Source organism: Sorex araneus, chromosome 8 (genome assembly GCF_027595985.1).
Source record: "Sorex araneus isolate mSorAra2 chromosome 8, mSorAra2.pri, whole genome shotgun sequence".
NCBI lineage: Eukaryota > Metazoa > Chordata > Mammalia > Eulipotyphla > Soricidae > Sorex > Sorex araneus.
In genome coordinates this window covers 24,951,312-25,022,744 of record NC_073309.1, presented here as the reverse complement: position 1 = coordinate 25,022,744, position 71,433 = coordinate 24,951,312, and the positions used below count along the sequence as shown (strand labels likewise).

The 71,433-nt window shown below is 47.2% G+C and overlaps 1 protein-coding gene and 1 long non-coding RNA gene across 4 annotated transcripts; one reads left to right on the top strand and one right to left on the bottom strand.

The window, feature by feature from the left end:
• Positions 1-14,438: 14,438 nt before the first annotated feature.
• LOC129406827 (uncharacterized) lies at positions 14,439-25,062 on the bottom strand. Of its 2 annotated transcripts, XR_008631284.1 has the most exons (7): positions 24,560-25,062; positions 21,539-21,622; positions 20,692-20,812; positions 19,773-19,896; positions 19,255-19,320; positions 18,035-18,085; positions 14,439-14,714 (listed from the first exon to the last, which is right to left on the bottom strand). It is a non-coding gene; the product is annotated as an uncharacterized LOC129406827 (long non-coding RNA). The 2 variants fall into 2 exon arrangements; XR_008631285.1 differs by lacking the exon at positions 21,539-21,622 and having other exon boundaries at positions 24,560-25,061.
• Positions 25,063-26,925: 1,863 nt separating this feature from the next.
• On the top strand, positions 26,926-47,951 carry IRX5 (iroquois homeobox 5). Of its 2 annotated transcripts, XM_055145836.1 has the most exons (4): positions 26,926-27,422; positions 28,578-28,983; positions 29,188-29,967; positions 47,832-47,951. In XM_055145836.1, the coding sequence occupies exons 1-4, from the start codon at positions 27,174-27,176 to the stop codon at positions 47,894-47,896; spliced, it is 1,500 nt and encodes a 499-aa protein (XP_055001811.1). In that variant the 5' UTR covers positions 26,926-27,173; the 3' UTR covers positions 47,897-47,951. The 2 variants fall into 2 exon arrangements, with proteins under 2 accessions (XP_055001811.1, XP_055001812.1); XM_055145837.1 differs by lacking the exon at positions 47,832-47,951 and having other exon boundaries at positions 29,188-30,564.
• The last annotated feature ends 23,482 nt before the right edge of the window (positions 47,952-71,433 follow it).

Genomic DNA, 71,433 nt, shown 5'->3' with positions numbered 1-71,433 from the left:
TAAACATATAAGAATAATCAAAGTACACCAAAGTCACTGTCACTGTCATGCCGTTGCTCATCAATTTGCTCGAGCGGGTACCAGTAACATCTCCATTGTGATACTTGTTTCTGTTTTTGGTATATCGAATACACCACGGGTAGCTTGCCAGGCTCTGCTGTGACAGCGAGATACTCTCGGTAGCTTGCCATACTCTCTGAGAGGGATGGAGGAATCGAACCCAGGCCAGCCATGTGAAAGGCAAATGCCCTACCACTATGCTATCACTCCAGCCCACACCAAAGTACATCATATAATAATTAAATGGTAGAAAATCAAAGCTACAGGAAAAATCCTGAAAGAAGTTATGATAGTATAGTGGGTTGAGCACTGTATTGTGGCAGACCCTATTTTGATAAAGCTACCCCATATGATTCCCTGAGAATTACCAGGAAAAATTCATGAGCACAGAGTCAGTCAGAAGCCCTAGGCACCACCAGGTGTGGCCCCAACCAAAATAATAATAATAACGCCTTCAGCCCAGATAAGATCCGGAGCTGCCGAATGCGAAAGGGACCGTCTGCTCCTAAAGACTATGATCCCAGAGGTCTTCTCATTTTGGCACCCAGAGCAGCTTCTTACAGAAATGCATCTAGACTTTGAACTGAGCTAAAATATCAGAAATCCAAAACCGTGTGGCTACGATAGTGGCCGCACGAGTTCATAGAGTCTTCATTCTCAGCAATGAAAAGAAATTATTAAATGATGCCTTTTCAGCAGGCCTGATTGTTGGGGGAAAATTCCAAACAATAATAGTGAGTTCTCTATTGAAATACTGAATGTATTCAAAGTATAGAGTGAGTAAAGTGAAGATCATTAAAAAATAATAATAACAACAACAATTAATATCAATGGCACAGCGGGTAGGGTGTTTGCCTTGCACACAGCCAACCCAGGTTCGATTCCTCTTGGAGAGCCCGGCAAGCTACTGAGAGTATCCCACCGGTACGGCAGAGCCTGGCAAGCTACCCGTGGCGTATTCGATATGCCAAAAACAGCAACAACAATGGAGACGTTACTGGTGCCTGCTCGAACAAAGTTGATAAACAACGGGACAACAGTGCTACAAGTGCTATTATTATCCTTCAAAAACAATATACCTTAAAAAGTTTTAGGCAAAAATTGATGTGATTTGTGTCACTGAGCCTACTTTGCAAAAATCTTAAAAGCTCTTTAGTGAAAGGAAATGATATACACCAAAAGTTTATATCTATATAAAGAAACAAAATGCACTGGTAAAGAATTAATTGAGAGGGGCTGGAGCAATAGTACAAAAAGGGTGTTTGCCTTGCACGCGGCCAACCCGGGTTCGATTCCCAGCATCCCAGATGGTCCTCTGAGCACCTCCAGGGAGGGGTGATTCCTGAATGCAGAGCCAGGAGTAACCCCTGTGCATTGCCAGGTGTGACCCATAAACCAAAAAAAAAAAAGAATTAAGTGAGAGTTAGTGAGAGGGGCAGAATGACAGTACAGTGGGTTGGGTGCTTGCCTTGTTGTGGCTGACCTAGGCTTATCCCCAGCATCCCATATGGTCCTCCGAGCACTGCCAAGAGTAATTCCTGAGTGTAGAACCAAGAGTAAGCCCTGAATAGCACTGGGTGTGGCATACACACACACACACACACACACACACACACGAAGTGAAAGTAAGATCTTTTTAAACTTTTAATTTTTTAAAATTAAGCGTCATATTTTATGGTCAGGGATCTCAAGGACACTCCCAGAGATGCTTGGCTCTACAGAGCTTGGGCCTGGCAGTGCTCAGATGTCACCAGAATGACACCTTGGGAGTTACCCGGGTCCCACTTAGTGTTGCTTAAAGGGCCAAGAGGTGCCAGGGACTGAACTCAGTATCTTGCACAAGGTAGGTGAGTGCTCTACTACTTAAACTATATTCATGATCCCTATTTTTCTCTTCTTATTTGATGTAACAAGATTTCTGATGATAATTTGTTCAAGGTAATAATAGGAATGATTAATTCGATTATTTTTATGTTACTGCACACATATATATGTATATATATATCTAGATATGTGTGTGTAATTTTAAAATGAATAAAACCAGTGATACTAGGAATGGACAGGAGGGGTTACAGTTATTTAGTAATTGCAAGGTACTTGCATTACCTGTGAGTCAGTCTAGTGTTTTTTGAAAGAGAGTGTGGATTAGTGTACATGTATATTGCAAACCCTAGAACCATTACTTAAAAAAAAAATCACTAAAGAATTCCTAAAATAGGAGCTAGAGCAATGGCACAACGGGTAGGACATTTGCCTTGCATGCGGCCAACCTGGGTTCGATTCTCAGCATCCCATGTGGTCTCCCCAGCACCACCAGGAATAATTCTTGAGTGCATGAGCCAGGAGTAACCCCTGTGTATTGCCGGGTGTGACCCAAAAAGCAACAACAACAACAAAAATCCTAAAATAAAAATATACTGTTATGTTATGAAAGGATAAAATAAAACTATACAAAATGGTTAAAACTACAAAAGGCAAAAAAGAGTGAAGATAAAAATTAAAAAAGAACAAGAGTAATATATATGAAAATAGTGATAAATGTGACAGCATAGCAATCTGGATTATGTCAATAATCACTCTGAATATTAATGGACTAAATCACTGTATCACTGTCATCCCGTCGTTCATCGATTTACTCGAGCGGGCACAGTAATGTCTCTATTACACTCAGCCCTGAGATTTTTTGCAGCCTCTCCTTACTCAGCTTTCCCAATGACTGGAGCCTCTTTCAGGGTCAGGAAAATGAGACCTATTGTTACTGTTTTTGGCATACTGAATACGTCACAGGTAGTTTGCCAGGCTCTGCCGTGTGGGTGGGATACTCCCGGTAGTCTGCCAGGTTCTCCAAGAGGTATGTATATAACTGTTACCGTATCTGGGATATGAATATGCCACGGGGAGCTTCCAGGCTCTCCTGAGCGGGTAATAGACTCTCCATAGTTTGTCAGGTTCTCCAAAAGGGAGAACTAGGCTATTAGATGTCGCTCGGCCTAGCTACTGGAAATGGGGGATCTGGATGGAAGAGGCCCAGTCCCGATCTGAGCAGCCTTGGAGATCTCGGCCCCGGGTCCCACACACCTGGGTTTCTCTGCCGGTTTTTCATGTGTGAGCTCGTCCAAGCATGTGGAGAGTGGCCTTGAGCATGGCTGTGGCTGGGTTCCAGAGGTCTTCAACTGTCGAGACTCTGCTTGGGCAGGGACGGAAACGCAACCTGTCCCCTCCAAGGGGCCATGGTGAGGACAGCCAGGCGCGGGGGCAAGGGACTGTGTCGCTCGCTTCCGGGAGCTTGGTTTTAGAGTCTCTGGATGTTGGCCGTTGGTGGGATAACAAATGGATTAAATATACCAATTAAAACAAATTATCAAAGTGGGTTGAAAAAAGTACAATAAGAAACACATATTACATGTTAAGATATATACATAAATATATATAAATTAAAAGCAAGTGGATAAGGATGTACCAGATGAATGCTGATCAAAACAAAGTAAAAATATCTTTCCCACAAAAAAGTCAAAGAAATCCTTGGGGAAAAGAAAATGAGTGGCCTCACTCTCCCAACTTCAAACTGCACTACAAAGCAATAATAATTAAAACAGCATGGGTACTAGAATAAATACAGACCCTCAGATCAATGGAACAGAATTGAAAATTCTCTTTTTTCAATCGGACTTTTTCAAAAAGTCAGATCCTCAGGTATATAGTCAGTTAATATTGGATAAAGGAGCAAAAAAAAAAAAATGAAGTGGAGCAAGGAAAGACTCTTAAACAAATGGTCCTGGGGAAACTGGTCAGCAACATGCAAAAGATAATGAAGTCAGGCCTCTTTCTAACACCTTACACAACAGTCAAATTAAAATAGATTAAGGACCTTGGTATCAGACCTGCATCTATTAGGTACATAGAGGAAAATATAGGAAGAACTCACAATTACAATGAAGCCAGAGGCATCTTTAAGTATGAAACGCCACTGACCAAGTGGAAACAAAGATAAACAAATGTAACTGCATTAAATTAAGAAGTTGTTGCACCTCAAAGGAAATGAGGATCAGAATATAAAGACAGCCAATTATCACTTCACCATTCATCCAATAAAGTAATAATATCCAAGATATATAAAGCACTGATAATACTTAATGAGAAAAAAAAGACATCAAAAAATGGGAAGAAGAAAAGAACAGAAATTTGCTCAAAGAAGTAGTACAAATGGCCAAAATGCATATGAAAAAAATTCTATATCACTACTCATCAGGGAAATGCAAATAAAAGCAAAAATGAGATATCACCTCACACCTAAGTGACTGGCACTCATCACAAAGAGTCACTACCAATGGCTGAATAAATAGCAGAACTCCTATATTAAAAAAAATTAAAAAAAGAATCTCCACCATCAACAATGTTAGCATGGATGGCAGGGGGACCCTAATTTATTGCTTGTGGTATTGTCAACTGCTCCAGTCTTTTTGGAAGACAATATGGACATTCCTTAAAACACTATCAATTGAACTTCAATGATTCCACTTCAGGGAATAAATCCCAAGTGCCCCAAAACACAACACAGAAAAGACTCTGCACTCCTATGTTCGTTGCACTAGTCACAATATTCAAACTCTGGAAATAGCCCATGTGCCCAAGAACAGATGACTGGATAAAGCAGCTTTGGTACATATACACAATGGGATACTACTTGGCCATAAGTAAAGATTAAAATCACGCAATTTGCTGCTACATGGATGGATCTGGGGAGTACCACACCAAGTAAAATGAAATCAGAGGGAGAGGGACGGACACAGAATCATTCCAGGCATATGCAGGATATACAGAAAACGTAGTAGGGGAAAACCAAATGCTGAAAGACAAGAGAAACGAAGACCAGGATAACCGGTTCTTAGTAGAAAGCTAAGGTGGGAGGGTGGGAGAACAGAGATACATCAGGGAATGGATCACTATGACAAGGATAGAGGGAAGCAGTCACTCTGGATGAGGACTAGGTGCTGAAAAAAGTCAAAGTGCTATATGCATGATACCCCATCAGCAACATTACTGTGAACCACAGTGCCAGAAAGAGGGGGTTGGAGGAAGAAGAAAAAGAGAAAGTGCCTGCTTTTAGAGGCAGGTTCAGGTGCTGGTAGGAAACTGGGGACACTGGCAGAGGGAAGTGAACACTGGTGATGGGATTGGTGCTGGAACACGGAACACCTGAAACTCAATCATGAATAGCAACTTTGTAACTCTGTGACTCATGGTGATTTGATTTTAAAAAAGCTTAAAAATAAAATAAAGCAGAAATAACTCTATCATTAATTAGATAGAACAGACTTGAATGCAAAAGCAAAGATAGTGATCACAGGAAAATGGGGCACTCATGAAACAGTGGGCTCAGTTCTCCAAGAAAATATAATCATCCCTACAATAAGAATCAGAAAGAAACCTACAAAAATATAGTTAACTAATCTTTGACAAGGGAGTAAAGACAATACAATGGAGCAGAGAGGATCTTTTCCAACAAATGGTGTGGGACAAGTAGATTTCCATGTGCAAAAAAAAAAAAAAGTCAAGACATAGACTTTATACCGTCAAGAAAAAAAAAAACAACTTGAAAATTGGTCAGAGACCTAAACGTAAAGCACACACCAAACAAACTCCTGGGAGATGAAAAGGAGATTTATCCAGAAAAAAAAAAAATTTAAACCCATGATTTAACCTTGACTTTTCACAAACCACCAAAGGTATAAAGTGCAAGAGAAAGAATAAAATGGATTTTGTTAAAATTTTAAATTTATGCTGTGTGAAAGACACTGTTAGAGAATAAAAATACAAGCCATAAATTATAATAAAAAACACCTAGAAAATGAGACATCTAATAAAGAACTTTTTTTTTTTTTGCTTTTTGGGTCACACCTGGCAATGCACAGTGGTTACTCCTGGCTCTGCACTCAGGAATTACCCCTGGCGGTGCTCAGGGGACCATATGGGATGCTGGGAATCGAACCCGGGTCGGTCTTGTGCAAGGCAAACGCCCTACCCGCTGTGCTATCGCTCCAGCCCCTAATAAAGAACTTTTAAGCAAAATATACACCAAAGTTCTCAACAGTAAGAAAGTAAGTAACTCAATTAAAAAAAATCAAACAAAGGGGCCAAGGAGATAATACAGTGGGTGGGGCATTTGCCTTCCTGATGATCAGGTGATCCCTGGTACTCCTGAGCCCAGAACCAGGAATAAGCCCTAACTACCACTGGGTGTGGCACAAAAACAGAAACAAAGAAAAAGATACTCCACACCATAAGATAATAATAATAAAAGAAAATGAAATGAAAGAACAATGAGATACTCCTACACATCTATCAGAATGGCGAAATTTTGGAACGCAGACATCACCAAATGCTGCCAAGAATATGGAGCAACATGAACACTCATCCCTGCTGGTGAGAGTGCTATTTGACAGTTGTTTTTAAAAAACAGTTTAGCAGAGTACCATCTTTTTAACAGCTTTTGTTTGTTTTTGTTTGTTTGTTTGTGGGTCACACCTGGAGATGCTCAGGAGTTACTCCTAATTCTGCACTCAGGAACTACCCCTACCTTAGTAGCTTTTTATAAAACAAAATACTTTTACTGTACATTATGGTAATTAATTCTACTCCTTATTTATACGAAGGAGCTGAAAATATATGTATCTATATGCACATAGATATCTAGAATAGCCTTATAACTGCCAGAACTTGGAAATAATCAGATGCCCTTTTTTGGTGAACAGATAAACAGCAATAATCCAGGTAATGGCATAACATCCCACACACAAGATAAAAAGATTATAAAAAACTGGGGCTGGAGTGATAGCACAGTGGGTAGGCGTTTGCCTTGCACGCGACCAACCCGGGTTCAAATCCCAGCATCCCATATGGTCCTCTGAGCACCGCCAGGGGTGATTCCTGAGTGCAGAGCCAGGAGTAACCCCTGTGCATCGCCGGGTGTGACCCAAAAAGCAAAAAAAAAAAAAAAAAAAAGATTAAAAAAAACTAACCCTAAAAAGAAATTATCAAGCCCTGATAAAATGTGGAAGAAACTTCTATGAATCTTACTAAGGTTAAAAAAAGATCTGAGAAGGCTTTGTACTGTGCAATTTCAATTATGTAACATTTGGGAAAGGAAAACCATAGAGACTATAACCCCAGAGTAAACTCTAATCTAAACCATTGACTTTGAGTGATAAAGCTCTGAAACTAAAGTGTGTGGTCGGCCATAGCTCATGGAATAGACTTTGAACTATACTCTGGACTGTGGCTTTTCTGTTTACAGAGACTGATTTCTCAGTCCTGTATTCCCAAGTATACAGGACAAGAGTGGAAACAAATGAAGGTGGGGAATCTGCTAAGTTGTAGAAGGTAAAAATTACCAGCCTGATAAGAAGCTGAAAGTAATAATGACTTGATTTGATAGCTGGAACATGAGTGAAACCATGAAGTAAAGACAGTATGCTCAGGATGGCAGAGGAAGCACTGAGCTCAAGGACAAAGAAGACAGAGGATCAGGAGGTCAGGATCAAGACAGTCATCAGGAGAGCGAGCTGAAACCCCGAGATCAGGGCTTGGGCAAGGAAGAACAAGTAAAGGAGATGTTTGACAATGGTATAATTATTACTTTAGCTTCTCGGTAGATGTCAAGGTTTTGAATGTCAAAATTTTAAGGAACTATTAGGTTCACTTTCAGCCTAAGTCTAAAAGTTTATCTTCCATCTCAATGTCTTTTTATTCTACCTCTCTCGAGCAGACTTATCCTTCCTTGCCCCAGCCCTGATCTCGAGATTTCAGCTCTCTCTCCTGATGACTGTCTTGATCCTGATCTCCTGATCCTCTCTCTTCTTTATCCTTGAGCTCAGTGCTCCCGCTGCCATCCCGAGCATACTGTCTTTAATTCAGAAAAGGCAGGAGCTACATCCAGAGAGGTTTCAGTTCTCTTCTTCGAGGAACAATTCCACCAGACCCACCTTATGGGGAAGAATGTCAAGGAGGCATTGAATCCTTTCGTTGTCTCCTGGGAATATGTCAGTAACTTCTGGGGGGCATAAGTGCTCGTGACTCTAAGATATCAGAGTCATATAAATTGTCCTTGTGATGTGTCAATGGCATTAAGCAGGAATATCATACAGCTTAGAATTTAGACACCTCCAGATAGACCAGAAACTCTGTGAGGGAAGGACCATACCCACGGTGGACCCCACTCTCTGTCCAACGCTGTCCAGTTACCCAAGCACTGAGTCAGTTCTTGTGGAATGTGCAGTAACAAGATCCAGATGACAGTGCACACTAATCACTGAAGCATATGGTGTGATTCAAACTCAAGTTTCTAAAAACAAGAATATTCTCAAGTGCTTTTTTTTTTTGCCTTGGGAACCTTTTGCTTCACTCTGCCTTTAAATGTCTACGAGTGATTGAAATGATTTGGTAACTTCATTGACAAGTCAAAGGGACAACAACGAAGGTCAGAGCATACTTTCTTTCCGGCCTTTATAGATTTCCAAATAATGTCTTTCTCAGAACAAACATTACCCAACTGTACTGAATCGTTCATCTCAGACTGGTTTTTTTCACAGCACTGTATTACAGCCATATCATACACATTAAAAAATTTTTCAGTAGTGGAAAAGAAACTTTCCTGGGAGAAATTTGACCTTGAAGAGAAAAAAGAAGGCACTCACATGAAAGAATAGCTTTCCTGCCTAGGACAGACCGAGTTCCAAGACCCTTGAAAAGACAACATGCACCTCAAAACCAATGACCTACCCTAAATACAAGCCTTTTCTCCTGACAGAACTGCTTCTCTGGGGTTCCCGAATTGGTGAGCCCTCTGGGGACCCTCGCTGGGAAGCTTTTCCCTGACCTGTGTAAACTGCTGCCACATGTTCCGGCTTCCAGTGTCTCACCCGTCAGTCCATAGCCAGCTTCCACCTTCCACGCAGCAATCTCAGAACTAGAGCCACTCCTCTTTCAACTGGACAAACACCAGCAAACATTATGAAACTAGTGCCTCGACACCCAGTCTGGCGGGGCTCCAGTGCTCTTCCCATCACCACCAAAAGTGCTCTCTCCAAAAGTGAAGTGACTGTGAAATGAAGTCCAAGCTTCCCTCTCTCTAAAAGAGTCCTTTTCCAGACTGGCCCCCGCTGACCCTGAGGTCTCGGCCCCACCTCCTGCTTCTCTCACATCAGGAACATGCTCACAGAATCCAAGTGCACCAAGCTCCCTCTTGTCTGGGGTCTCCCCCTGCCTGGAAATTGTTCCTCCCAGGAAGTCTTCTCTGCCCTCAGTGACTCCCCACCACTTCCCACCTCAAGCCCCCATCAGGTTTGGTTGGGCTGTGACCCCATACTCCTTACCATGTGTGCTGAGATGGTCTGTTGCTGCCTCCCTCACTTTAGAGACAAGTGATAAATGATGGTCACCATTGTTCTCTTCTGGCTTGACTCGAGTGTCCCCCACTTGAATGAATTCAGAAAGTAAAATATATGTACACTTGATCCCTAGGTTTATCACAATTCTTAAACACAGTAGGTCTACATAAACAGTAATGATAAAAAGCAGAACATTCCTTTGGTCAAAATCCAATGCATGCCACTTCCTCTACCTACTTTCAGCATGCAGTTCTTATCCAGACATGATAACTTCTCAGTATCTATACTGCAAACCATTAATTCCCAAAAGGGGAGAGAGAGAGAGAGAGAGAGAGAGAGAGAGAGAGAGAGAGAGAGAGAGAGAGGAAAGTTCCTGCCACAGAGACAGGCTGTGGCGGGGGAGTTAAGAGGGAAAAGGGGGAATATTGGTGATGGGAAATATACACTAGTGAAAGGATAGGTGTTGGAACATTGTATAACTGAAACCTGATCATGAACAGCCTTAGCCTTATAACTGTGTATCTCACAGTGAGTCAATGATTCAATTACAAAAAAAAAAAAAATCCAATGCTGGGATTCACACACTCGAACCTGCTACTTGTATCTTCATTTGGTTTCAAAGTGAATTGCAATATATTAAGATGATAAGCAGATATCTATTTCTGAGTTGCATAGAATTAGTAAGAAGTGGATTGTGGTACAGCATCAGGAAATGAAATTTCCAGAATTGGGGACAAGCATCTTTAAGCAGACAGCACTGGCTTTGGAGTCAAAAGGTTCTCATTATCCTTTTTACTAACAAGTCATTTCATCTTCCTGGGACTTGGTTTCTTCATTTGGAAAAGAAATCTTCTCCAACTTCAAAAGCCTACAAGTGGAAGTGGCTGTCTATTTTTATGCATTGAGTTTGAAAGGTATTTTAAAGAAGGCAGCTAGCTCCTGGGGGAAAAAAATCAAATGACCTACTAATGTATCTTGCAACTGATGATTCAATATATTCATACATGGAGTTTAAACATGGAAACTGGGTTAAGGTAATTTAGCAATAAGTTGTTTTAAAACATTTGCGGAAAAAATATATAAACAATTACAGACAAAATTATAAAGTGCCTGGTATTTAAAAATATATACAGAGAATACAGCAATCACAGTCGAGTCAGGAAGTCTAGTGGGTACAAACCTATGATTTGCTGTATTTGTTAAAAAAAAATCTTTTTTAACGGTCTAAAATTGCACTGTTTTATTTTTTTAACTGCTATATAAACAGTATTATGATTCCATAATGCTCAGTCATAATATATGGTAAGAACTCTTGAGTCACCAACCTAATATTATTCTTTCACAAAATACAATTAATTTTTGCCTCCTCATTGGCAATGCCATATAGTTTATACTGTTGAGGATATTGGAATCAATATTTACATACAAAATCCTGAGTATACTCATTTTAATGTCTTTTACAACCACTTTGATCATACATATGATTTATAAAAGTTCAAAGAAGCTCTAACAGACCCTTACATTTCATTTTTCCCAGTTGCTAATATGGATGCTGTAATATTAGAACTTCCTACGTTAGCCTCCTAAATTGGGTATAAATTTCTACAGATTTAGCTTTCTTACTACCTTGAATGTGACAAAAAGTAATGCACATACTTATTATTTTTAGGTTGATCAAAATGGTCTTGATCAACCTAAAAGTAAAGCAACCACGCTACATAAATCTTATAAATGTATTCTTTATGTAACTTCTTTTTTTCCTGCATGATACTGTAGTTTAATTTAAATTTTGGAACTCTTCCAAGATTTCAAGTCTTTTTGTTATTTCAAGCCTAAAATAGACAAAACTTTGAAAAGTTTATACCCTTATAGATTATGCATTTAAGACATCAGAAAAGTATACAGTATCTTATTCTTTCTCAAACACAAAAGGAGGAAAATATTTTGCTTTACTCTTCTCTATCTCCTTCTCTCTCCTTCTCTTATAGTTTGAGTCCTGGTTTTAGAAAAAACAGCAATGATTTATTTTTTCATTCAAATCCACTAATTTTATTCAAATATTCTTTTGAAAAAGCATGTGTTGTTTCTGTTGCGTTTTTGAAAATAGGAAACTGTTAAGTATATTTTTGAGCAGTGCCATGCCCCTTTGATGCACCAGGAAATTGTAGCCAGACCAGATTCCACCCCCACTTTCAACAAACCACACTCCAGCTCATTTCCCTCTTCCTATGTGACATCCTTCCCCCACCCTCCGTATCACCAGAATCTCCTTTTAAATCCAGCAGGCCTTTTTCGGTGAAGTCTGCAGAGCAGTTTTGACTCTCCTGAGTTATGAAGGTTCTAGATTTCTAGTAATGTATAATCATGTTGACCTCTGCCTCAGTTTCTATTTTCCCAAAGGATTTAAAAGGACCACATGCTAACAGAACTCAGGATTGTGCTATTCTGTTCCCAGAGCCTAGAATTCTAGATCTTTGGTGCTTCGATAGCTGTTAAGGGATGAATAACCCGGGAGTCTTTAACAATTCCATGTGAACATACTGTCATCTCGTTCAGGTTATGATTAAGAGCAAAACTATTTTATTATTTTAGATCATTTATATCACTGCTACCATGATCACATGGGCTAAAGAAGAAACTATATTTAAAAGTGCAGGGTCTCATAAGCCTAGTGTCCCACTCAAAAAGATTAAGAGATTTAATAATACTGACTTTTGTTTGGAGGCTCATTATAAATTCCTAAACATCCAATGTTTCCAAAAGAGAAATGGAGCTAAATCTTCAGGTTCTAAAATATAACAGCTCATGGCAGAAAATCAGAGTATATTAAAAATTATTCTTGAAAGTCAGTTGACTTGAAAGTAGAATACATTAAGTATGGTTATGGCACTATGTCTTCGTAAGTACAAAGCATCATTTACACTCAGGTTTGAAACAGAGCTATTTCTTCCACTAAGCAGCACCTTAACGGGTCACATTTTTTGAAGAGCTATGTACCTAGAAAAGATATTTTATCTTATAATTTCTGTCTTGTCCTGCTTTGTGTAGGGAGTTTAATTCAGTAAGCATTAAATGCAACACTACTGAAGACAAGTTGTACAGATGAATTGATTCTACAAATAAATACCTGCAGGCAGGATGATAGATAGTAACAAAAGCTAAATTCTGTCCATTCAGAAACTACCTTAGTACAGTCCTGAATGTAACTTGGAAACCGCCCCCCACCCCCATTTCTCAAGTAAATGCTCAGCTTTGCAGCATTTTTCTGTTGTACATATCTACCTCTCCTTTATATAAAAACTGTCTATCCCCAAAACATTTTTTCAATAATATATCCATAAAATTAATAAAACCTAGGTTATGAGAAAATATATTTGGGCATCTAGTTGCAAATTATTATTAGATTTTAATCTGTATGTTTTAAAATCACAAACATATCTATCTGAGGAAAAGAACATTATCACAAAAATGTGTTTTCGTCTCCTTGTCTCCTCTTCTACGCACAAAGAAAAATCGATTCTAGTCTTAGAAGAAATGCTGTAAATAATTACCATATGACCCTCAATTGTAGTCCTGGGTATTTATCCCAGAAACATGAAAACTTATGCTCACACAAAAACCTGAACATGAATGTTTACAGTATTTTTTTTTGTAATGAAACTCCAGAAACAAACCCAAATCCCAACTGGTAAGTTAAGGACAACCAGAGGGTGGAATACTAATGATTGGGGAATCAGAAAGAACGGATGCGTGAAACCTCCAATGTGAAGCATTGCACGTGAATTATACTATGTGTGAACAGTCAATTCCCAAAGGTTTCATGCTGCAAGATCCCAGCTAGATGCCATTCTCAAAAATTCCAGAAATGGGGCTGGAGAGATAGCACAGCGGGTAGGGCGTTTGCCTTGCACGCGGCCGACCCGGGTTCGCATCCCATATGGTCCCCTGAGCACGGCCAGGGGTGATTCCTGAGTGCAAAGCCAGGAGTAACCCCTGTGCATCGCCAGGTGTGACCCAAAAAGAAAAAAAAAATTCCAGAAATCAGGACAAACTAGTGATCGAAAGGGCTAAGAAAGGAAGCAGCAGGTAATTAACGAAGGATGTGAGGACAACAGGAGGAATCTTTGTGATGAAGAAAATGTATCTTGGCTATCAACAATGTCATTGTCCAGATCGTACTACTGACTGCAAGATGTTGGAATCTGGGCAACAGGTATGAATGATCGCTCCATTATTTAGAACAGCTGCTTGTAAACTCTACTGTGACCTCAGAATATAAAGCTTAATTAAAAAAAAAAAATCTTAGCCCACTAAATTGACTGTAGTGAGATCTGAGTTTAAGAATTTATCACAGCACAGGACTCTCTATAGAAACTGTCGAAGTGGGTCCAGTACATGCTCTTGTCATTCACTATAATAGTACAATTCACAGCAGTTTCTCAAAGTGTCACTAGCAGCTGGGGGTCTCCTCAGGGCTATCTGGTCACAAGTACCTCATCACGGAATCCCCGCCACGGAGTCTGGAAGCCCTCGGCCACAGAGGGATCCTTCCGTTTCCATATTCCTATAGCCACCACATTAACCACAATAAGGAATTTCCCGATGGCAGGACAACCCTCCATTATTCAGCCTACCCAAATATAGGAACTTGTGAAAGAAGTGGGTGGCAGCCTTTCTTACAAAAAACAAATGTTCAAACGCATAACAAATGCTTTGCTAGTTAAGGCAAATTTTTTCCGGTGTCTTGGGCTGAGCTAATAGATTGTTTGAGGAGAAAATGTTTTACTCCAGTGGGACTAATAAAGAGAATTAAAATGTACATATGGATACCTTTCAAGTCTTTTTCTCCTATAATTATAATGGAGACACATTAGAAAGCAATTTTAAAGCTACTCTAATAATATCACATTGGAAGAAGAACTGCTCTAAGGGGAAAAGGGATTCTTTTAACACCCCTCCCCCCTTTTTAGGAACAAATAATTATTCAGCCCAACATGTAAAACTTATTTTATTTTTTGTATACTTTGATTAAAACAGAAAATGTTTGGTAGTACTCTACAATATTAAGCATTTTCGATGAAATTGGTGATCAAAAAGAGCATAACCCCCTTCTTCGTGACAACTGAGAATTTTAATTGGAAAAATACTGTAGTCTATAAATAGGGACATCCAAAACATATTTAAACCACTTGAGCACTTGATTTTTCCATGTCCTTTGCATCTAGATTGAAACAGACCACAGGAAATGTCAAAGACTGATGGCTGAATCTAAAAAAAAAGAAAAAAATCATTTAGTTGTCATGATCATTGTCGCTATCAATTCCTAATATTTTATACATCACTGACTGCACTTTACTTCACCATGCTGCTTTATGCTTGGAAGAAGACAAATCACTAATCAATTACGTACACTAATTAAAAACGCTACCTTCGGAGGCATTTTAATAACTTAGTAATTAGGGTTTTTCTCTCTAACTTCTTATTTTAAAACATTTTGGTAACACAGTAGCCAGGATGCACTAAACATTTGCAAATTCTTAATACTAGAGTGTATGTAAACTATCATATCGCTCCCCCCCCAACCAAAAGTTGTGGTACAATTCTGAAACTGGCTCAGGTCACATGGAAAATGGAATTATATGCTAATTTGTTCCTATATTAAGTTATCATAGAAGGTCAGACCAAACACAGTAAAATAAATTCTGAAAAAAAAATTAAGTAGAGTGGTATGTACCGTAGCAAAGTAAACTGTTTATCTTAATAGATACAATACAAGAAAAAAAATTAAGTGGGGGCATTTTCTCCGTTTCAAAAAAATTAATGTTTTAACCAATCAACCCCAGGCAATGACTTGCATGGTTTAAAAATACTTTATGTAAATAGTATTTTTTTCCTAAAGGAGAACTAAGGCAGGATATTTTTTCTAAAGGAAGAAGACAGATATAGTATCAAAAGGAGAACAATTTTCTCAGAAAAAATTTCACTTTATTTTACATAGTATTACAATTAAACCTAAAACTCAATTCATATAAACAGTACTACACTATATTGTAAAATATACGGGCTTAAATAAACGACGGGGTCAAGAGGTGCTGATCATTACACATTTATTATTTTACTCCAGAACAAACAAAATGCATTTCATCTTTTCTTAGCACAGATCTGCCTGAAAAAAATTAAAGCTTCATTAAAAATATTGAGAAAAATATCTATGTCCATTATTTTTCTGGAAGACATTAGTTCTATGGAGACTACATTAACTTTCAAAAAACCACAAACTAAATTGAAGGTTGAAGAATTAGGGCTATCAGTTTTAGAGCTGATGATGGCTCATCTTTCATATTTCTGTCTTTCCAAGGCTCTTTTATAGAAAAAAAAAAGAGGAAGTCTTGGGGGCCAGGAGAAAAGAGAAATAAAACCCGACAGCACTGAAGCCAGGGACCTGTATTTTATAAAGCATCCAGTTTATTGCAGGACACAACTAAGACGAGAGGCAGAGATCATCTGTGTCATACCCTTAGGCAAATCCTTTGGAAAAAAAAAAGAATAATTTTTGTTCTAGAGTCGATCCTTTTCCTATTAAAAAATGTTTATATCTTTCATTTTCTTGCCATGTTTCCAATGCCATGTTACCAGAACCAGCCTTCATGATAAGCCACCTGAATTTTCTTTAAATCGTAACTCATTTTGAATTTATAAAAGGGATTTTATCTGTTGCACTTAATAAGATTTTATGACTCTTAGAATTCATTAAATATGTTTGTCTAGTATGAAATATAGGGGTTTTTTTTACATCTTATTCAAATACTTCATTTTCAGCTGAATATTATAGGTATTATTTACCCTGTTTTCTGCTAACCAAATAAGATATATGGAAGTACTCAGGCATAAAATCTTCAGGTTCTTTGATGGGCTATAAATTAGCGTTCTCTTTTTTTCACTATCATTCTTATTGACGGGCCTTATGTGAATTAATCTTTATCCATAAAAAGAAGTTGAGAATTACCTTTTCTAAAGGTGGCAAGCCTAACAAAATAAAAACATGCACCGATGCCTAAATAACAGGACTTGAGTAAATTTATATTTATTCCCTGAAAACAATCTTGTGTCCAGAGAGTAGGAACCACCCTAAAGCACCTTAAATGCTAAAATAGCACATTTGAAATGTCTGTAGATAATTATTATGTCATCTACAAATGACTTTACATATAGCTATATTTTAATATTCATTACCAGAGGCTCTAATGCGAAATACAATGGAACTGCTAATATATTAAGTTGGTTAAAGATAACATCAAGCAAATCAGTAGCTGTTCTATAACTCAAAGTAAGACGCAAAATAAGATTTGAAAAAGAATCGATAAAAGCCAGGGCAAAATATTTGAACCTTGGTTATCACAAACAACACTATCATTCCTGATGGTTTGCATATAAACTCCTTATCTCCAATAGCTAGTTAAAAAGAATGAAAAGCTTCTTAGAACCAGCGAAAAAGAAAGTCTTTACCATGCCCCTTGAAAAAGCTCATTTTCACATTACTCAGGCTTCATTATGCTAAATCAATATTCGTTTAGTCACTGGGGTTATTGACATATTTTAAAATAAAAGTATACCCTTCAGCTACTGCACTCATTACAGGTAATTTGTCTTGTCAGAGAGCAGGGAATATTATCCTAGTCTTTCAGGGGCTGACAGCCCATGGAAATACCTCCCCATGGTTACAACTGTAAATAATTTTAAGGTAAAATATTGAAAAATCAATGACTGTTTCCTGCAATCTGTCACAAACAAATCAATCATAATCTGTACTGCCAGAGAGTATGATTTGAAGGAGATGGGAGCAGATGTAATTCTTGGCTGGAATCTCTCATTTCAAAATCACTTCACATAATGGTGTCATCATTTAAACACTTAACAGTCAGTGCAACTGCCACTGTAACATCTAGTTGGACAAGACCACAAGGAGGAGGAGGAGAAAATGCCATCACTATTATGTTAACAAACATTTAATTTAAATGGTTGCTGCATTAGTAAATTTCAGCTGAAAACAGCTTTACCTACCTCCTTTCACAGTTCGGAATTAATCACGGCTGCTTTTCTATGTACTGGTGCTTAATAAATTAGCGCCTGACTCGAAATTTTATTCTCTAAAGCATCTATAGCCCTTATTTTAAAAGTCCATCAGAGAGAATAAAATTTTGAATTAATACATAAGATATTCAGATTATAGAAAATCCATAATTCTACCAACATAACAAAGATTAAAAATAGAGTCATAGATGTCAAGATTATACTTTTAAAGCAGGTTTAAAGGTCTCAGCTGCCCAGATATTAAATTTTATATTTCCTTCTATTAATAAATATTGCATTTCAACCTTGTAATATTGTAGTCTATTTAAGATAATCACCAAGACCTAATCAATTCAAAATACTCTTGCATCTCATATACAAGCTATACCACAGACAGTGTATACCATAGACTACCTCAAAAGTCAGAGTAATAACCCAACTATGTGAAAGTGTAAAAGTTGGTCATGGTCATAATATTGAATAATGTTGCAAAAATATATAATGCTCCAAGTAATCACCTTGATATTGTCATTTTTTAAATGGCTTCCTCAATTGCTTCCAACTTCTTCCTAGGCACGAAAAAAGAACCTGAGGTTGGCATATTTCACCTTAATGTTGTACTAACCAAAAACATTATTTGATTTAATGATCAAACATTCTTAGAGGTTTTTGTTTCTCAATGTACACTCACTCTTTTTATACCACACTGCTTACAAATTCCCTAATTACATAATTAAATACACAAAGCCCTTGATTATTCTATCAATATCCCCCAAAGATATGGTCCAGGGAGTAGACATTTTTTAATGACAGGTACATCATTTTCCTTTTAGAAGGTAAATATGTAACACTCTTAAACATAATAATTCCTTTACAAGAGGGTTCTTACTTTACATTTAATTAAACCTGCATAATCTATCTGGCAACAGTATGAGAAGATAAAAAACTATCTTTATTGATACAAAATTAAATATAATTTTTGTTCTTCAAGAACCACAGATCATTCTTGAAGAGCAACATTACATTTTTTTTAAATGAAAGAGAATGCAAGTAACTTATCAAAGATACCATGTGGAATAAAACAGAAACTCCATTGCATGTGAACCAAACAACAGCTGCAAAATAAGCAACAAGCCAACCTAGTAAAAGGAAAAGGAAAGTACTACCCACAGCCTAGGATTATACAGAGAATGAAAGGGGACCCAAATTTGTGAACGAGGGTAAGAACTGCCTTTCAGTCTCCTTGCACTGGGCCCAGGCCGGGCCCAGCTAACTCCTTGGCAGAGTTCTGGAACCAGTTGTCAACCACCAAGTCTCCCACTCAGTGTTTGGTGGTGGCTGGCAGTAAATCGCCCTGCAGAGAGCACATTCCCTCACAGAAGACAACAAAGAGGTGGGAGGTAAATGAGGACAGTTAAGCAACATGCTAAATGCACGCACGTACATCAACCACAAATTAAAATGACACCTACTCAACTGTGTGGGCCACCATCAGAGACCTAATTCTCAGAAAGAAGCTATTTTAAGGGTGCTGAGTATGCCTCCACGGGACATCTCAGCACTCCCGGGCATAGCCCAACGCCTAGGAGAAGCAGCTCAAAAACTTAGCAAATGAAAACCAAATTGCTTTCGTACCCCAAATTTAAAGAAATTTCTCTCTACTAGATGAAAAGTTCTTATATGTAATAAAGACTCAGGATTGGTAGAGAAAGCGTCCTTTTAAAAGAGATAATATTACCTCCCTATCTTCAGAATCTCCTTCTCCCAATAGCCAGTAGAGTAGCTCCATTATGAACTGTAGATTCTTAAAAATAAACAACAGCAAGAGTTAGCTTCATCTTTCCTACCACTTCTGCCCTTCATACAATTCCAGTTTAATTACCAATACTTCAGGTTTACTTTTCCTATACGATAGTCCTCAAAAGCATAGTCTGGCTATTTCTACTAGAGAATGTTTGGTACAATGTCCTCAATTAAGCAATGATAAGCTATTATTTCTGAGAACACATTTTTGTTTCATATTTTTCAATAGTAAAGAACCTCTCCTCCCACCACATAGCCCTATTTTATATAAAAGGACTATTGGTTATAACACATTTGAATACCATTAATATACATAAAATAGAAATTCTGGCTGATACACTGATATACAACTCAACTGATTTACATAGATGTTTACAGTTTTCCTTGTTTTATCTTAGACAAGAAAAAAATTCCCTAAGATTAAAGCAAACAAAGAGGAATCAAATTGCTCACCGCTTAACATTCTCTTGATATTTGTGTTGCTTATTTTTTAACTTGCCGCAATGCTTCAGCTCTTGGTCATATATGAAATCCCATCTCCATAAAACCCAATCAGTCACAGGGGAACACAAGCGTGCTATTTGCAAACAATTATATATTACTTCATATGGCATTAAAAAATCACTTTAATGTCTTTGAAAATACACATAGAGAAACATTTGTTCCACTGAAAGCTGAACAAATTATAGTTGCTGTCTATAATATTAGCATAGATTTTTGTCACATAACTGCTTTATTTTTACTTAACAAAACGTTCTCCATCACTAAATCTAGTTCTTTACTCTGTCCACTAGACAACACAAATATTCTGCAACATGAATTTTTCTCATCTCTTTGAATTCAACAGCCCTTATTTTGATGAGAAATAGCAATTTTATGCATATATGTATACCTCTTGTCAATATAAGAGCTTGGAAGTCACAGCTGGAGTGCATATATATATGAATATATATGCATATATGTACATATATATTCTTTAAATAACTTAAAAGACTCAGGTAAGTAATGAAAATAATGAGAATTTTTTAATTTGGTATAAGCAGATTAGTTCTTTAAAATAGCAATTCTGTCTATAAAACATCATGGGCTTTATTTTTATTTTTATAGAAAGCACTAAATTTATAAATTTCATTATGAATAACTTCAAAATAAAGACATTATTCAGTGTATTTCCATGATTCTGATTTTTTTTCCTATTTACTGTGCCCCTGATGCATTAACAAAATTTTAATAATCAAAGGTCTTAAGAGACATTCTCTACATTCTGTACTTAGTCTTCATAACCAACATAAATACTTTGGTAAAACTAACAATGATGCTATTTGGGGTTTATTCTATACAAAAGCACACTGCATGGCATGGGATAACTCACTTGCAGATGGACATGGGGATTACAAGACAAATTTCAGCCAACATCTGAAGGAAGCCCATACTTCAGAAATGAACCTAGCTGAAAACATCCAAATGTATCAAGGAAGCATCATACTTATCACCTGCACAGAAAATGGAAATGATTCTGTTTAAGGAAACACAGAAAACTAGTTAAATACGTGTGGGATATTAGATACGAATATCTAATCTAATTTTCTCCCAGGTATCACTCCATATTATGGCAAATAAACAAATAAAGGCTGTATCAAGGTGTGGAATATCATTAGCCTGAGAAAAGGCTAGAAAAATGGATTACACAAATGACAGCTGCAGGAGAAAATTATATTCCCTTCTCCAGAACAAATGTTAAGTGCATCCTCACTAATAAAGACTTACACTCAAACTACATTAGAATATACTAGTTTTCAATTTTGAAGCATCTAAGTTAATTTGCCAAGCTAAATTGGTGCTTTAGGTCTACTCTTGCTATAAAAATGCTGCATATTTATGCAGATATAAGTCCTAAGTAACATACTTTGGAGCTGTACTATGAAAGCAAACAAGAGTCAATAATTGGAAAAGGCAAAAATAATTCCATGATTGTAAATCTTCTCCTGTATCTGTTGCTGTTCTATTAAGAATTATTTTCTATATAAAATAGCTAACAAATACACTGCAAAGATGTTTAAAAATACAAGAGTCAATACTGTGTAGAAATTGAAGGGACATACACAAAGATAGCGGGACATTACTGCACAGTGTACACTATGTTACCTCAGCCCGAAAACATTATTCTAAAATCTGATACTGTTTTCATAAATCTATTTTAAAGAACTTGTTTAACTCACTCAGGATTGCATGATTTCATTTGCATGTCTGTCTTTCAATAGAAGAATAATTCACATTTTTAAAGACTTCACCAATGTCAGAATCTATGGAATAACAAAATAAAATTTATTTCTTCAAATCAACCATAGGTGTTTAATTTGTCTTCCTATTTCATTTCTTTTAACATAGCATAATAAATTTGAAAATAACACATAAATAATAGCCGAGGGATGCTGATCTTAGCTGCTAGAGAAAGAATTTTGATGGGGGAGCTAAAGGGTAAGTATGGCAATTATTTCAAAATTAATGCTCTTGTTTTAGTTTCAGCAAACAAATATAAATAAGTCTGTCTTTGATTTTAGTTGACCATGTAATTCTAGCCAGCTAATTTTCCTTGGAGTCACGAATGAGCTGTGACTCTACACCTGGCTTCTTCGATCATATGCCTATGGGCTCCTCCACTTTCATTTCCTCTCCTACAATGAATTTTAATATTAAAGAAAAACACTCATACATCTTACACACACCCTGATGGACAGCCAGCTTCCAGGAAACCATGAGCTACAAAGAGAGGGGAGGAAATCTTAATGCAATACTTATGTTAAAGGGTATTAGGTGCTGGGTAAGCCAAGGGTAATGTCATCAACAGCATCCGTTTTGCTATTGTTTTCGTATTCAAAGATTTGAACTGAAAGACAGTATATTATTTTAGTGGTCACCCAGATTATGATTCAGATCCTTAAACTAATAAGAGGCTAAATGCATTTCTGCACTTGCTCATCAATTCAAATTTACACAATATTATTTTGGAAAAGATAAAATAGTTCTCTATGTCTGGAAATAAAAACAAGGCATGCTATAAACAATGTGCATATGCACTTGGTGAAATGAAAACAAAATTGTTTGTAGATCCTTAAACCATCCTAGAAAACTTTTTCAAAAATTAAAGGGGCATACATTTCTCATAGATTTACCTTTTTACTATATTCCTACTTCTGAACATGAAGCATGCCTTCCTTTGCAGATTCAGTTTGAACACTATTAGAAATTTGTCTAATAATATACTGCCTGCTCTGTATGTGCTTTTCTTTCCAAATTAGTAATCATTATCCCACCAAAAAGAAGGAGGGAGAGAGGGAGAGGGGGAGAGGTGGAGGAGAGAGAGAGAGAGAGAGAGAGAGAGAGAGAGAGAGAGAGAGAGAGAGAGAGAACACACGTAAGCAAGCTGACAAAGCATTGCCAAAAAGCCACAAGTAGTTCTAGGACATGCCAGTACACTTCACATTAAACTATTATTTCTCCCTGAAAAGTTCTGTTGCCAAGTGCTCACAAAAATCTGGAAGTGCAAAGCCAGGTTTCAGGCTCAATTAAATTCTCCTAGAGCAAAACTATACAAAAAATATGCCGCCCTTCTTGTGTCACCATTTTATAGACAACATTTTCTCAGGATCTTAATTAAGATAACGACGCACACCTGTGTCAACATTCTCTGGCAAGACAGCCTTATCAATCATAATCCTTTAAGTACACTCCAAAACAGCAAAGCTATATGACAGAAGCAATCTGTTACCTTTTCTAGAGCTGGGTGTTGTGTCTCTCCCACAAGAATGATGAGATCTTTAAAACACAGCAGACCTACTTTTTATGAGTCTTTAAAGTTTTAACTATAAACAGTTATTACACTAAATAAACAGGAATAACCTCTTCTGCGCTTGACTTAAACAATGACAACTGTGCAGCCATAACTTGAAGAGCAAGCTCTTATGGACAAATCTGGGTGATCCAATTGTGGTTCCTACTGGACAGTTTCAAATTGTAAAAAGTTACCCAGTACTGGATGGATGGTGAGACATGACAAGCTAACAAACCCTTAGGAAGTTTTCCAAATTAGAAAAAAAAATGTTAAAAGTCCCACTAAAAAAAAAAAATACTGGGGCATATCCACCCACCCCTAGTGTGGGTTAAAATGTTTGCAAAGATAACAAATGTGATGACCACCCCCTTCCTTTGCCCCCAAATAAAGAGTCTTCTTGGTAACCTGGAGTTAAGAGGCACATTAGCTGCCACCTCTGCAGAGAACCAGAGAAACTATTACAGTGAACAGTGAAACTATTACAATGAAACAAGCAAGCAGGATTCCTCCCCCCTCCGCCCCCCAGACTGAAACACTGACAAATAAAAGGGGGAAAGGTGGGAGCGGGGAACGCATCATCACCACTACCAAGATAAAAAAAAAAAAAAAGTTCGGAGTTGGTGTTGACCTGAGAAAAGGTGAGTGCTTTCACATTAAAAAAATAATAATTAATTAATTAATTAGTTTTTAAAAATACGCGAACAAGCTGCTAGCTGTTCCCTGAGCCGCGATCGGCTGGCGGATGATCAGCTCTTCCCTTTCGAGTCTACCCCGAGATGCCTGCCGGGGCGGCTGTGGCCAGCCGACCAGCAGCAGAGCCATCAATGTGCAAATAAAGCAGAAAATAGAGACATCCTTAAGAAATGAGCCTTAAATTTGACGCAGAGCGGAGGTGACAACCACGGCCACGGAACCATAAATTCTCAAGGCAGCCGCAGTCTCTTTCGGGATACTCTCCAGCCCTGGACACCCCAAAGAGAAGAGCGGACAGTAGAGGAGGGAAGTGTGTTGGGGAGTGAGGGGAGGACCCTTGGGGGCGGTGGGGGGAGGCGGGAGGCGGTGGGGGCAGGATGATGTAATGAGGATGTCTGGGTGACAGATTCACATTCTTGGTGCCACCTACCACTAACGGCTCCATCTCTGGGAAACCAGCATCCCCGACCAGTCCGGGGATCGCCCCCACTGGGCACCCACGCTGTCCAACTCCGCAACCCTCCATCCCGACAGGGGGAAGGCACCGCGCGTGGCTGCAAGGGACACGCCCACGTGGCCGCCCACCCGTGACCGGGACCCCAGGAGAAGAGGCCTGCCCCGGGGCGACCCTGGCCGCGTCCAGTCGGCGGCGCGGGGGCGCGGGATGGCGGAGGGGGTGGGGGGTCTCGGCTGCACGCGGCGCGCCCGGGCTCACCTCTCTGTAGCGGCGCGCGCGGACGCGCGGGCCGCGGACGCTCCCTCGTGGCTGGTGCGAGCCCCCGGCGGGCGGCGCGCGCGGGTCGCTCCCGACCGTTAGCGCGAGGGGCCACGGCGGCAGGCGGAGCCGGGGGCGGGCGCTGCGGCGCCCAGTCGGCCGCGGGAGGCGGGAGGGAGAGGAGAGAGAAAGAGAGAGAGAGAGAGAGAGAGAGAGAGAGAGAAGAGCAGGGCGGGGACACTCGCGCCGCAGCGGAGCCCCCCGCGCGCTCCGGGAACCGTCTCCACGGGCCACCTCCGCTTTCCCCTCTCAGGCTCCGGGAGTCGCGGGACTGGGGGGGGAAAGGGGCGTGTGTATGGGGAGGATCGGGGCTCCCCTCGGTCTCAGCCCAGCCGGCTCGCCAGGACACTTCGAGCCCCGGCTGCGGCTGCCACCTCCGCCGCCGGCTTCCCGTCTCCATGACAATAGCGCGCCAAAGCCCCGCCCCGCCCCGCCCCCTCGGCGCCGCGGCTCGGCGGGGAGCGGGCCCTCGGCGCGGTTGGGCGGGGCCTGCGCTGGCCGGCGTCCAATCAGAGGTGCCGGCCGAGAGGGCTAGGACGGGGAGGGCCCAGAGCCAGCCGGCTGGGGGCGTGGGGGCGGAGCCTAAGGGGGTGGGAACTGACACGGGGCGGAGCCCAGCGCGCCCGGCGTGAGTTCGCGCCGCCGAGCGGGGGCCGCGAGCTGTGTGTTAGGTCCGCCGGTGTCCGGCGGCGGGGCCCTAAGGAGCTAGTGCAGCTTAGCCCGTCGCCGTCAATGTTGGAAGAAAACTCTGTGCACAGCTCTGTTTCGACGTGCACGTGACCCTAGTGTCAAAAAGGCCGGCGTTCGTGACATAAATGAGCTGGGCAAAGGGGGGCGGAGGCGGTGCCGCCCATCACGGTGCCCGCCCTTGTCCTGGTTCACCAGCGCCCCTGTCTGTCCCAGCAGCTCGAGTGCGCCCGTGGCTGGTGGCGGCGGCGCGATGTGGACAGCCGAGCTTTTTTTTTTTTTTTTAATAAAAAAAGGGATCTGTTTTGTATTCTAAGTGCGTGACCGTCGTGGGGGCCAGGGCTCTGCGTGTGACTCAGTTTGTGTGTGTGTGTGTGTGTGTGTGTGTGTGTGTGTGTGTTTGTCTTGCCAGCGCCTCGCTGAGCAAACAGTGGTTGGGTTGGGCTGGGCACTGCTCTGGGAGAGTGTTTGCAGTGGAACGTGGGCGGGTGCGAGAGTGGTTGTGAACGGGAAAGGGACCCAGATTCCACCTCCTCACGGCCCTGGCAGGGTGAAAGTTCGGAGAGCGCGCCATCCAGGAATGGCAATAGTCGGGGGTTACGACTTAGTGGAGTCCGGAGACCCGCGCTGGGGGTTGGGGGGGTCCATCTGCAGCTCCGTCCCACTACTGCTCTTTCAGAAAACTACCCACATTGTCCGGGGGTTCCCTGGCGTCTCCTCCCTCGCCGTCTGGCAGGGGGTGGGTGGAAGGAGGGCTGAAACTCAGACGTGCAGATGTCCACGGCCCGCATCTCGCCCACCTGCTGCTGCTGGCGAAGAAGGACCGTCGTCCCCGAGTCCCCGCGCCCTGGACGCGGGCGTCCACCCGGCGCTCCCAGGGACCTTCCTTTCGAATCTCCGAGTCTTTCTCCAACCCCCTGGCCCTCTCCCTCTTGAGGGCCAAGAAGTCAGCGGTCGGTGGGCGGCGATCTGTCTGGGAGCCCGGGCTCTGGGTTAACCAGAAATCCGCTAACTCCGCGATTTACGGTGGCGAGGAGCGAGCCGAGCGTTCGCGGGCGCGCTATCTGCCGCTTCGTGGCCTTCGTGCTCCCGAGTCGGCGGTCCGTGGTCACCGGGTCCCGCCGTGCGTGCGTCGGAACCGCTGCTCCACCCGGGACTTTCTTGCAGCGGCAGAAAGTTGGAGCTCGGCGCGCCTGGGATGTGATTGTCATCCTGGGGCCGGCGCTCGAGAGTCTGAGAGAAAGCTAGAGAGGAAGAGAGACCGGGCAGGGGAGGGGGGGAGAAAAAGAGGAGGGGGGAGAGGAGGGCCAGCGCTGGAGAGGCGGGCGCGAGGGAGGGGCGAGGGGAGCGCCAGCGAGCGGGAGAGGGAGCCGAGGAGGAAGAGGGAGAGGGCCAGGCGCGCCTGGCGGCCGGGTTGGCTGCGGCCGCCCAGAGGCTCCTGCCAGTCCTCCCACCGACTACACCCCGGGAAGGAGGAGCTTCGGGCGCGCACAAGGCGTCAGAATCCTCAATTTCCAACTTAGCATCTTGGCAGGACCTTTGCGAAGCCAAAAGCAGAGCCCCCCAGTGCAAAGAGCAAGGGGGGAAAAAAGAGAAAGCAGCAAGGGAGGAGGAGGAGGTGGGGAGGGGGGGAGGCAAAGCCATCCGGGGCGAGCGAGGCGCGCAGAGCAGCGGGGCTCGGCGGTCGCAGCCAGAGGCGCGCGGGAAGCCAGCAAGGAGGCGCCGCGGGCCGGAACCCGGGAGCCGGGGCCCGAGGAGCGGCGGCTCGGGGCAGCCGGAGGCCAGGTGCCCGCCCGCTCGCCCTAGCAGGGCGCCGCCCGGCTCGTTGGCGGCCGCGGAGCGGCGCGCCCCATGCCCGTGTGTGGCCATGTCCTACCCGCAGGGCTACTTGTACCAGCCGTCCGCCTCGCTGGCGCTCTACTCGTGCCCGGCTTACAGCACCAGCGTCATCTCGGGGCCCCGCACCGATGAGCTCGGCCGCTCGTCGTCCGGCTCCGCGTTCTCGCCCTACGCCGGCTCCACCGCCTTCACGGCGCCTTCGCCGGGCTACAACTCGCACCTCCAGTACGGCGCCGACCCGGCGGCTGCAGCGGCCGCCGCCTTCTCTTCGTACGTGGTGAGTGAGCGCGAGCGGCGCGGGCCGCGGGGGCCGGCGGGGCGGGCGGGCGGGCGGGCGCTGCGGGGGGACCCGGGCCTCGGCGGCGCCCGCGGACGGCCCGGGCCAAGCTTCGCTGCCCGTGCAAACTTGAGCGGCGGTGTTGCTAGGTTTCGCCCGGGCCTCGAGCTCAGGAGTTATTCGGAGATGAGAGAGCCTCGCCTTGCTGGGGTCGCTGAGCTGGAGGAAAGGTTTCTTTTTTGGGGGGGGGTAGGGGGTGCGAGAGGTCGCTGCAATTAAAGAGCACCTTTTGCGGTTCAAACGTGAGCGGCAGGGCCCGCCTGCAAATTCTATTATGATGAGGATCATGATGATGATCATGATCATCATTGATTTTGCTCTTGGTGGGGGGGGAAGAAAAGTAGTTCAAAAGAAATGAACCTGAAATCAGAGCAGAGGCGTGCTAAGTCTATGTAAATGTGTTTGGCCTCGCCTTTAATTAGTCCTCCAAAATGTTGCAAATCCGTAATCCTATCTTCACAATCCGATTTGGGAGTATTAAATTTCTGAAAAGTCGGCCGATCTGCGGTGCATCCGGGATTTTTTCGGCCGGGTGTGCTTTCTGGAAAAGCGCCGTCGCTTCGGTATGAGGAAACACTTTTGCAGGGGTTGAGTACATTGGGACTAGGCGTAGCTTTTGGTTTGCTTCTCTCTGGGGGGTTGGAAGTGGGCAGGGGGTGCCTTGACTTCGCTTGATCGACCCCTTTCCTCCCGGTGGCCTGAAGAGCGGCGGTCTGGGCCGCTGAGCTCACCGTAGACTCCCTGAGTTCGCTCAGGCCTCTTTGGGTGCAGGGCCTGGCACAGCCGTGACCCAAGCTGCGCCGCGGGAGACCTGCACGGTGGCACTGAGACTGGGACGGCTTTGAGGACACCCCCCACCCCCTACACACATACACCAAGAACCCCTAATCAGGAGTTGGCGCCCCCGCTGCCTTCTGAGAAGGGGGAGGGGTTGCCCTTGGGATCGAGGCTCCAGCTGTACCCCCGAGGGAAGCCAGAGTTCCGGCCTCCGCTGCCCACAGCCCCGCCGGTGCAGGGAAAAGTTTGCTCCGGTCGCCCAGGTGGCAGTGGGGACCACGACCTCCTCTTCACCTTCTCTTTACCTATTCCCCACAGGGATCGCCCTACGACCACACGCCCGGCATGGCGGGCTCCTTGGGGTACCACCCTTACGCCGCGCCCCTGGGCTCCTACCCGTACGGGGACCCCGCATACAGGAAGAACGCCACGCGCGATGCCACCGCCACCCTCAAGGCCTGGCTCAACGAGCACCGCAAGAACCCCTACCCGACCAAGGGCGAGAAGATCATGCTGGCCATCATCACCAAGATGACCCTCACCCAGGTGTCCACCTGGTTCGCCAACGCGCGCCGGCGCCTCAAGAAGGAGAACAAGATGACGTGGACGCCGCGGAACCGCAGCGAGGACGAGGAGGAGGAGGAGAACATTGACCTGGAGAAGAACGACGAAGACGAGCCCCAGAAACCCGAGGACAAGGGCGACCCCGAGGGCCCCGAAGCAGGTTGGTGGAGGCGGGAAAGGGGTGCGCGGCGGGGAGAGTCTCCGAGTGAAGGGGGCTTGGAACCTGGCGGGGAGGGCTGGGGGAGGGCGCGCGGGGCCGGGAGGTGGCGGGTCGGGACGGATCTTCGCCCTGGGCTGCGCGGGCACAGCTGGGCCCCCCGCGGGCCGACCTCGGCGCCTCTCACCACCCGGGTTTCGCCCACAGGAGGCGCGGAGCAGAAGGCGGCTGCGGGCTGCGAACGGCTGCAGGGGCCGCCCACCCCCGCCGGCAAGGAGACCGAGGGCAGCCTCAGCGACTCGGATTTTAAGGAGCCGCCCTCGGAGGGCCGCCTGGACGCTCTGCCCGGGCCCCCCCGCGCCGCCGGGCCCTCCCCGGCCGGGCCCGCGGCGGCGCGGCTGGCGGACGAGCCCGCCCCGCATTACTCCTCGGGCGCGCCGGCCCCGGGCCCGCACCCCGCCGCGGGAGAGCTGCCCCCGGCGCCCGGCGGGCCCTCGGTCATCCACTCGCCGCCGCCGCCGCCTCCGCAGGCGGTGCTGGCCAAGCCCAAACTGTGGTCTCTGGCCGAGATCGCCACCTCCTCGGACAAGGTCAAGGACGGGGGCGGCGGGAGCGAGGGCTCGCCGTGCCCACCGGGCCCCGGGCCGGGAGCCGGGCCAGCGCTAGCAGGCAGCCGCGCGTCGCCGGGCCCCGCGCCGTCGCGCTCGCCCTCGGCCCAGTGTCCCTTTCCAGGCGGGACGGTGTTGTCCCGGCCTCTCTACTACACGGCGCCCTTCTATCCCGGCTACACGAACTATGGATCCTTCGGACACCTCCACGGCCACCCGGGCCCTGGGCCTGGCCCCACAACCGGTCCGGGCTCGCATTTCAATGGATTAAACCAGACCGTGTTGAACCGAGCGGACGCTTTGGCTAAAGACCCGAAAATGCTGCGGAGCCAGTCCCAGCTAGACCTGTGCAAAGACTCTCCCTATGAATTGAAGAAAGGTATGTCCGACATTTAACGCGGGCTGCGGCGGTCCCGGACTTTGCTAATTTATTATAAAATCATGGCCTTGGCGGTTATATTTCCATCAACTGAGAGAGAGCAAGAGAGAGAGAGAAAGAGAGAGAGAAAGAGAGAGAGAGACAGAAAAAAAACACTATCCCTCCTATTAAAAAGTTTATAGTTCATGGAGATGGAAGGCATAAAAATGTAAACATCTCCGACACATAAAAATGTCTTAACCACCCGAAAAGAAAAACTTTAAAAAAAAAGGATTTGTATTAAATCTTATTCTGTATATTTAATGTAGCATTTTTGTATTTAAATTGATAATTCAATATCTTTGAAGTAAATTATGAAAATAAGACACCTGTACAGGCATTTAATGTTTTTTTGTAATATAAATATATACATTTGTGTTCCCCCCAAAGTGTTTCATAGTTTAAAAATACAAGTTTAATTTAATTTTTTACACCTATTGATTTTTCTGGGTATGAGCTAAAGTATTATTACGGAAGGGAAACAGGTTATACTCTTAGATTAAAAAAGTAAAAGAAACTGCAGCCGCCTTTGTAAATGCGAAATATTTAATTAAAACAGATTTTAACATAATCAGAGCCACTCATTACTTTTTAAGAAGCCTCAATGAACTGTCCATCGCCTTGGACAAAAGGTGCAAATGGCAACTTTTTTTTCCGAATTGGGGGAATGAAAGGTTGCTGGGAACCTGGGGAGCAGGGAGAAGCCATAATTAGACTTCAAGCTGGGGGAAGCCTGGCGCTACCCTGAATGCAGATTTGATCACTGACTGGGGGCTGCTGGGGGGGAGAGTGGGCCCGGAGGAAAGAGGAGAGAGACGTAAGTGTGTGCCCAGAAGGGAGGCAACATGGCAAAGGCAGCTAGAAACACTCTGCACCCCAGCGCCATCGCTTAACCTAATTACTTCCAATCAGTGTCGTGTTTTATGCAAAGCAATCAGCTGGTGAACTTTGCTAATGAGTTCGATTTTATGCCGGATTTAGCCCTTATTACTATTTCAAAGGTGCTGTGGACTAACGCGGGCGGGGAGCGTTCGGGGAGGCCAAGGAGAAAGCTTTCCCAAGGCGCTGCCTTCTCTACCCCTTCAAAATTAGGCATTGATCTCTTCGTTGGATTTGATTAAATTAGTGAATGTTCGTTCCATCCGCGACAGAGCGGGCTGGTAGGCGGCGGGGCAGATTCCCGCGCAGCCGCGGGCCTGGGACCGCGGGACCCAAGAGGGGACGGTTCCCCCCTTTCACAGGTAGGTGTCACACTTGTCCCGAATTTCAAGCCTGCACTTGGCAGCGCCAGGGATTGGAGAGTGGGCGGCAGTGGGGGAGGGAGCACCACAGGCGCTTGGGATAAGCTAAGGAAACCCAGAACGTACCCGGGACACCCCCACTCCACCTTCACCCCCGCAGGGACTCCTCCTCCCTTTGGGGGGCAAGTGGCCTTTCACGGTTTCAGCCATTTGACTGGAGGATGAGGCCATGGTGAACTCAGCAGGCTGATGGGTGTTCCAGCACTTTTCCTGTCTGAGAGGCGGCAGAAGAATTTTGGAGATTTTGATTTCTTCTTTTGATTCCACATGATTCATCTAAAAATGAAAAGTCAGAATGTGTCTCCAATCCCCAGAGAGGATGAGAACCCCGGGAAACCCTAATGGCCCCGCTTCTCCCTTTTATGCAGGAAAAGGGGACCACCTGAGTGTTTGATTCGTGGGAAATTTTTGGTGGTCCAGGGGAGGGGCGGGTTTATGGCAAAAGTATATCCCATGGAGGGAATTAATTTGCTCTCTTAAACCCAAGCCAGAGTGGAGAGAGGGTGTGTTTGCACATAACACGGGTTTAATTAGGCTAAATCAAAATGCACATATTTGCATTTCTACTCAAGATGACTTGAACCCCGCTTGTTTTTTTTTAGACTCATCCCCCCAACTTTCATTCAGTTTTCACTTTTGCTATTAAAGCGAAGCAAAACAAAACCAAATAGAGAGAGAGAGAGAGAGAGAGAGAGAGAGAGAGAGCAACAGAGCTGCATTCAGCTTTTCGAATTTAAAACAAGTTTGAAAGCTGCATTGTCCAGATGTTTTTGCAAACAGCGGTCGACTTCAGAGTTTAAATGAGTGAGAAAATTCACGCAGGGAAATGGTTTCAAAGCTGGAAGTGTGAATGATTAAATATGCATGAGACGATCGTATTTTATTTTGTCCCTTTAATTATAAATGATTTTAAAAAACAATTGAATTCCAGAGATGACATGCCCTACCCCCCCCCCCAGTTCTCCTCACCCACAGTCCGGTTCACAACCAATACTGCCCCCCACCAGCTTGAATATGTAACCCCAGGAGCCATTGCTTTTAAAAAAAAAGAAAAAGAAAAAAGAATAGACAGTTCCCTTTTCTTAAGGGAGAACATCAACTCGGCGGGGTTTTGAAGACACTGGCCCTAAACCCTGCCCAACGACTTTATTTTATTTTTTGTTTGTTTGCTTTGGGGTACTCAGGGGATTTCTCCTGGCTCTGCACTCAGAAATTGCAACTGACTGTGCTTGGGTAAAAGCATATGGGATGCCGGGGATCGAACCCGGGTCAGCTGGGTGCAAGGCAAGCGCCCTGCCCGCTGTACTATCACTTAGACCCTTGTCCAAAGATTTGAAATAAGAAAAGTACAGGCCTCGTCCTGTTCTCGGGAATATGCAAATGACGCAGCGCCGGCTTCCCGGGTCTGGGTAGCAGAAACTGGGGGCTGCGAGCCCAAAGCCCACGGGGCCGCCTGGGAACGGAGACCGCGCATTGGGGAGCCCTGAGCACTTCTCGCCGTCGACAGAGGCGGCAGCAGGAGTCCCCAAGCTTGGGAGAGAAAACCGCCAGGACGGGGAGTGGGAGGAGGGTGCGAGGGTGCCCCGTTGCTGTCCCACTGTCCGCATCCTTCCAGCCCTGGGCGGCGCGGCTGGCTCTAGGACTTCCTTTGCATACTTCGTCTTGAACGCAAGTCCCAGTGAAGTTTGGGGTTTTCTCTTTTGCACACCTGGGTTTCTGTGACCAGTGGTGTTTTGGGTTTGGGGGAGCGGGGGTGGGTGGGAGAGGGTCGACTTGAGGAGCAGATCATGGCTCAGAGCATTCAGTAAACGTCGCTCTCGTTTATTCCCAGAGATGGTGGCCTAGCTACAGGGACCCGAGTTTTTCCTAGAGCCTCAAGCTCGGGCCATGGGTCTTAGGCCATGTTGGCGATGAAGGCCTGGAAGGCGCTGGGGTAAACCTTCCCGAGGGAGCCCGGCTCCGGGTTGGTAGGAAGGTTTAGACGAGAGCTCGAGGGTGCGCGAGGCAGAGCCCAGGAAACCTCGGTGCTGAGCTGCGCCGGACTTACCCACCTGCGCCTGGCAGGATGGCTGCTTGGGCCCCGCACCTAAGGAGCACCTAGTTTAGCATAGAGGAGCCTGGGGGCAGGGGTGGGGGTACCAAATTCCAGGCAACAGGGGTCGCGGGATTCCAGGGAGGACGTCTAAGCAGTCAGCTAGCTCTGTCCCGCCCCAGGCAGTGCCAAACAGGAACTAATTGCTGCGTTCCTTCTCTTCCCCCTTGGTGAGGAGCTGAATCAGATCGTGGTGGTATTTAGGGTTGAGCATCGAAGAGTTAATTCCCCAGGGCACAATACACGGGTGTGGAGAGACTGCCCTGGAAAGTGTGCGGGATTGGGGGTGAGGGGATGGCGTGTAAGGGGGTGTCTCTCCCCTTCGCACTCCCTGACTTGGGGTGCCAGAGCTCGCAATGTTTGGGTGCAAGGCCTGCAAGAAGGCCTCCGGGTTTGCACATTCCAGGGGGGTGGGTCTTTTATTCTCCAACCCCCCTCCAACCCAGATGTGTGCAGCCCTCCTCAGAGACTGGATTATGGGGGTGAGCGGCCCGGTGGTCGAGTGTGTTTCAGCACAGACGGTGCTTCATGGACCACCTGTGCCCCCCCCCCCCACACACACACAACTATGCACCCACGCAGGCAGAGGTAGAGAACAGCGCTTTGCAAAGCGCCCAAAGTGATAGGAATGTGATTGCGCTCCCAGCGGGTCTGGTTCGCAGCTTAGCCAGGGCGCCGCCTACTGGTCCCAGGGTGTCACGCTGTTCGTAGAGGGCGAGTTTAGACTGGACCGGGCTGGTGGCCCCCGGCCGCTACCGGGCCTTAGCTCTGGACCCCACCGCTCCCATCTCCTCAGTCGGTCAAAGTTGAGCAGCTCACAGTCATCTGCCTAGTTGGGGACCCAGGAGCCATTTAGCTTTGGGGATTTGTACCGCAGGGCCCGCGTTTAAAACCAGTACCAGGGCCCGACAACGGTCTCAGAAAGCAGGCTGCAGGCAATGGAGAAATCGGCCAGCGGCTGACCCGCCTGGACCGTGGGCGCCGCAGCCACGCGCTGCTCGGTCTGAGAGCGACAACTCCCACGCCACCCAGGTGCGCGCTTGGGCTTCTGCTGCTGCCCTTTCCTGGCTGCGGCGACCCCGGACCCTGAAGATTTGCTTAATTGGCTGCGCGGCTTATCCCGGGGTTACCCTGCCACTGTGCCCCCCTCCCAAAACCGTTTCTGCTTTGGACCTGGGGGTTGGACACCTCTAGGACAAGCATAACCGAACGAAAAACCAAAGTGCGTGCCAATAATGCTCCAAACTCTCCTCTTTCGAAAGCAGCTTTAAAAATGAGAACCGCGGAGCAAAAACAGGAGGTGGTCACCTTCTCTCCTCCAGAAAGGCGAACGGGGCTATCTATGAACTGGTCGCCCCTCTAGGGCAGCAGGCATTAGCCGGCGGGGAAGCCCGGGGCGGGCCCCCTCGACTGGCTCCTCGCAGCTTTCGCTACTGGGCCTCTAAAAGGGAAGAATCTGGGTCCGATCGGGACCTTCCCCAAACTAGCCAAACTGCCGAACTGTCTCTGGACCCACCCCACGGTCTCCCTTTGTAACCTGACCGGAACCGATCACCTTTTCGTTTTCTTGCTAAATGCGCCTCGATCCGGGGCACCAGGTGGGGCCCAGGCTGTGGTTTAACCGAAGGTCTTCGCAGGGACCCGCTGCGGAGCTCTGCCTGCACCCAGCGGTGCTGACTGCCCTCTCGGGTGGGGGCGAGGGGGGTCTCTGTTCTCCCTTGGGCAGCAAACCCCCAGCCTCGCAAGGCCACCCCGCGGGGCCGTGCTCGTTTCCGGCGCCGGGACGAGCCCCCGCGCACCCAGACGCCACTTTTTTTTTTTCCCAGTGAAATCTGCTTTTATTTGCTCCGAGCAAACCCTGGGCTCTCAGCGCTCCCGCCTGATGGATGCAAATGTAAATGTGCACTTATTTAATTGGATCAGGCCCCAAGATAAAAGAGATAAACGGCTCCCCGTTTGCTAACTTATTTTCCGAGGCATGCAGCGCCGCGTGGAGGGGAAGCTAATGAAGGAGCTGCGCGCTGCTCGGCGCTCTAGCTCTCCCATGGCGGAGAAGCGACGACGGCCTGTCGGCTCAGCTTGGGCTTCCAGCCTTTGCTCGCCTCCTTGGCCGGGGCCCTGCCCGCTCGCGGTGACCCCGGTGGGGGCCTCGTGCACCAGGACAGGAGAGGGTGAAGCGTCGGCTCTCGCTTGCAAATAACCCCAGCCCTAGCCCGTTGTCCCCGGCGTCCTCTCCCTTCCTTTCTAACCCAGAGCTCCAGGCTTGCGTCGCAGGGCGCATTCGGAGGCAAGCTTTCCTTGCTCCCGTCCCGGTCTCTCTCTCCACGTGGCGGTTGCATAAAATGCGCGGGCCGCGAAAAAGACTAAGCAAATCGTCGTCCCCTTGTCATCCCCCTCACCAGTTTCCCGGGGAACCTAGCTTTAGACCGAAGCTCCTCCGCCCCCCCTTCTCGATTCCCAGATGCCCCCTTTGGTAACCCGGGCTTCTTTCGTGATCCGCGGGGAGCCCCGCCGCTCTCCAGTCTGCGCGCAATGCCGTGCGCTCCGGGGTGTCGGATCCAAGCGTGTCGGGAACCCAGACAGGCGACGGTGTGTGTGAGAGAGGGACCCGAGTTCAGAACATCAGCGCCCGCGGGTCGTCCCCTGCCTCCCACGGGAGGATTAATAACACCCCCCCGCCCCGCGCCCGCCCCCGCTTTCCCATTTCTGGGCCTCGGTTTCCCCCCTATGGTGTCTTGCTCGGGAGGGCCAGGGAAGTGATTGGTAGCTGAGGGCCAGAGGCCCCGCGGTGCCACGGTCCGGCGCGCGGAGGATGCGTGCAAAGGAGGCGCAGCAAGAGGCTCTAGCAGTGGCCGACGCTGGTCACCGAGCAGCCGAGGCTAGCTGCGCAAGGCCGGGTCCCGGCGTCCAGACCGCGCCCCAGCCCCGACGCGCTGATGGATTGGCTTGTCAGGGGAGCTCTGTGTGCGGAGCCCATCAGAAAGCACTTACCTCGCTAAACTGAAATTACTGTCTTTTCAGGGGCTAATTTGTGTAACTCCCATGGAGGGGCTTGGAGGGGGTTTGATGAGGCATAAAATGATGATTAATGAATTTATTGGCCGCTGCTCATCAAACAAGGACTGGAACGCTCTGGTCCGCACCAGCGGCCTGGCGGTGGCGCTCACACAGCTGGGGTTCAGCCTGGGCTGGGGGCTAGGGGCCCGAGGAGTTCCCCAGGCACCCGAGGGGTTCCCCAGGCACCGGGCACCTGCTCTGGGAACTTGCTTTGACCTTTTAGCCGCTTCTTGCAGGACGACCCAACTTGGGGGGGAGGGGGGAGGCTCCCGCTGTGCCACCATCGCCCCCTGCAGGTCTGTGTCTGGGGTCTAGCTGGAGGCCAGGACTAGGGGCAGCATATTTCTGTCCTCTGATGGGACCTGAGCGTGCCCAGGGCACCCCAGGCATCTTGGAGGTGGAGACATGATTTCCAGGGATACTATAACTTCCTGGCTGGGTTCATAGGACACAGGGAAAGAGTCTTACTTCAGCAGCTAAGCTGTGTGTCCTTGAACAGATTAAATAAGCTCTCAGAACCTCAGTGTCATCCAGAAGATTGGTCCTGTGGGTTTGTGAGGACTCTATGGATGGCCTTTAGTTGTCCTCCAATGACTTTGTTGGGGACACTCCCCAACTTCCAGAGGGAAGAGACTATGGGGTCTTCAAGGGAAGAGCCTATTAGAACCCAGCCCATGTTCTTTAGTATTCCTCTCCCTGGCGGACCTCAGACATCATGGCTGGGGGGAGGGGGTGGTGGGGGGAGACTGGGAGACTTGAGAAGGGATATAGCCCATGGAGTGACCTGATCAGAGTTGAGTTTGTGGAGCTGAGTGGATCTGTCTGGGGGCTCACCTTGGGTGGGCGCATATTCAAACTTGAGGCTAGCCCCCAGGTTGACTTAGAGTTCCTCTTACTCAAAATGCCCCTTTATCTGCAGGCACCTGTAAATTTGGAGTTGATCCCCAGGGCCTTTGAACTCCTTCTTGATCTCCAGTGAGAAAGCAAAAACTTCTGGTGCAGAGCAGCTTCTTCACCTCCCCTTGGCGCCTTCCTACCCCTATGCGTGGCCTCAGCCATGTCTCTCCATTGCTTTGCTTTGCCCCCTGGCCCAGGACCTGCCCCGTTGGAGCAGAGCATCCAAAAGACCTTGGTATTAACCTCTCTAGTGGGGCACTCAGGCTGACAGGCATTTATCTTCCTCCTTCACATGCTCCCTGAGCATCCAAGTCTTCCCACTGCACCGTCGTCACGGATGCAGCCAGGAACCACACAAAATCGGTGACCTCCTGCCACTGGCGTTTTAGCACTTAACAAAATGGGTGTAGGAGCGAGTGTGGCTGCCAACAACTTGTCAGGAGTGAAGGATGGCAGCAGAATCATGTAGGGAAGGAGCTGGAAGGGGGCGTGAGGCTTAGGGAGAAGCGTCCCCCAGCCCTATCAGGTGGGATTTGAACAGAGAGCAGGACAAAGTTAGGGAGTCAGTACTAAGACTAGTGAGGGTGGAGGGTTCTGGACCACAGGAAAGAGCAAGCACCAAGATCGCTAGGAATGAGAGCAGGTTTGAGCAAGAGTAAGGCCTCGGAGAAAGAGAATCAGGGTAGAGCAAAGGCAACTTCATCTCGTAACAGCAGCTTGTACAAGGGGTCCCTTCGAAGGAGAGGAAGGCAGGCTGGGAGAGGGCTGTTGACAGGGTCTCTGCTGTGATTCAGAGGGGTAGAGGCAGACTGTTGGAGGGTGAGGATGCCGCGGCAGATGTGTGGGTGGCAGGTCGAGAGGTGAGGAAAAAGGTACAGATTTTGAAGGGAGAGTCAGCAGGCTTTGCCGGTGAGTTGGCTGCAGAGGATGAGAGGAGAGACAGACGTTCTGGATGCTTCCAAGCCTTTGGACCTGCTTGCCCACAGTCATGAGGGTGCCATTTGCTGAGATGTTAAGCAGGAAAGGAAAATATGACCTTTTTTTCCAAACTGAGTAAAGGAGGTGGTGCTTTTGACCTGACCCCCTTGGTGAAAAGGAGTTGCCTTAGTGAACATGTGAGGTGTCCAGTGGCCCGGTCCCCAGTGTCTGAGGCAATCTTCGAGGAGAACACCTCTTCCTTCTGAAACCATGGACCCACAGCTCTCCAGCCGCCCCATCTCCCCACAGATTTGTCCAGTATGGCTTGCTTTTTAAATTTAATTAAAACAATTTTTTTTTAAATTTTCAACCTCTGGAGTAACTGAGTTCAGAAAGTGACAATGATCTGCCCTTGGTGAGTTTGTAGACTGCCTTGGTGAGTTTGTAGACAGAAGACAATTGGAATCTAGGGTAGGATAACTTTAAGGCTGGGTTCCACTCTGCCTCCTCCAGGCCAGGTTCTCAGGGACATACATGGGTCTGGAAACAGCTTTCACAGTGACGAGTGAGCATGGAAGGGGGACCAGCAGACACTGGGAGAGGCTGACCAGGAAGATATTTTTAGGCTGGACCAGAAGATAGCTTAGCCGTCCTCCCCAGCTCCCAGCACTGGGAATGACAGCCTGCTCCAGCCTCCATATGTTAAGAAATAGCAGGCGAGGCCTTCTTAGCCAGACTGTGAGGAAAACACCCGCCAACGGCCCCCGCAAGCCGGTGTTTTTCATCCCTAAAAGACGGTTATTGGAAATGGTTATCATTTCTGCTGCGGGAAGTGATCATCTGTCCAAGCACACTGATCTCACACCACAAAAACAAAACAAACCTTCGTTTGTCCCTCATGTTCCAAACAACTCCCCTAAAAGATTTGAGCTGTGGCAACGCCCACAGTTGTGTGTTTTCTGTTACTGTATGGGGAAGTCTTTTTTGTTTGTTTTTAGTGCCTCAGCTTGACCGACTCTCCTTTTCTTGACTCTCAGTATGATAGTCCTCAGCTTGGGTTTGTTATTCTTCTTTCTGTCAAACTCTCAGTGGCTTTGTCCCCAAGGGAGCCCAGAGGCCCTCGGGAACAGCATCTCGAATCTTTCAAGCAGAGTGAGACATCTGTTTGCTCTAGATTCCGAATAACCTCACAGTTGCACAGTGTCCCAGCAAACACAGTTTGACTTCAGACTTACCACATGGTGGTCATTTCTGAGACTTTTTTTATTTTTTTAGGCCCAACCACAGGGAATTTTGTTTTGTTTTTGTTTTGTTTGCCCTCTATTTGTATTCAGCATCTAAATCCAAAGCCTGTGGTAATAGGTGGCTTTTTTTCCCCCCAGTACTCATATGTGCAAAGATGTTCATTGGGAGCTGAGGTCTGAATTTCCTGGATCACATAGACCGGCTTCGTGGTAACTGGGAGAAAGGGCTCATTTAGAATAAACACCACCTCTCTGCTCTCACGAAAAGTGTGGCAGAAAAAAAAAAATTATTGACCTGGTTTATTTTGGTCGGTTGGAGTTGTTTTTCTCACCAGATCTTTTTTTTTTAATGTTTTTTTTCCCCTTGGGATGTTTTCTTTCAACCTGGTAAAGGCCTAATAGTTTCTAGAACACAGGAAAAGAATGTCTAAGAAAGCGTCCATTGATCCTGAGACTGCAAGGAAATAGCCCCTTTCTTTGCCCCACGATGCTCAGAATATATTCCTCCAGCCCCACCCTCCAGCCTATAACTGTCATCTACAGATTAATTTTCTTCACATTTTCTCTCCAAGTATTTGTTCCTGAGGGAGCATTGTGCTGCTGCAGTAACTGAAATGCGAGCATCCCTTGCCATCCACAGAAACCAAGCATCAGAACAGATGAATTAGGGGCCAGAAAGACAGCTCTATCGATGACTGAGTGCAAAGACTGCATTTGGGAGGCCTGGTTTGATCCCCGGCCACAGATGAGTCCCCCCAAGCCACCCCCAGCACTATCATAGTGATCCTTGAGCACAGAACCAGGAGTGAGCCCTAAGCACCACTGGGTATTATCTTAAAAAAGGGGGGGTGGGAGGGGGAAGAGGAAAAGGGGGAAGGAAGGAAGGAAGGAAGGAAGGAAGGAAGGAAGGAAGGAAGGAAGGAAGGAAGGAAGGAAGGAAGGAAGGAAGGAAGGAAGGAAGGAAGGAAGGAAGGAAGGAAGGAAGGAAGGAAGGAAGGACAGACGTTCTTGGTTCCTAGGCTTGGAAGCTCAATGGCATCTCTGGGGTTTTCTTTCTCTCCTAGAGGGTTCCTCAGCCCATTCCTTCTGTTTGGCAGACTTCCTTCAGGCATGGGGGCCCCTCGATCATCTCTCTATCCCCAGAGACGCTGATCACACCTTGGAAAACACTAGCTGCTCATTTTACAAACATGCAAATCAAGGCCCAGAGAGATATAGCAACTCACTTATGAGCTGAAGGGTTGACGGAGCGTAGGAGGGCTGCCTCCGATCTCCAGCCTGTTCCCCAGAACCCACAGGAAGTCCAAGCACACTCACCCAGTCTCAGGAGAGCACCCGGGAGGAGGCACCTGTCTGAGGGCAGTCTGCCCCACCCCACCCCCTACTGCACCTTTGCCCCTCCCACCCCCACTGGGCCAGCAAGGCCTGAATCCCTTTCCCTGAGTAAAATCTGGAGGGGTTGTGGGCTTGAGGGGGGAGAAGCCATGTTCCTTTGAGAACTCTCTGCCCCTGCACACCCGCATGTCGCCTTCGCCAGCGGGACCTCCCAGCCCACCCCCTTCCTAAAGTCCCCAGCGGTGACATAGAGCCACTTGGATCTAGTGCCAGCAAGTGGGGCAGGGCAGTGCGGTTCACAGTTGCGTCCCTCAAGGCAGCATGCCCTCCCCTAGCCCACCCCCACCTGCAGGCCCTTATTTTTCTCCCTGGGTGAGGACTGTCAGCTTATCCAGTGGACTTTCTTTCTTTTTCTTTTTTCATTTGGTCACACCCCGCAATGTTCAGGGGGTTCCTTCTGGCTCTGCACTCAGGAATTACTCCTGGTGGTGCTGGGGGGGGGACCATATGGGATGCCAGGGATCGAACCCAGGTCGGCCACATGCAAGGCAAAGGCTTGCTGTGCTGTCACTCTGGCCTCTGATCAGGTGGGCTTTCATCCTGCCTTGGAAAATGTGCCATCACTCACCAGGCCCTCCATGGTGCTGCCGCGCCCCAGCTCTGCCATCCAGCCCGGCACTCACCCCTGCTCTGCCGGAAGTGCCTCTCCAGCCATCAGGACCACAAACAATGCAAATTCAACACGACCCACACTGAACATTTCTCCCCCCGACCCCCGCCTTCCCAAACATCAGCCCCTCCTCAGGTCACCTTCTCGTGCCCTTTTTCAGCCAAATGTTCAGTGGAGGCACTTGAGAAACTTGCCCTCTCTGCCCTCTCCACCCCAAGACACGGCATCTGCTCGCTAGAGACACATTTCCTTGGGAGGGTTCCTGCCCTTGCATCCTTTCCAGGACTCCGGGTGGAGCCTGGTCCTTGGGGGCACAGACAGTGCACGTTGCATCCACATGGAGCCCAAAACTCGCGTGTCCTAGGCATTTGATAAACACCGATGGAAAGAAAAGCAAGTGGATCCCAGGCCTGCGTGCTTGTTTGTATTTTTCCATAGAAATGGGAATTTCGAAACAGTCATATCTGATTTTCAATGACTGTAAAATGAGCAAATTCAGACAAATACGAAGCTGAGGTTGTGAAATGTTATTGGGGAATTTCTGAAATCGGGTACTGTGTTTTCTCCAGTTCTTAACTACTTTACACATCGTTTTGCTGACCAGCCACGGTTAAGATATCTCCAGATTTTTTTTTAAGCTTATTTTAAGAATAACTCTTGGAACATTATTTCATTACTTAAACTTTCTGCTGACTCATCTGCTCCTGGGTAACTGAGTCTTTCTTTACCAATAACTTTAATTACATCAATCACTCATTCCCCAAAGTGCTGAATAATGAAAACTCTTAGAGGTGACACCATGGACTTGTGTCACACAAGCAGGGGCTTGTGGAGGGAGAACAGGTTTTGCTTTCTTTCTTTTTTTAAAATAGCAATCAAGTCTTCACACAAGGCAAATATGTTCAGCTTTCATGATTTACTGTCTGTCTTATCTCTCTATCAATTTATAATTTGCAACCTTCATTGCAGGAGGGATGGCAACTCATAACTTCTTGAATGGAGTGGAATTTGTTTCATCTTCAGAAATATCTTAGTCATAAGGCCCCGTCTCCAGTTTGGGGATAAAAGAAATGGCTTTGGAGAATTCCAGCACTAGTTCCCTTGCTAAAAAAGCTGCTAATAGCGTAGTTAAAGGATTAACATATTACCTCAGCAATTATTTTGTATCCCTAATAATAGCTACTTTCCTTCCAAGCTCTTCGTTTTTGTTAGTGATTGTACTAAGAGATTTAAGGAAAGGACCTCAGCTGAGCCTTGTCGAACCTTATAGAATAGGTACTACCCTGATCCCTGTCTTACAGGTGAAGAAATGAAGGCACTGCAGACTCAGTTGCTAAAAGAGGTGTCAGGAGGAACATACTACGTAGGAATGCCTGACTCCCTTTCAGTGCAAAGATGGAGCCGGAAGTAGTTGACTGTCCTCCGTGACTTTAGCCCTTTGCGGTTCTCCTGGCTATTTATTCACAGCTCAGTTTGCTCGAGAAGAATACGGAGCCTGCTATTTGCTAAGCTTAACGTGTTATCTGAGAGCTGGGACATGGCTCACACGACTAGAGCTCATGCTTGGCTTGTGGCAGTTCTGAGTTTGAGTTCAATCCCCTGGTCCCATAAGCACTTCCAAGAGGGCCCCCTCTTAATGCGTTGATGCTGCTGAGGAGAAGTAACCCAGAATTTAGTGAAAGGGGTAGGATATTGGAGCAGAGGGATGGGGTGGGATGTTCACAAAATTCTGTTCCCAAATGTATGCATTTCCCCTACCCACACCCCCAGGTTCTTGTCCTCTCCCACCTGGCCTGTGAAATCACTCCTGAAGAAGGCTCTGTCCCTGACACCCCCCTCCCCACGTTCCATCTCCATCTTTTTTTTTTTTTGCTCACACCCAGCAATGCTCAGGGGTTACTCTTGACTCTGCACTCAGGAATCACTACTGGCGGTGCTGGGGGGACCATATGGGATGCCGGGGATGAACCCGGGTTGGCCGCGTGCAAGGTAAATGGCCTACCCACTGTACTATCACTCTGGCCCTCCATTTCTGTGTTTACACCATGTTAGCCAGGAAATGGCTTGGCAGGCTGGATTGCTGGAGCATGACAAAACTTCACTTCCAGAATCTTCTAAACACCAATTTCCACCTGTCATTCCAAGCTCCTTACCGAGAGCTCTCTCAGCTCTGGGTCCTTCCTCTGGGGACCCCTGTGGGGGTCTTGGGCTCAGTCACATATACTTTTCTCCCTACCCAAGACCCTTCATCAGTTCCTCCAACTCTGAACAAGCATTCAAGCTGCTTACTAAATCCATTTGCCCTTCATGATTGAACTAAAGTGCTTCTTGAACCTTCTAGAGTTTTCTCAGTTACTCCAGCCCTCATAAATTCCTCTCCATGTAGTAATCCATGTGCCTCTGATCAAGGGGGAGCCTATTGTGTATGTTTGGGATCCAGGGGAAACTGGGGTTTATTCTACCTCTGTTGTGTACCAGCTGTGTGACCTTGGGTAAGAGCCTCAAATTATCTGGATCCAAGGTCCACCACAGTAAGGAATGATGAGTTTGATTGGGATGCATAGAAGCATGTCTGTGACTTGCTTGAGGAAGTTACTCATTAAGGCACAACCCCAAAGCCAGCATGTGCCTCATTACACAGTGAGGCACCCCTGAATAGGACTAGGAGCCCACTTGTCCTAAAGAGAGGACACATCTGTGAGCTCTGCACCAGTTCCTTATCTTTGCACATGTTTCTGTAACACATAGACCTGCTTCTGCACTCTGTCCACCTCTTTGTCACAAGCAGCCCATTATGTTATTCTGGTGCTGGGTTCCCTGGATGCCTTCAAACCTAGTTGAACAGTCTTTAATTTTTCTTTTTCTTTCTTTCTTTCTTTTTTTTTTTTTTTTGCAAAACTGGTCCCTGTTTGAGGGGGTGCTTACTCTTCCGTGCAGAGTTGTTTGAGTGGATGAAGCACTTAAATGCCCCCGAGTCTGTGCTCCTTGAGGCCTGGCTCCAGGGACTGGGGTGAGCAGCAGGCACTTCCCAAGGACACAGGCTGAGGAGACGACAAAACGCCATCTTGAGTTCGGACAGGACCTAATTTCTGTACCCCATAGTCTGTCCTGAATTGAATCTGAGGGTGCAGGAATATTGTCTGAGACAGGTGAGGGAGGATAACAGGTGTTACTCAGCCCAAATAGTGCTGTCCTCACTGTCATGGGGACTGCCTGAAGACCCAAGCCCAGTCCTGAGCCCCAGGCCTTCTCAGTGCAATGACAGGTGGAATGACAGTGCCCAGAGCTTGTGACAGAGAATGACAGAGCCAGCAACCTGGGATGCCCTTCCTCATGTCCTACCTAGCCAATGCACCACCAGTGGGCAGCTTTCCACAGCCTCTCCAAATTTTCTCTTTCATTGATCCAATCTGTGTTCAGATGGGGTGCATTCAGCGTCCGTCATGCTTTCCTTATTGAATCTCTTCTCTTCTTCCTTCCTTCTTCACTGTAAGCCAGGCCTCCAGCGGCTCAGGACTCCTCTGGGGCCACCCAGCTCCAGTCCTGCTTCCCAAAATTTATTTTCTCTGCCCAGGTGATGATTATCCCCATTTTTGAGGGGCTTTTTGGGTCACACCCGGTGATGCACAGGGGTTACTCCTGGGTTTGCATTCAGGAATTACTCCTGGCAGTGCTCAGGGAATAATATAGGATGCTGAGAATTGAACCCAGGTCAGCCGCATACAAGGCAAATGCCCCTCGCAGCCCCCCCCCGACACACTGTACTATCACTTCAGCCCCTCATCCCCATTCTTAAAATCATTTCTGGATCCCTACTGCCCTCGTGGGTGGAGTGATAGCATAGTGGCTAAGGCATTTGCCTTGCATGAGGGCGGACCTGGGTTTGATTCCTCTGTCCCTCTCGGAGAGCCTAACAAGCTACTGAGAGCACCCCGCCCGCACGACAGAGCCTGGCAAGCCAGCCATGGCATATTCGATATGCCAAAAACAGTAACAACAAGTCTCACAATGGAGACGTTACTAGTACCCGCTTGAGCAAATCGATGAACAACGGGAGGACAATGACAGTGCAGTGACTGTACGGCCAAAACTCCCAAATGTGATTTTCCTTCAAACTTCACCTCCTATGCCTGGAAGCTCACCATTTCTGCATGCTGCCCTATCTCCAGGCCTGGGCACACACTGATCTTGCTGCTTGGCAAAGCCCTTCTCATTATCTTTCCTCCTTCACCTACATGTGAAAGGTCTGTGCTCAAAACTCCATCCCCCATCAGTGCTCTACACACTCTGTGCTAAAAGTCTAAGATAAGGATATTGGGCAAGAGGAGGTAGTACAATGGGTAAAGCTCTTACCTTGCATGCAGCTGACTTGGTTTCGGTCACCAGCACTGCCTCCAGGAGTGATCCCTGAGCACAGAGCCAGAAGTATGCCCTCAGCATCATTGCCAGTCGTGGTTCCAAAACAAAGAGACACACATGAGTGAAAAAACTTACTTAAGGAGTTGTGTGGCCATAGGTACTTAATTCATCATTGAGGTTCTGTTTCCTCATCTGTGAAGGGGATATAATCAAGGTGATATGTCATTCTGGTGGTTGCTTAAAAAGTCACTATCAGAGACAGGAGAGACAGTATGGGGGGGCGGGGTAAGGTGCTTGTCTTGCAGGCAGCTGGCCTGGATTTGATCACTAGCACTGCAGATGGCTCCCCAGAGTCCTGCCAGGAGTGATCCCTGAGCACAGAGCCAAAAGTAAATCCTGAGCACCACTGGATATGGTCCCCCCAAAAAAAGAAGTAAACTAAAATAAAAATAAAAGTCAGTGTCTGATGCACCGCTCACAGGATTATTATGAGATTATCATAGGTGAATTTCACAGTTTGGCAGAGGAACCAACAGGACCAAGAGACCCGCTTCAATCATGCAGGACTCTTCCCTGAGATCTGATCATGCTAGCATGGCTGATTGCAGTGACACCATTTCCTCCCTCTTTTCTTTCTGAAAGGAAAGTCCCAGTTTCGTTCGGGATGGAAATATGCCTGACACTCTTGAGAAGAACAATTTACGTCCAGGCCGTATATGATCATTTTGTTTCCTTGTGTCAGATGCTCACTTTTCAAGGTTACCTCGCAGCTTAGGGGCACGTGACCAATGAGAAAAAAAGTCTATAGATCTTTCTGACTCTTGTCTACTTTGAGGATGTGGGATCATAGAGCAACGTTGATTGATTATAGATTGGATTTGGGGGGCACACCAAGAGATACTCAGGGATTGTTTCTGGCTCTGCACTCAGGAATCGCTCCTGGCGGTGGGCAAGGGACAACATGGGATGCCAGGGATTGAACCTGGATTGGCCACATGCAGAGCAAGCACCCTACCTGATATACTATCTCTCTAGCCTCTAATATCTGAGACATTTAAGTATCTGCCCTTTAATTTATCTTTTTAAACGAATAGAATCACTTTTTCTTTTGGTTCCAGAGAAATCTTACTTGGAGTCACATATGTATACAAAATTATGCGACTATATCTCAAATGAAACATACTCGTCTCACTGAAAGTGTCCTGTGGAGTCTGGGAACTCCACATCATCCATTGCAGGCAGCCCCTGGAGCTCATTTATAGAACACTTGGGAGGTCACTGGGTTGAAGCTAGTCTCCATCCTGTGGTGGGCACGTGTGGATTTGTGCATATATTTTGACATCTTTTCTTTCTCAGTATCCTGAATGTCCTTCAGGAGCCATCCCTCCTCTAGGTCCAGATACTTCTGAGGAAGTTCATTCTTGTCTGGTTCTCAGACTAGAACTATGCTCAGGTCCAATGGACATCCCACCACCCTTGACTGAGTGATCTGTCCAAGAAGGTGTGACACTCAATTAGGTCCACTGAATTGAGGCCTAACATTTGTATGACAACTAAAGAGAGGTAGGGACTTTCCTTTACCATTGAACTTGAGCCTTGGGACTAGGAAATCTGATCATGAGTTCCACATGGAAAGGAACAAAGCTGAGATGGAAGGAGATTGTGTCTTGCAAACTATAGGCCTTGGAGTTGGCTTTGTCTGGAGAGATCCACCTGTGTAGAGAGATTCTTTCCACACCCAAGATCCCGAGTTGCTCCAAGTGGTAGATGTCAGGGCAAGTACCAACTTTCTAGTTTCTCTACTCCGGGCCAGGACAGGAGGATGGCACGTGACTTCCTCTGCGAGTGAAATGTGCATGGGCGGGGCTATGCATCACTTCCGGGTGGGGTCTTCATGGTCAGTATCTGATTCACCTCTCTTCTCTTCCCCTATCCCCATAATGATGTTCCAGATGGTGGAAGCTCTACCAGCCTGGGTCCCAGACTGAGGACAACGTGGAGCAGAGACCCCTGCTGACGCCTGACCATGTGTACCCTGAGCAAGAAAGAAAATAAAATCTTTGTTGTTTCAAGACGCTGCTGTCAGGTCATTTTTGTGAATAGTGTTTGAAGACTTTACTCCATGATTCTCTTACTCCTTCCTCCCTTCACAGCTCCTTCATTCCCTCTGTCATCCCCGCTGCTCTGTTCTGTACAGCAGTCCCCTGTAACCTTGTCTTAACAGGTCTCAGTCAACAGACAGTTTAAAGGCCTCTGTGAGTGCCCATCTCCTGGTTAGAACCAAAGTGGATATCGGCCAGGAAATAGCCAGCCTGTCCTGACTTCTGTGCCCACCAGGGCTGTTGGTCAAGTTCCCTTCCTAGCACCAGCCTTGGCAGGGAAAATCCATCATATTCCTGGGCTCCCAGGGCTCTGAATTCTGAAATAGTCTTCTTCAGGTACTTCTATTCATTATGAAATGCAACAAGATTCCAAATGTTGCTCTGTTGGTATTCCTAACGAAACAATATGCCAAGATTTAAAAAAAAAGAATTAAAATATAGGGGCTGGAGCGATAGTACAGCAGGTAGGGCATTTGCCTTGCATGTGACCGGCCTGGTTTGATTCCCAGCATCCCATAGGGTCCCCTGAGCACGGCCAGGAGTAATTCCTGAGTTCAAAGCCAGGAGTAACCCCTGAGCATCGCTGAGTGTGACCCAAAAAGCAAAAAAAAAAAAAAATTGAAATATATAAGTATACATATATGAATATATATTTTTATATATAATTCTTTGTTAATAAGCAATTTCTAGAGCCCATCAGTTAATTAAATCAATGCACAAGATTCTGCAGCTTGGGCATGCCTAAGTTCTTTGGGATACAAAAAAGGAAAAGCGAAGTATTCCCATGGACCAAGTGTGATTATCCTCACAAACCACAGATGACACTCTGGGTAGCCCATGGCCTGACTTACCTGTTGACAAAGGGTGGTGAGACAGGCCGTATAATGTTCAATACAGGCGCCTGGGAGTGGTAGGGTATGTTTAGGGGTTGGGAAGGACTTAACACAATTACACCTTTTCTACATTATGCTCTACATGATTTTCCCCATATAGAAAGTAGTTCCAGCATTGCCTGTTCTCTCAACTTTACTTTTCAGGAAAAATTGAAAATCTCTCTCTCTCTCTCTCTCTCTCTCTCTCTCTCTCTCTCTCTCTCTCTCTCTCTCTCTCTCTCTCTCTCTCTCTCTCCCCACCCCCCTCGTTAACTACTATATATGTGCAAACATTTCAACATTCAAATTGAATGGGAAACCACAGGTAGAATGATGTTTGGTGGTATATTATACTCTCTTGCCTATTATTCTCTCTTCACATTTTGCGTTAGTCCATTTTACAGATTAGGAAATTAAGGTTCCTAAATTATCCAGAAAGATAACCAACTGGCCAGAAGGAAATTCTCAAATTCACTCTCTTGAACTTCTCCACTGCTTTCTCTCATTCCAACACCACAGCTGTATTCTCACAGCTCGAGGATGGCAACTGCCCACCAAGAATTATTGCTCCCGGGGCTGGAGCAATAGCACAGTGGGTAGGGCGTTTGCCTTGCACGCGGCCGACCCGGGTTCGATTCCCAGCATCCCATATGGTCCCCTGAGCACCGCCAGGAGTAATTCCTGAGTGAAGAGCCAGGAGTAACCCCTGTGCATCGCCAGGTGTGACCCAAAATTAAAAAAAAAAAAGAATTATTGCTCCCACTTCCCCTGGAGTATAAAGCAGTTAAAAATTTGGACTACATTTCCCAGCCTCCCACTAGGTCAAGTCATGTGACTTATTCTTTCCAATGGACTATGACAGGAAGTGACATACATTGTCTCCAGGCACCACCAGTTAAGACATGAATATATGGGCCTCCTTTCTCCTCCCACAGTTCATTGGGGAGGAACACAGCAACTATGGAGACCACTGCTGAAGATGAAAGGACCCCAAGGTGGAGTTAATCTAGATAGTCACCTCCTGCCCAGAAGCACCTTTTTTGGACTTAACACGAGGGATAAACAAGCTTCCATTGTATCTGAGCCATTCTGCATTTTGGGTTTTATATGTTAAAGGGACTAGCTGTACCATAAACATACAGGTATAAAGAAGCTTTTAAAAATCTCTCTTTAATCCCTTTCCATGTCAAGGGAGGGGTCATGAGGAGTGGGGATTCCTTTTTATCCCTCTCCATGTCAAGTGTGGGTGATCCACTTGAGTCCATTCACTAATGGTGGGGGGCGGACCAGCTCAGGCTTCTGGGATGGAGGTATTCCAGTCCTGCGTGTCACTACATCTTCACACATCCCCTCCTCCTCACCCCTAACCTGGCTCCTTAAAGAGGGGCTTCTTCGTGTTTCAGCTGGAGGTGAACATATTATCATTGAGCCTTCCTGGAGGAAGACGAAAGACAAAACAAGCATTTGGCCTGTCTGGGCCACACACCCTCAGCCAAGATAGGAGTCAACATGTTTGGGAACATCAAAGACAGTGTGATATCTTAAGCATAAGGAGATTAACATTTACAAAGGTTTGCCCCTCGGCCTGTTCCCAGGAATCCAGCAGACAGAGCCAGAAGGGACAATTAACATCACCCATCTGCACAGGGGGCTCTGGCTTTTCACATTAGAAGATTTTCTTGTGAGTTTACTGCGGGATTCGAGATGGACGAGGCAAGCTGACCTCCCATTTGAGCCAGAACCACCGATTCACAAGGAAGATGCTAGAATGCACTTGAGGCATGGCAACCTAAGATTCCAGGACCTGGAGGTGCGGAGTTGCACCCCTCACAAGTGAAAGTGTAAGAGGGAGGGGGCGGTAGGGAGGGGCAGGGAGAGAGAGAGAGAAGGAGGGAGGGAAGGGGGGAGACTCCTAACAGTAGAAACAGCACTGTCTACACCAGCATGTCAGTACAAAAGGAGAGCTGAGACGACTGTGGGCATGAATGGAAGAGTGGGGAGACACTGGTTTGTCTCTTTGAAGCAAGAGGCCAAGAATATCTCAACACACTCCAAGTACCAGCAACAGTAGGCAATGGATGGGGACCAAAATCCCTTACAGCTGTTGGAAACCATACCCTATTCAGAGATAATTGGCAATTAGTTAAACAACTCCTGTTTAAAACACTCCTCCTCCCCACCCTCAAAGACAGCTGTGTTTAAAAAGGGGCGGGAGAGACTTCTCCAGAAATGTGGAAACCTAATCTTTATGTCAATAAAACAAAAGCGGGCCCTGGGAGGAAGCAAGTCAGAGAATCGGAGGGTCCAGGCAACAGACCAACCCTCCAAATCCACTATTCTTTCTACTCTTGCAGCCGAATAAAGTGGCCAAGAACAAAATCTTTGGGGTGTCTACTCTGCCAGTTACCAGCTGTGTGCAAACAGCCAGTTTCTTTTTTTTACTTTTTTTTTTATTTGCTTTTTGGGTCACACCCAGCAATGCTCAGGGGTCACTCCTGGCTTTGCACTTGGGAATTACTCCTGGTGGTGCTCGGGGGGACCCATATGGGATGCTGGGAATCGAACTCGGGTCAGCTGTGTGCAAGGCAAATGCCCTACCCGCTGTGCTATCGCTCCAGCCCCAGAAAGCATCCAGTTTCATAAAGGCTCCAAGGCTTAGTTTTCTCCTCTGTAGAATGGGCAGGCTGATCATGGTGTGGTGAAGACAGGAGAGGGAGCCAGAATCGGTCCCAAACAAGCATCCCAAAGTGTCAGCTCTTAAGCATACTCGCTTGTTTTGGCCCCAAACGCCCCAACCTGGTGTAGAAGGCCCTGTGTAATCCATCTCCAACCTCCTCTTTGAACTCCTCCTCATTTTTACATGCCCGATTAACTAGCAATCAAAAAAGCTATGAGTCCCCTGAGCTTTCATTCCAAGATTTTGCAAGGGCAAAAATGAATGGGATTCTCCTCTCCGTATCATCCACCCTTTCCTCCCAACTCCTCCTGTCAATCAAACAATGTCTCTAAGACCAGGCTCAAAAGCCACCGGGAAGTCTTTCCTGAGAAGGAATTAATTGCCTCCTCGCGAAAGCTCAAGCCAGAGCTGCAAAATGGCATGCTTGATTTTGATCTGAGCCGTAGTTGCAGAAATCAGAAAATCTCTCCAACCATTTTGAATTTCCAGTTTCTCTTCAAAAGTCTGAATCCAGGCAATCATCTGCAAATGGCTCACGCCTGCCCCCTGCAGGAAGGGCAGGTGCTTCTAAATTTCTCACCTCAAAAACTTAACTGGGGAACTTGGCCCACACTTGGGGCAGGTTTCCAATCGTGGACCAACAAACAGTAGCACTGTAGCACTGTTGTCCCGTTGTTCATCGACTTGCTCAAGTGGGCACCAGTAACATCTCCATTGTGAGACTTGTTGTTACTGGTTTTGGCATATCAAATACGCCACGGGTTGCTTGCCAGGCTCTGCCGTGCAGGCAGGATACTCTCTGTAGTTTGCCAGCCTCTCTGGGAGGGAAGGAGGAGTCAAACCCAGGTCGGCTGCGTGCAAAGCAAACGCCTTACCCCTGTGCTATCGGACCAACAGTGGATAAAGAAACTATGGTACATCTACACAATGGAATATTATGCAGCTGTTAGGAAAAATGAAGTTATGAAATTTGCTTATAAATGGATTAACATGGAAAATATCATGCTGAGTCAAATGAGTCAGAAGGAGAGGGACAGACATATAATGACTGCACTCATTTGTGGGATAACCTTTCAGCATCTGTACTGCAAACCCCAGAGTGGGGAAGAGAGAGAGAGAGAGAGAGAGAGACGAGAGACGAGACAGAGAGACAGAGAGACAGAGACAGAGACAGAGAGACACAGAGAGAGACATAGAGAGAGAAACAGAGAGAGAGGAGAGAGAGAGAGATGCTGGGGTGGGGGGTGAGAGGGAGCAACTGGGGACATTGGTGGTGGGAAATGTGCACTGGTGGAGGGAAGGGTGTTGGAATATTGTACGACCTGAAACCTGACCATGAATAGCTTTGTAACTATGTATTCTCATGGTGATCCAATTTAAAAAAAGAAAAACAAACAAGCAAGCTGAACCCCCCCTTCCCTGCCCCTCAGAGAAACACTTGTGGTGCCCAATAAGCCTGTGTTTTTATTCCCTCCCTTCAGCTGTGTGACCTTGAATTAACGTCTTTGCTCTTAGTTGTACTTCTCTGTACACAGGGAGCATGATGCCTTCCCAGGTTGTTGCCAGGGTGAGCAGGCCAGGAAGGCTCCATAAACAGGCACTACTTCAAGTAGCGGCTACTTTGATCCCCTCGGTCCACATCTAAGGGAAGGATGCGGGTGTCCCTGGGAAATGAAGAACCGCCCACTGCCCCATCACTCAGCAGTCCAGGTGGAGCCTTGAGTCAGAGAAGTCCAGAGCCTGCCAGCGAATAGACTCACTTCCCTGGGCTGGCCCCTGTCCACCCAGGCTCCTGGTCACCTAATAGCCAGGTCCAAGACCCCGTGGACGATGACATCTTACATAAGCCACCTTCGTTCTCTCTTATCCTTCTCTGAAAGAAGTTCCTCCAGAACTTCTTTCAGAGAAGGATAAGTACAGTGGGTAGGGCACTTGCCTTGCTTGTATCTGACCTGGGTTTGATCCCTGGCACCCTGTATGGTCCTGAGCCCCTCCAGGAGTGAACTCTGACGTGTTGAGGGAGGAGTAAGCCCTGCTGCCGGAGAAAAACAAGCCCCTAAGGGGCTGGAATGATAGCACAGCGGGTAGGGCATTTGCCTTGCACGAGGCCGACCCGGGTTCGATCCCCAGCATCCCATAGGGTCCCCTGAGCACCGCCAGGAGGAATTCCTGAGTGCATGAGCCAGGAGTAACCCCTGTGCATCGCCAGGTGTGACCCCAAAAAGAAAAAAAAACCCTCCTAAAAAGTAAAATATTCTCCCTTCCTCACAAGGATTGAAGCTCTGATCCGCCTCTGCAAAGGTCCCCTGGAAGCAACTGAGCTCCCCCTCTGCCTCCCTCTGCACCCCACCCCAGAATGGCCCTTCTTCCTACCCTTGTGCCCCCAGCTAAGTCCTCACTCAAGTTCCTCCTCACCCCTGCGTCAGAGGCGGAGAAGAGTCAACCATCGCTGAGCCCCCGACAAACCGACAAATGCAATAGAAATGAGAGCACAGGAGAGGAGCGAGGCAGATACGAGGCAGATACATAATTTATGGTGCGGCTGCGGGTGAGTGACAGGGCGGCGGTGGGGGGCCTTGGCACCTTATTGATTCTTTCAAAAAACCCGAGAAAGGGCCCCGTGCTGCGGGCCAGGGGAGGCACGGAAGGTGCTGGCAGGGGCAAGGCCATTAAGGACGCACCGCGACCCGGCTGGCCACGGGGGTGGGTGGGGGGCTGCAGCAGGTGGGGCGCCCCCCGCGCGCCCGCGATCGATGACACCATGTCAGAACATAAAATGCAGGCCTGGGCTCTTAAGCCAAATGTGCGTGAGATTTTTTAAAAGCATTGATTCAGGATGGATCAATGGAAATGGAGGCATATTTTTCCCTGGTGCAAAAAGGGGGTAATAACACTTGGCAGAGAGGCGCGGGGTTGGGGCGACGAGAGCCCGTGTTCCATGAGGAGCGCCGGGGCCCCCTTGGTCCGCTGCCAGAGCGCGCTGCCCAGCCAAGTGCGGGCCGGGGGTGGGGGGGTGGGGGGAAGAGCGGGTGGTCTCGGCTCCGTCTCCCCTCCCGCAGGGCCACCCCCCTGAGCACTGTGCTTCCCCATCTGAGCAGGAGGACGCTCAGGCTCCAGTGCCTAAGCGAAGCCTGCGGCTCTGTCCCCAAGTCGCCCAGGCCCCTGGCCCAGGTCTTCCTCGAGACTTGCACCTGCCCCATCTCTCACCTGTGCTAGGGACAGTCAGTCCCTGACCCACCTGCTCCCCACTGTTGTGTGCTCACAGCACCCGCCCCCCTGTTCTGAGTCGCCCCTCCTCCCAGACTCCTCTGGGTCCCCCTCCATCCCACCCCATGCCCTGGGCTCAGACCCTGCCACATTCTTCCCAGTCTCTAGTCTCTGTGCTGGGCGTGGTGGCTAGTTGGATGCAAAGGATGTGAGCACCTAAGGCTTGGTGTCTGATTTGCAAACGTTTGGAAGGGGACTGGTATAGAATAGGAGTTTGGTGTATGCCTAAGGAAATAGGGAGCAGGGGAGGGGAAAAAGAGAGAGAGAGAAAGGGAGGAGGAAGCAGGAAGGGAAGAAAGGTGGAGGGTGAGAAGGTGGAGAGAGGGAGGCAGGAAGGTGAAAAGTGGAAGGTGGGAGAGAGGGAGAGAAGGGGGAGGGAGGAGGGACTGAAGGAGGGAGCAGGGGAGAAGCAAGAGGCTGGAGAAGAGGGATGAAAGAAGTGTAAGTGGAGGGATGAAGAATGAAAGAAAGAAGAAGGAGGAGGAGGAGAAGGAGGAGAAGAAGAAGGAGAAGGAGAAGGAGAGGAAGAAGAAGGAGGAGAAGGAGGAGGAGGAGGAGAAGAAGAAGAAGAAAAAGAAGAAGACAAAGGAGGAGGAGGAGGGGGAGGAAAAGGAGAAGGAGAAGGAGAAGGAGGAGAAGGAGAAGGAGAAGGAGAAGGAGGAGAAGAAGAAGAAGAAGAAGAAGAAGAAGAAGAAGAAGAAGAAGAAGAAGAAGAAGAAGAAGAAGAAGAAGAAGAAGAAGAAGAAGAAGAAGAAGAAGAAGAAGAAGAAGAAGAAGAAGAAGAAGAAGAAGAAGAAGAAGAAGAAGAAGAAGAAGAAGAAGAAGAAGAAGAAGGAAAAGGAGAATGGAAGGTGAGAGAGAAGGAGAGAGGAGGGGGAGGAGGGAGGTGAGAAGGAGTTGAAGAAGGGATAGGAACAGATGAAAGGAGGGAGAGAGAGGGATGAGGGAGAAGAGAGAGAGAGGAAAGAGGGGAGGAGGGGAGGAGGGGAGAAGAGGGGAGGGAGGCAGGACTGTGCAGGGCAGGCCCTATCCCAGCAGGGCAGCCAGACTGAGGCTGTCCATGGCCAGGGACTGCGACAGGGGATGCCTGCCTGCCGGGGCAGTGTGTTATGGGAAGTCGCTCTTTGGGGGGCTCACTCCTTTCCCCACAGTCACAGGGCACCCTGGCGGCTCACAGGCTTTCCCTCCCTGCTCTGTTCAGGGAGGGGACCAAGAAAGGGGTGAGCCTCTGTCCGGGGTTCAGCAGTGGCTGCTGGGGTGAGAAGCCGCAGGTTGCTCATTCCAGGGCTCCTGTCCCCCTGTGCTGGGAGGGGCTGCCCCTGGACAGGACGGGCGCCTTTCCTGGAACTTGGTCATTCGTCACTGTCCCCTGCAGGAGTCCTCATTCCCCACAGGCCCAGGCCGTGTCCCCCCCCCCCCGCCCCGACCCCCACCCACTTCAATGTGCCCATCTCGGAATGAGACAGGGACAATCATTTTATTGGCCCGTGCTCTCAAAGATGACGTGTTTAAAATTATTTTCCCAGATCACGGTCAGAGATGCTGGCCTCACTGTTACGGAGTGAACCAGGCAATCCCCGCTGGGGAAGAGGGGTGCAGAGGGGCCCCCATAAGGGGAGATTAAAAGGAGCTGCTTCAAATCCTTCTCCCCGCAACTGTTGCAATACGCCTCTTCTGACCTCTCCCCCCCTCCTTCTCTTCCCCCTCCCTATCCCCTCTGCCTCCTCTTCCTCCGCACCACATCTGATGGGATTCGAACTAGGAGGCAACCAACCTTAGAGGGAAATACTCCATTATTTCAGTTCTGCTTTGGGGCAGGGATTGGGGTTCGGGATGGAAGGGGTAATGGTGGTGGGATTGGTGTTTGGATATTAATGTAACCAACTATTGTGAACTACCTTATACAATTAAAAAAATAATAAAAATAAAAGAAACATCAGGCATGTTCCTCCTGGCATCTCAGCGTTTCCATCCCTGTAGTGCAGGACTGAAACATGGAGGGGGAGCTGGAAAGTAGGGGTGGGTGGTGTGGAGCTTCGACAGCCAGGAGCACAAATGTCACTTCTGTGATGCATAAGCCACAGGCCTGGGACAAGTCCCTCAACCTTTCTGTGCCTTTGATTCTTCCTCTGCTGGCAACCCTCCCCACCTCCCCAGCCAGGTGACGGGAGAATGAAATGAGTTCATTCCCAGTGCGGGGAAGAAGGTGACTGGAAGCCATCACTGAGAGCCACCGCAGGTTCTTGGGAATTGAGGGCTGGGCCTCTCTGGCACTTGTGCTCTCTGGGGCTTCTCTCTCAGTCCCCTTCTGAGGAGAAAGCCCTGACGGACATCAGGTGGGGGCCTGCTCCGCCTGCACCGGGAACCCAGCTGCTGATGGTCCATCCAGCTGGATTTCTTTTCTCCTGTGGGAGCCAAGTCCAAGTGGTTTTGTGCCACTCAGGCCCATGGGTAGAGAGACACTGGACACAGGGAAGGCAGCGGTGACTCCCAGAGCTCGGCCGGGGTTCAGGCCCTGGGAAGGCCATCAGCAGCCTATGTGTCCCCGAGCCCAGCCTTCTCCTGGCGAGGCTTCAGTTTCCTCATCTGTCAAATGGGCCAACTGCTGGCCCTCCCCAGGGATCACATGCCCCCAGTAGGGCCGGCGGGGAGAAGAGGGTGGAGGTTGAGCCCAAGGAGCCCTCCTCTCCCACCTGGGCCCTCTTGGTAGTAAGACACAGAAGCCCCTCCTGACCTGGGTGAGGCGGGTATACGCTCGGTGGCCAGAGGAGCTCCATCCGCCATCCCCTAGGAAGAACAGCGTGGGGAGGGCGACACCAGCCCTAACTCAGGGCCCGGGGTTGACCTGCCACTCAGGGCTGTGTGCTGTGCTGGCCACCATGGGGGCTTCTTGGACCTGCAACTCTCCTCCCAGGAAGCACCTTCGCCTCCCACCTGGTCTCTCAGATTGGCTCTTCCTTAAAGCATCAGCTTGCTCATGGCCTTCGGGTCTGCCTCTCTCAAGGGCCTGGACCACATGCGAGGACCACGAGTGAGCTGAAGAGTGGTTGGTCACTCTGTTTGCACTCGGCCCACCCCGCTCCCTCTCTGGCTCTGCAGTATGGAAGAAGAGTTGCACATTTCCCATGCTCCTTTACCAACTGGCCTTCATGAGGCGCAGCCAATAGGAAGTGTTGGTGGGACTCTTTATTCCTGGGGTCTGATAACACCACCTCCTCCATCCGCCCCTCCGGGTCTAGCTGCTAATCTTAGTGTTTCCTTTTGCTTTTTGTAGCTTTCATGACTACTTCGAGCATCATCTTCATTGTTATTGTTGTTGTTATTGTTGTTGCAATTATCATCGTCATTATCATTAGTTTTCGGACACCTTGTGGCTAATTCCCTGTATTCACTTTCCTCTGTTGAATTCCTGGCGTGGGCCTGGGTGTCCCATTTCCTCTCTGAGTGGCAAACAAGAGGGCTGCCATTGCTCAACCTGAGCTCCTGGTCCCTCCTCGAAAGCCAAATATCCGGATTTGCAGGTGATGGTGAACATGTCAACAGCTAATCCCAGCACCCATTGACAGACCCGGTTCAGATCCTGGGAGTGACCATGGCAGGAACGAGGGAGGTGGATGCCGTGGCTGTATGTTGGCTGGAGCCTGACTCAGTCTAGAGTTGAAGAGTGGTGTCGGGGTGCATGGGGCAAGTCTCCAACACACCCTGTGTGAGGCTCAGATACCCCCATTTCTCTTCCATGGCAGGGCCTGCACTACAGAGGTGGAGGGGTGCAGTGTGGTGACATCAGGCAGTCACTGTTGGCTAGGGCTGGGCTTAAATCCAGCTCTGTTACTTACTATTGATTCCATTGAAGAAGGCACTTACTTCCGTGGGTCCCACTATCCCTGTCTGTGAAATGCCCTGATCCAAGTGCCCATCGATGGTTGCTGATGGATGAAATGAGCGAGTGCCCTGAGTGCTGGGCATGGGAGCCCAAACAGTGTACCTAAGGCTCTGCCTCCTCTTCTGATCACCTAATCTTTCACCACTTAATGGAGATTTGCCCAGAGTGGAATGACCCTGCATCTGAAACCAATTTTTGGAGTGGTTGTTTCAACAAGGCTAAAAAAAAAAGTCGCAATTGTTCTTTTGTTTGTTTGTTTGTTTTTGGGTCACATTCAGCGATGCTCAGGGGTTACTCCTGGCTTTGAACTCAGGAATTCCTCCTGGCGGTGCTCAGGGGACCATATGGGATGCTGGGATTTGAACCCAGGTCAGCCGCGTGCAAGGCAAACGCCCTACCCCCTGTGCTATGGCTCCAGGCCCAAAGTCACAATTGTTCTTATGGTGCAGGATCATGGAGGTCAGCACTCTGAAGTGTGGGTGCTTGTGGAAAGAGGGGTTGGGACCATTTGCTCCTAGTCCTGTGCTCTCTTAGAGACTGGTTTTACTGGGATTGCAGTGCCTGTCTCACCTTCCAAGACTTAAGTCAGCTCTGATTACCCAGAGGTGATCTGGAGTTGGAAAGTCCAAGAGCTCTTGAGGCAGATCATTGGGTGGAGGGTCAACTGCAGGCTGGGGCTGACCCAGCATAAGTTTCCTTCATTCCTTGTTAGCTAAGTCCAGAGGTCCTGGCTGCCCCACAGGGAAGAAACTGGCCCAGAACAACTCATAGGTTTCATGGTCCAAGGAAGAGCTTTCACCATCCAATCCAATCTTCATGCCTCTGCTAAACCACCCAAATTCTCTTCCAAATGATTCAACTCCTTCACCAAATAATCCAACATCTAATGTGCTCCCAGTTGAGGCTGGAGTATTTCCCAGCAAGGCTTTATATTATAGTTCTTGTTGGATAAGGGTCTGAGAAGTGCAACGGATAACCCAGGACCCCCGGTCAATGAGTCTCACCTCAACGCTGTCCTCTTCTCCCTTTGCTTCCAAGTCAGAACCACCATGCTTGTTTGTCACATGGAGACCTCAATAGTGCCCCCAAGTCGCCTCCTGGATTCCACCCTCATGCCAGTCCCCCACCAATCTTCTGTCCACAAAATAGTTAAGGTGGTCTCATGACAAATAGAAAAGTCTCACTTGTGCACATCCTGTTATGGGTGCTCTATGCCATTCTAGGTTACACTTGCTCATGGGGTAAATTTCAAAATGCCACCTGTGGTGTTAGTTGTGGGGTACTAGGAGTACCCTAGGACCTGGGACTGGAGTGTAGAGTCTATAGCAAAGGCAAAAATAACGAAACCAACTAAGCATTTGCCTCTTTCACTAGCAGCAGGCACAGAAATTCCTGACGATGTGAGTAATAAAATGCTTCTTGATCCGAACGTGGGTGACCAGAGACTCCCTCACTCCCACTGGGACATTGAGACACACAGGACAGAAAAGGAGTGCTAGAAGATTCCCCAGGAAACTCTAAGCTTGTATACTTTCCTCACCTATTTAAATGAAATGACCTGCTGTTGGCTCCACAAAGCTTCCACCTTGGAGCTAGCCCAAGACAAGAGGAAAGGCTGGTGGGGGTTGGAGTTGGTTACTGCACCAAGAGGGAGTTCTTAGCTTCCCTTTGCAGGGCCTCCCTTGGTCTGCACTCAGGACCTTCAGGCCATGGTTATGCCTTAGAATCTTGACTCAGATATCGCCTGACAGCTGAGCCCAGAGTAGCACAGGGTCCCCTGTCCGTGCTCCTTCCCTTCCCTTCTCCTGCAACGGGGATGTCTGCTTTGCCACTTGCATGTGTTCTATTTTAGGACCTCTTCCCCAGAAGGCTTAAGTTTCACAGCACTGGAGGCCGCATCTGATGGGCTCATCTTGGATCCTCAATGCCCAGTGTCAACACACACAGGCACCCACAGAGTAATGACTAAGTGGGCGCAGAGATGCGGGATGGAGCTGATCACCCAAACCAGGTCAACTTCGAGGCCCACATTCTTTTTAGAAGGAGGGGATGGTGGCTCCCAAGCCATGCTCATGGGGTGAGGGACCACTCCTTGTATTGTTTGGTCAATTGGACAAGATAGTAGAAGGCTAGTGGCGTGGCACTGCTCAGAACCACTGCAGCTGTGCTTGGGGCCCATCAGAGCTATACTTGGCGGTGCTCTGGAGCCATGACATGCCAGGATCAGACCCTGGCCCTGTTTCCTTGACACAAACACTCATTCTTTCTGCCATCCCCATTCCCAAACCTCCACCCTGGCTGGAAAAGCTCATCATCTCCGTGTGAGGGGTACTTCTGAAGAAAGTCAAGGCCAAGGTTAGTAGGGGTGCTTCTGAACAAAGTCAAGGCCAAGGTTAGTGGAGACAAATCAGGTTAAAGCAGAGGATCCAGATGTGAAAATTCTGAGACAGATGTGACCCAGTGATTCTACTCTGGGGTGTAATTGTTGAATCTGATTCCTCATTTCCATAGTAGCAGGTGCAAAAACTGGAGATTATACCAAGAATTAAGATATGAAAAGCATGTTAGATCACTAAACTCTAATTAGGGAAATTAAATTGTGCACACTCCCCTCCTGACGCAATATTGGGAGCTTGCGTTAGCTTTGGGCTCCGGTTCTAATAAAATTAGACAATAACACTTTAATTGAATTGTGCTTAAAAGGATCATGCTGACAAATGTGATTGTATCTGGCTGGGATGTACACCTTCTCCAGCAATCATTAAATCCAATGAAATGCCAGTCTCAGGATCTTGACAGTTTTCTGAAACAATCTCTGAACCGTGCTGTATCTTGGAGTATCTAATCAATTTAGAGCCGCCTCATTAGGACTTGGCTGCTAACGGATACTTAAAAATCAAAGCAAATTACTGCACTCCATGGATAACTAGCTAATCATATCGATACAACATGGCTGGATTGTGTTGCAACAATTCATTTCCTCTTTAAGAAGCCACTGTCACCCATAATTTAGGAATTGAAATTCATAAGCCTGATGCAGACAGCTCTGGTGGCAAAAGATTTTCCTGAGCTCAGCACCACGGGTGCATTGCTACCAGGCTGGCTAGACAAGCGAAGCCAGTCCCTTTACTTCTTCATTTTAACCGTATATGTCCATGAAGCTCACTCCCAGGTATTGAACCCAAGATACCTTTAGTACCAAGGAGGAATTGGAATCTCAGAAGTGAACAGCCTCGCTCCTACAATCGCACAGCAAATTAGTGGCAGTGCCAAGATTTGACTCTTTTGGCATCACTTCCGTTTTACTTATATTGCTTACTACCAATGGAGAAGAGTGATTATTTCTTCCCTGATCATCTATGAGGGCTCTATTTTAATATTATTTCAATGATATATCTCACATTGTTATTATGATCATATGGGCACCGTATATTTATTCACCTGTTTGTTTTGGGGGGAACCATATCTGAAGATGCTCAGGACTGACTCCTGGCTTTGTGCTCAAGGATCAATCCTGGCAGTGCTTAGGTTGCAGGAATCAAACAGGGGTTGGTTGTGTGCAAGGCAAGTACTTTACCCCTCTACTACCTCTTTGTCCCCAGCAGTCTATATTTCATATGGAACTCACAACACATTCACTCCATTTAATTATCTCTGCAACCCTCCTTCTACATTCTGTGATTGTGGTAGAAGGCATTGATGATGCTCATCTGGTTGTTCCCAGTCCCCTGTCCTGTAATTGGCTGAAACAGGAGATGGTTATGGCCAATGAGGGACAAGTACTACTTATAGGACAGAAATTGATGGAGAGTTCAAGATCTACATCATTCTTTCTCTGGTTCATTAAAGAGCAATAATGGGTCAGTAGCTTCCCAGAATGCAACACTTCATGCATATCCATAGGGCCTCGTATACAACCCGAGAACAAGTCATGTGCTGTGAGTAGCCACTGAGTTGGTGGGATTAATTGCTACTTCAGAAATTCTTCATAATTCTCATACAATTCTCACCCCACTTTACAGATGAGAAAACTAAGGCCCATGTAGCTGGAGTGGCTGATACTAGGTCCCACTCAGGTACTCTATAGCTCTATAGAATGAAGTTTAAAATTCCTCTTGGCTCTTTCATCTCTCCTGTTTCTCACATTCTGGGGTAATTTTCTGACACCAGGTGCTGGGCCTGCAGGACTCCTGTGATTGTGTTGTGTGTGTATGTGTGTGTGTGTGTGTGTGTGTGTGTCCATGCATGCACATACATCAGTCTTGCCCAGACCACTCACTCTGACTCCACCAGACCACTTAGCTCTATCCCTAAGCTTATACCTGAGCAGATACACTTTTTTTTGTTTTTTGCTTTTTAGGTCACACCTGGCAATGCACAGGGGTTACTCCTGGCTCTGCACTCAGGAATTACCCCTGGCGCTGCTCAGGGGACCATATGGGATGATGGGAATCGAACCCGGGTCGGCCGCGTGCAAGGCAAACGCCCTACCTGCTGTGCTGTCGCTCCAGCCCCGCAGATACACTTTTGAATGGGCACTTTTTGGGGGGTTGTTTGGGGGGCTACATCTAGTGGTGCTCAGGGGATATTCCTGTCTCTATGCTTAGGAGTTTCTCCTGGAAGTGCCTGGGGAATCATGTGGTGCTGGCTATCACAACAGGGCCTTCCACATGCAAAGCATGTGCTCATCCTGTTCAACTAGCTCTCCTGTCCCGAATGTGCTTTTACTTTTTTGGGGGGTGGGGAGGTGGTGGGAGGGAAGAGGTGGTGGTGCATAGCTGGCAGTGCTCAGGACTTCTGGCTTTGCACTCACGGATGACTTCTGGCACTACTTGGGGACAATATGGGGTGCCAAGGATTGAACTCAGGTTGGGTGTGTGTAACATGTGTTCTGCCTACTGTACTATCTAGTCACTGAATGTTCTCTTTCTCAGTCACCAGAATCATTGGCCTTTTGTTTTGGAAGCCATTGGCATCCTTTGAAATTGAGATAGTTCACAGATACTCTGTGAGTGTCATGTTTTTCCAGAGGGCCTGCTCCTTATGCGGCAGTGGCAGATATTTGGGGTGCGATAGATGGAACCCGGGTTCTCAAAAATGGAAGGTATATTCCTCAACTAACAAGCTAGAGCCTGGGGTATCCTGGAACCAGCTCTGATAAAGAAATTCCAGACACCCCTGCCTATTTTCAGGAACCTCAATATGCCTCCCCCATTCCCGGAGCCAGTCTAAGCCGGCGGCCTTGGATACGGATCACAAATACTGACAGGATGTCCCCTTGAGCATATCTCACCGCTGGCCTTGTCGGAGCAGTTTGAGGGATGGGGCTGATGGAGAAAGCCTGTGCTCAGGTCCCAGAAGAGAGGAGGAGAGAGTTGGCAGGAATCATCGGCAGCTTCAGGACATGCTTGCCCTTTGCTAGGAACCAACCCATTGGAGGCTGCTAAGACGGTAATTGCAGACCTTCGCCCAGTGAGGGCAGGGTGCAGAGTCTGCTATTATCATGTTCTTTGGGGGCACTGCCGCTTGTTTACAGGAGGACTGGAAACAGGGGCAATTGTCTGGTGGCTCCAGGGACAGGCCACCCCCACTCCCCACCCGCTTACTTGCTCTCAGATCTATGGCCAGTAATCTCAGTGCTTGGCTCTGGGGACCCTTGAGAGCATGATCACTGGAGCAGCTATGGAGATCCCACGTCATAGAGGTCCTGCTCTTATCTCCTATGGCACCTCAGGAGTTCCCCGCCTGCTGTGTCTGGAGAAAACCATCATGCCCCACCCAGGCTGTCTCATTGGAAGGTACTTGGGGCCCAAAGGCAAGAAATTGGGATCTGGACTTTCTTCCTCATCATTGAGAGACTCTGGTCGGTTCCTTCCCATCATACCATTGATCTTTCCGCTTTAAAAGGAGTCCTACTAGAATAGAGTTTATCAAATTTAGACATGAACCCAATCCATGTGAAAAGAGACGGGGAGGGGAAGGTGGCTGCCCCTTGTGGATGTCAAACTTTTACACAGTGTATATTAATTTTCATATCATTTCAGTAGTCCTATACATTTTGCAGACAACATAAAACAATGATTGATTGAAGCAAGAGAACATGGGAATGAAAAGATGAAAGCAGCTAGCAAACAGACTCTCCCTGAAGACCAGACCAAAGGATAAAGGACCCCAAACTTTAAATATGATGATAAGACTGACCCTTCTGAGCCTGAAGTTGTCTCTGTGGATGCTTCCAATGCTGTACCAGGCACCACAGATCCCACAGCCACCAGCCTCCTCGGAATGTCAGAGCAAACTCCACAAGCTCCCTCTCCTTTTTATTTTCCTCCCATCACAAGCCAAAGGTTATTGAGAGTAAATTTGATTGGTGGGTCCACGTCATGTGATTGCCTTTTGGCAGTAAGGGATGCTGGGCAACAAAATTGCTAGTGTATTAAGCCTCTGCATTTGGAAGTGGACCCTGATTCATAACAGATTCTACCATCAAAGAAAGATGATTCAAACATCAGCTAATTGTTCTCTTCTAATTACACATGTAAAATTAATTTATAGTCCTTGTAAACTAGCTATAGAATGTGAACGTGTGAATGAATTAAATATACACTTACCTTAAAATAGTTGCCTTCTAATTTCAAACTGTTAGCATTCAAATATAAAATAAAATTATATAAGAACAAGGGGTCCGAGAGATAGTACAATGAGTAGGGGGTTTGCATATGGCCAACCTGGGGTTTGATTTCCAGCATCTCATCTGGCCCCCAAAGTACTGCTAGGAGTAATTCCTGAGTGCACAGACAGAAGTAATCCCTGAGCATCGCCAGATTTGCCCCAAAATAAAAATTGTATAAGATGAAGAAATCAAAATTTTACTGAAATCAAATAATTACTTGAAATAAGAAGATGCACTGACAGTCACAACAATGCTCTTTGGAGTTCCAGAAACATTTGTCCACTGGTCCTCATATCAGGTGAGCCTTTGCTTGTTTCTCCTCATCTCCATGACCACAATCACAGTTGCATTTCTTGATATTGATATGATTGTAAGCATGAAAGCACTTACAATTATACAATTATAAGCATTGCACATTGGAATACATGGCAGTTCCTGGTTATACAATGGTCAATTTCATGTCCAGAATATATTCCGAAACTCAAAGTGAGTATGGAAACTCCTTCCAGTCTCTAGAATCTTTTCTGCCTAATAGTCTCACCTCTGATCCTCCTCAGATGTGATAGGGTAGGTATTAGTCAGATTTCACAGAAGTTCCAATTCTTCTTCCCAGATTCACAGGAGAATTGTGTTTCCTTCTCCCCTAAAAATTACATGTGACCTTGTGATTTTCCCAGAGCAGGAGTATGTTACCTCTGGATGGGAGCAGTTCAGAGTCCATTCAACTTTTCCATCACTTCACTGAGATGCCATTGGACTCCTGGATGGTGCCTTTGTCAACCTATGAAACAAAGATGACAAGGGGAGTTGGACACATAGCTTGAGTGAGAAAATAAGTCTATGTTCTAAAAGCTTGAAATTGTCTTCCCTGACTGATACTTATTAAGGTTAGGCCTTCTGATCTCCTTTCTTACACAACAAAGCCCTGCCACGAAGAGGTTGAAAACCTTGCTCAAGACAGACAACTGGCAAAGCTTAGATTTAAATCTCAGATCTCAGTCTGAGGCCTTCCAAACCTCAGCGTTCTCCCTCTTAGAAACTCCCAGAGTTGAGAAGACACAGTCTTTGCTCCCTGCCAGAGAGACGGAGAGAAACGTGGCATTTCTTGGTGGCCAGTAACAATTCTCAGTCACCTATGGTTCTGATGCCCAGCACGTGCCCACTTTAGGGTCTCCCACCTTCACCAGAAAGGCATGCTCCAGTCTTACACTGACATAGATATCAAGTCCTTCCCAGTAGCCCAGAGTTCCACCCAATGACAGGTTGCTTTTGGAGCTGCTGAGTTTCCATTCCAAGGGAAGCACTCTGGCTACTTCTTTGTGCAGTTCTCACACATGTGTGCTGGCTTGTGAGTGACCATGCAGTGTACATGAATCAGCCTGCTTCCTGCCTGCATGTGAGAAATGGGCATCTCATCTGGAGGCAGATGATGTGATTTAGAAGACAGGCATTGGGGCCCAACCAATAGGGCTTTTACCTTGCCTGTACCCAACCTGGGTTTGATTCCTGGATCCCTATATGGTTCCCTGAGGCCCACCAGGAGTGATCCCAAAGCACAGAATGAGGAGTAAGCCCCGAATGCTGCAGGGCGTGGCCCCCAAACAAAAACAAGAACAAAAAAAGAAGACAGGCAGCTCAGGAGAACCACAGGGTATATTGCTTGGGCCTCTGGCTCCCAATGGATAGTATTAGGAGGGGCGACTGGTAATAAACTGAGGTGACCTATTTAGTCAACTATTTCTCCAAATGAAGCAACAGTTATGGGGGCTTCAAGTTCGATATGAATCCTGCATTTTGAGAGCAGAGTGCTTCTGACAGATTCCTGAGCATTTCTTGCTTGGGGCTTTTTGCCAACCCATCTGGTTTAAGATCAGATGCATTAAATTATCTATAGGTGTATGTGTATGTGTGTGTGTGTAACATAATGTACATATTAATATACTACATATTTTAGTTTATCTAATAACTTGGTATTGAGCAGAATGTTATATTTCTAATATTATTAGTTTCTATGGAAAAAATGTGAGCACATCCCTACTTACCACTGCCCTCCCAAATCACCACATCATTCAAAATGGGTACATTATATATATATATACATATATATAAATATATTAGGCAAATCTGTATACATAGTCCCCTCCCCTCTCTCTCTTTCTCTCTGCTTCCACCCATATTTTTTGGCGGGGTGTGGTCATACCTGGTAGTGCTTAGGACTTAATCATGGCTCTGCCCTCAGGGATCATGCCTGGCAGGGCTCAGGGGACTATATATGATGCCAGGGATTGAACCATTGTCAGCCATGTGCCAGGAAAGTGCCCTATTCATTATACCATCTCTCTGGACCCATAATACCCCTAATTTTAAGGTATTGGTCCATATAATTATTTAGGCTGGAAAATATTGAGTTTGTAGGATAAGCTTAAGAGTGAGGTAAGAATATCAAATCCAAAGACTCAGAGAATCAGATTTTAATGTCACAATCTAGAGAGAGAACTGCCTCTTTGAGAACCTCAAACTTTATATTTAAGGTCTTCCACTGATCAAATGAAGCCCACTCACATTAGGGAATGTAAATGGTTTTTTTCTTAAAATCAGCTGATTGTAAGTGTTTAGCATATCGCTGTATTGCTATCACTGTCATCCTGTTGCTCATCGATTTGCTCGAGCAGGCACCAGTAACATCTCCATTGTAAGACTTGTTGTTACTGTTTTTGGCATATCAAATATGCCACGGGTAGCTTGCCAGGCTCTGCTGTGCAGGCGAGATACTCTCGGTAGCTTGCCGGGCTCTCCTAGAGGGATGGAAGAATTGAACCCAGATCGGCTTCGTGCAAGGCAAACGCCCTACCCGCTGTGCTATCGTTCTAGCCCACGTGTTTAGCATATGAGAAAAAAATATATATAATGCAATATCTTGTCTCCTATTTTGCCAGAGTCAAATCAAATGGACACATAAATTCATGACCACACCAGCATTCATCTCAAGAATGTGCTATGAGGAGCGGCATTTCCATGGAGAAGGAAGTCAGCTAAGGGCCCATGGGCCATGACCATCCACAGTGACTTCCGCCTCTGATGCCCCCCAGTACCTCAGCTCCATGTCAAACTCCAGCTCAGAGAGTCTCCTCCAAATGGTCACACTTGGTAAGAGTGACAGTTATGACAGCAAGGCCGTTGATTCGAACCTCTGCTTTATCTTCATGTAACAGTCTGGAAGAAGCAGCAGCACGATTACTTGTAACACAGATGGAGACAGACTCAGAGATGAGTTCCAGGGCGAAGGCCAGGAACCACTATTGTTCCTTCTTTATACATGTCCCTCTTTGCTTTTCTTTAGAAGAAGCTGCCTCTCCTGGAATCAGAAATGCCAGTACTTAGAATACCATGAATTCTAAGTATCAGTATACCATGTATCAGTATACCATGGTTCCCAGCATGCAGTTGGCCCCAGCTCCCAGACTACCAGGCTCACTTGGGTTCTTATTTGGGACTAAGATACCTACATGTTTGCACCTGTCAGAGCCATAAACACCTCACCTCCCCTATTTGTGCCTATGCTCCCTTCTACAGCAACAGTCATTCGGTTTTCACTCTTATCTGGGTGTGAGAGACAGACTCCCAAAGTGGGTGTTGGTGGCGATGATGACGCTCTAGTTGTCACTGATGGATCTGGTGACAATCGAGTTCCCTGCTTTGCCCTCAAAGTCATCAGTGCAAAATCTCTGTTTCTCCTGCTCGGATGCTACAGAATTCCCCCCTAGGGACGCTGACTTCCTGTCACATGCATACGCAGTCAGTGACCCATGCCATCACCTACCACTACATGTGAGGCCTTTCCAGTATGAGGGGCACAGAGGCGTGGTGGGGAGGGGAATTTTAGGTCATGGCAGGGTGAAGATGGGAGAAGGAGATCCTGGCCTTTCATGCTCAAGATCTTATCTTTTTGTCTGGGGGAACTGGTGTCCCCCACTTGCTGCTGAGAATGAGTAATGACAACATGTGCTCTTCCTGGAAAGGTGGTTTGTCTTCCAGCTATATCCCCCTCCAGGGGAAGCAAAGATGGCAGCTAGGTGACCTCCTCCATCTCTGCCAGCCCCAGGGGAACTTAGGCCTGCCATGTCAATACCCAGCAAAGTGTTAATGACTTCTCAGAACCGAAGATGAAGCAGCCCCTAGCATGGTGGTGGTGATGGTTTCCGGCTTCACGAAGCCCCTGAGCAGTGTAGACCTTCCCGGGAAGCTTCTTGACTTCCCCCTCTCACCTCACTCATGGACGAGCCTCCTCTGAACTCCCTGTCTAGCCTTCTTTTCTTTCGTATTTGCATATTTTTCCCATCTACTGGCATTTTTTCAAATCCTTCAAAAAGGTAAGCGTATGCTGTCCTGAAGACACTTTGCTTCCCACTGGACAAAGAGAAAGGGGTTCCACCTACAGCTCACTCCTACCAGCCCGCCTTCGAAGACTGTCCCTGCTCAGTCACGGCTAAGGCCCTTAAAGGGCATGGGGACAGGATCAAGTGTCACGAGCAAAGTGAAGACAGACAATCCCACTCTCCTTTATCTCCTGCTCAAAAAGATGTGCACCATTGTTCTTTTTTTGGTCACCTGAGAGATCAGAACACCCCATCCAGCTCACTGTCATCCTCTTTAGAGAGGTGTCCCTCTCCTTTCATGGGGCAGAGGGACCCTCTCTCCGATGAGCATGGTGCTGCTGCTGCCCCCTGGCAACCTGGCCAGACAGCCCACCCGCACAGTTCCTGTGCTAGGAAACGCTTTTCTTCCCTTTTATGCACTTACTTGAATGTAGCTTCTCTCCTAAAGAATATCCCATCAGCTATGGAGAGCTCCAGCTCTCAGATCTAAGAGGGAACCCATTCCAAGCAGAGGTGGGCTATTTTTGTTGGGGGGCAGCAGTTGAGGGGTGGCACAGCCTGTGGTGTTCAGAGCTCTCTCCTGGCTCTGCACTCAGAAATCACTCCTGCTGATGCTCAGAGACCCTAAGTGGTGCCAGGGATCGTTGAACCAGGGTCAGCCATGTGCAAGATAAGTGTCTTTCCTACTGCACTGTTGCTCCAGTTCTTCAGCAGAAATTTTTGATTTCAAACATCTGAAATGGATTCTTGCCATCACCTGTACTGTGGTGGATCTGCCTTGATCCTCCTCTTGTACATCTGAGGACTTCAGACTTCAGAGAAGTGCAGTCACTTTCTCAAGATCACATAGCAAGTACATAAGCTTTCCAGTTTGGCTGGGTGAAGGCGGTGGCACAAGGTACGTGACTGCCCATGGTTACCACAGATTAGCTCAGAGGCTCAGTGGTTTAACAACAAGGTCCCTTTCTTACGAGTGCCCAGGAGGCGTTGGGAGGTTCTCCTACAATCAGGGCCACGCACATTTCCCTCTTGTGGATCTTCTCAGCGCTTGAGTTCCATTGTCACCTCGGAGTCCAGCTGGAGAGAGAAAGTGCATAAAATATCAAACCAGGAAGGAGTTTATCAAGGACACTGTGTCCCTCACCCCTAGCTGGATCCCATCACCTCCCAACTGAGAAGTTCTGGAAACTTCTCCAGGCAGTGCTCTGGTCCTGCTGCTTTGGATGAGCTGAAATTGGTATCTAAGATGAAACCTTTGCAACATTGATTTAATGTCTGCAGGTGAAGAGGGGGGTGTGCAGGAAGGGCCCCCTACCTGTGTTGGGAGAAAATGTGGAAGGCTTTGATATGGATGTGGAAAGTTTTTTTTTCCATGCCTCTTATCTGTCTTCTGGATTATCTCCATATTTCCTAAGCTTTGAGCCAGTATTTGACGTATCCCAACATTATTGGAAAACAAATTCAAATGATTCTTGTTTTAAAGAATGCGAATGGGGGACTGGAGAGATAGTAAAGCCGGTAAGGCACTTGCCTTTCATGTGGCAGACCTGGATTCAATCTCAAGCATCCCAGATGGTCCCCCAAGACCCGCCCGGAGTAACTCCTGAGTGTAAAGCCAGGAGTAACCCCTGAGCACATCCGGGTGTGGCCCCCAAACAAAAACAAACAAAGAATGCAAATAAGTTTGTTTGGTTGGAATGCCAT

Bases quoted from the DNA above. Each gene is read 5' to 3' on its own strand.
- IRX5 (XM_055145836.1), top strand. From the start codon at position 27,174: ATGTCCTACCCGCAGGGCTACTTGTACCAGCCGTCCGCCTCGCTGGCG. The intron at 28,984-29,187 runs GTTGGTGGAGGC...TTTCGCCCACAG, and splicing joins CCCCGAGGGCCCCGAAGCAG to GAGGCGCGGAGCAGAAGGCG. The intron at 29,968-47,831 runs GTATGTCCGACA...ATGATGTTCCAG, and splicing joins TCCCTATGAATTGAAGAAAG to ATGGTGGAAGCTCTACCAGC.